The sequence below is a fragment of the Taudactylus pleione genome, unplaced genomic scaffold, assembly GCF_031769625.1.
Source record: "Taudactylus pleione unplaced genomic scaffold, aTauple2 ptg000085l, whole genome shotgun sequence".
Taxonomy (NCBI): Eukaryota; Metazoa; Chordata; class Amphibia; order Anura; family Myobatrachidae; genus Taudactylus; species Taudactylus pleione.
In genome coordinates, this window is record NW_028284487.1 from 12,590,622 (window position 1) to 12,662,710 (window position 72,089).

A 72,089-nucleotide genomic window follows, 5' to 3' on the forward strand; every position below is an offset into this window, starting at 1 on the left:
GAAAAGGTTGTGGATATAATTATTGAAGACTGAACTGACAACATGGCTGACACAGTCTCTATGCAAGACCCTGAGCCTGACACTGATAATGTTGGCGGAACGATACAAAACACACAGGGAAGATCGACAATACTTATTGCTTCATAAAGGAGGAATAAATACCTGTAGTAGGACTACAGACATATGAACCCTAGAGAAGACAGAGAAATGCGCCAAGAAGGGATAGATTCTAACCAGGTAATTTGCTTGACCAGATAAGGGTTAAAAAAAATAAAAGCAATACAGAGCAGATACAGGAACTGCAAATCCATGCATTTATTCAGCACAGATAGAGAACTAGTGGAAAAACCTACATGTAAAATCTGACGCATTAGTTTCCGTACACCAGGTCAGGGATAGGCATTGATGTAACTGCCCACTGCTCAAGGTCTCTCATCCAATATAATAATATACTGTCTCCTCAGAAGCATAGTGTAAGCAATGTTATCCAAACACTCTTGTACGTTCAAAGAGCTAACTACACCTCTAGGAACGACATGTAGCCCATAAAATAGTGATCGCACCCAAAGGAGGAATGTGATTAAAAAGGGCCTATTTATAGCTTGTCACCTATAGGAGGAAAATAAAATGACAGACAAGCCACAACCCCAGTAACGGGGCCTAAAGGAATTCCTCCGAAGATTTATAAATAAAACATATCACCAGATTATATGTAAACGCAGTACATATTCTATACAAATATCTGTAGCCTTACACACACATACCGATGTCCTTACGATACGATTTTATGGTAAATTTCCTCATGAACTTTCACGGGTGCTCCCTTGCCGTCGTGATCACGATTTTGGAAAAAAGACACCCAATCTGTCTTACGATCTCACGATCTATCGGATCGTATGCATCGTGAGATTGGCCATAACAAATCGTGAGTAAAAAAAAAAAAAAACAGGCTCTTGACTATTGGTGGGAAATTTAAATAGCCATAACAATGGGAAGGGCTATCTAGGGAGTATAAAAAGCAGGCACCCTTTAAACTCTGTGTACATTCTGCTCTGCTACTAGATGAGGCTAGGTGTATTCCTGCTGAATCCTGTACATTGCTACTGTGCTCTTTGTATTTGGCTTGCCTTATACAAAGTTTATTCTACCTGCAAGTGTGTGCTACCTACCTGCATTCTATCCTGTTCCTGAATTCTGTACTGATGCATCCCTATCGGTATAGAGTGTTGGTCGCTGAAGCTGGGGTCCGGGAGATTAGGAAGAGGGCCCAGCGAAGAAGGACGAGAGCATGCTGGACCAAGGAGTGGCTGCTACAAAGGGATACCCGCTCTCACATGTCCCTGCTGATGGAGATCAAGGAGAACAACCAGGACGACTATCGGAACTACCTGCACATGGATGACGCCAGCTTCCAAGAATTGCTGCATCTGGTGACCCCCCACATCCAGAGACAGGACACAAGGTGGTGGAGGGCAATCCCTGCTGAAGACAGACTGGTGGCTACCCTAAGGTACCTGGCTACAGGAAGGTCACTGGAAGACCTAAAGTTTGGGACACTCATCTCACCTCAGTCCTTGGGCGCCATCATTCCGGAGACCTGCAAAGCCATCGTAAAAGTGCTACAGTACCAGTATTGCAAGGTAAGTTAAAAAAAAATACCACACATTGGTTTCTTGTGCAAAGAAAAATTTTTATTTTTATTTTTTACTCAACATAAAGCAAAAAATTGCCTTCTTTTGGTATAATGTGCACTGACCTGCAGGCAACTGAAAGTGTGCACTAAACTGTGTGCAATATACTTTTTTTGTAACAAGTTCACAAAAGAACATTATCACCAAATTTTATGAATCCCAATAGGTAGCCGGCTGTATGTGATAGGGTGGGCCAGACGCCAGTTTGAACAGGCCAATACACATATGGCACAAGTACACATTGTGGCACCGGCTTCCAGCAATGTGTACTTTTGCCATGTGCGTAGTTACCTTGTCCAAATGGCGTCATCACCACCCTATCCTATGCAGCAAGCACCTATTAGAATTCATAAAATTTGGTGACATTAAAAGCAAGACAAAATTTACATCTCTGTATATTGGGGCGACTCATCTGCTGCATCCAGCAGAGCATTATACAAGGTGGTGCTGGTGCTTGGGGTGCTTGGTGGTGGAGTAATATCTAACTGGGCAGGGGGGGGGGCGGACATACCTATTTGGGGGAGGGGAAATTGCATTGGATCTGCAATGTATGTAGAATTTGAGATATTTTTGCTCATACAGCGATTCAACAGGTCATAGTTTAACCTTAAAAAATTTCTTTGGATATCTGTATCCAGATTTGTCAATGTGCTGTTCACATGAGCTGTGAAATCATCTATTGCATCTGCATTTTGTAAAAAATGGTCCTCACGTTCAGTAAGATTCTCCTTTCTCCCTTGTTTTTTTTTCTTTTTTTGGGGTTGTTGAGAAGATGAGGTTCCAGGTGGAAGCTGAGTTTCCACTTGTGTGCTATTCTCCGGATCACTGTCACCACCGAGCAGACTGAGGTCCAGTGTGGATGCTAAATCTGGGTGTTGGGTGGGAGTCTATATAGGGAAAAAAGATATAAAAAATATTATAGTCATGTTTTAACCCCTTTTGTTACTATTTTTACAGTTTCCTAACATCGTGGAGGAGTGGACCAGCATCGCGGAAGATTTTGAACAACGTTGGAATTTCCCTAACTGCTTAGGAGCCATCGATGGGAAACACATCCGCATCCACCCACCTGCCAACACCGGATCATACTACTACAACTACAAAGGATTCTTCAGCATCATTCTCATGGCAGTGGTGAATGCAAACTATGAATTTCTGTTTGAGGATGTCGGCAAGAATGGGCGTGCTTCGGATGGTGGGTCCTTCAAAAAGACGGCTTTCTACTAGAGACTCGCCAACAAAACCCTCAACCTGCCCTCACTGGACCAGACAAAGCACGGCCTAAATTACGTTTTCGTTGCAGACGAGGCTTTTGCATTACATGAACATGTGATGAAGCCATTTGCACACAGGGGCCTGACCAGAGAGAAAAGGATATACAACTACCGTCTATCCCGGGCACGGCGCATTGTGTGCTGCACAACTTTCTGCGAAGAAAATCTACTCAACGAGGACCAGTCCCAGCTAGAGCAGAAGATGTAGGACTCCTGGAGGACATTGAACATTTGACATCTGTGTCTGCACCACCAACTACAACAACATCCACCGCACGTGCCCAAGAAGTGAGGGAGGAGTACATGACCTATTTCAATGGACCAGGTGCTGTACCATGACAGGAGGACTGTCTGTGAACTACTGACTAAATTGGACATTTGGGATTTAACAACAAAAACATTAAGGATTTTGGTTTAAACTGTGTCACTACTTACCAAGACTTCTGCAACCTCCTCATCTCCCTCACGCTCAGACATCAAGATGATTGATTCCCTTTGAGGCTCTTGTTCACTGATGAATGACATCATTTGGTAGTACCACAGCGCAGGAGTATATATTTCATCTGTAGTCGCTCCTGATTTTTTGGAGTCATCTACCTTCTTTTTTTCTTTGATGTACACTGTCCTGAGATTTAGAATCTTTTGCCGTAGTTTTCAGGTCTGCATCAGATATGTATTTTTTCGAATACACCAACAGTTCCTCTAGTGCGGCCAACTTGTGCGACTTATTGTGGTACTTCCAAGAACTGATCTTCCACAGACACTCTTTCGAGTGCAGGATTTCAATGAATCCTGTAACTAATTCACGTTCAGAATCCATGGACATTATCTATGAATAAGAAAAAAAAGGACATTTAAATATTTGTGTATATAGTTTTGTTAAATGTAATGTTGTTATAGTTCACATTTTTAATGTTTTAATATTTTCTTTTTTACAGGTTTTTAAAGGTTTGTTATGGTATTCTAATCATGTTTTCTTTTACAGGAATGTTCTGTGTTTATTGCTTGGTAATATAATGTTTTTCTTTGTTTGACAGTATGGGTTTTCCACCTTTGGGCCTGTCGTTGTGGTAGAACTACAGATCCCAGGATGCCCTAAAAACAGTTTCAAAGGTGGGTGGCAGGTCATCCTGGGATCTGTAGTTCCACAACAGCTGGAGACCGAAAGGTAGAAGACCCCCAGCTTTAAATAATGTGTGTTTTTAAATGTAATGTATGGTGATTTTTTTGTAAAATAAGTGTTTATTTATTTATTTTTTTGATGTATTACACACATTGGTGGGCAGTGGGGGAGCTTAATGCATGACCCAGCCACCGCCCGCCTCAATACGGTGGGTGGTGGCTGGGTCATGCATTTATTACCTGGGGGCACACATTGGTGGGCAGTGGGGGAGCTTAATGCATGACCCAGCCACCGCCCGCCTCAATACGGCGGGTGGTAGCTGGGTCATGCATTTATTACCTGGGGCACATATTGGTGGTCAGTGTGGTTGCATTTAAACTGTACAAATACTCACCAAATATCCAACAAAACAAGACTTCAGTGTGCAGGCTCCCAAAGTGCAACTGTCTTGCTCCATACACGATGCTGCACAAGATGGCGATGGGGCGTGTCCAGGCTTCTGTCAGTTAAATTCCGCATTGTGTGATGAATTGTACGATTCATTGAGAGGGAAAAAACACTCACGATCTGCTTCCATCGTGTTCATGGTTGGCTAATCTGCCCTACAGCATGGCAGATCAGAAAATGCGATGTACGACGAGCGGGGATGCGCATCGGCATCGTGCTCGTGAGTATAAACTCACGATTTGTACTTTTTTTACCCGATTCGTCGTTACGATTCGTCGAAATTGGCCAAATCGTTTAAAATGTTGCTATATGTGTGGGCGCCTTAAAGGCGCCTACCCATTACACGATGTTGTCCCTGAACGATCAAAGATCAACAATATCAGCCGGAACTTCCCGGTGTCTTTGATGAACGATATTGTTCATAAACATGAACTTTTTTTTTCAACTATTTCACAAATGACCAGTGATATCGCTGATGATATCCAAGGGAGGTACATTCCTGAATATTGATTTAAAGGAACAATATACTAAATTATGGTGCGCTGACAAGACAGATGTATATAACTGATTAAACGAGCTGCTCACACAGCAGGTGCTGCTCCTGCTAACAATGTATACAAAGAAAAAGAAAAGGAGCGCTTGTTAAAACAGATGACCACACTGATGCATGAAACAATTTAATAGAATAAGGTAAAAACTGATAATAACATAAGCCACAGTAATATGGATGAACCAAGGAACTTCAATTCAAACGATACAGGACCATAAATGGATCACTTGAGCAAGATTGTGCACTGGGGTAGTTATGGATAAAGTTCCACTCCTGAATGGTAAATATTCCTCTAAGTATAAATGGTACGTGAGGAAAATATACATGAATATGCCCTCATTGGGAGATGATAAGTCACCTGTAAATTGCCGTCCAAATGATGCCCTGTGTGATGGAAGAAAGTCCAGTACCTGGTAGAACACCGGGATCCGTTCCCGACGGGGACCTGGCGTTGTACACTTGCCGGTCTGACTTCAACAACGTGATATGGGCTGGCGGTGACGGTGAGTCGCGGCTGTAGAGGACACCATTGGATGTGCCTCCTGTTAATCTCCGTGTGGGGATGAGTTCTCACCGGCAATGAGAGGCCACGGTATATTAGAGGTGATGGGATACCGTGATGTATCACCGGCTGGTATGCTGCCCGTTGTTGGGTATGTAGGAGTGGTAGACAAAGTCCGTGGTTCAAACTGACTGGGCAAATGAGCTTCTTGACGTGTTTCTCCGGGCTGACTGTATTCCCGGTTTCCTCAGAAAGTAAGTAGTCTCCATAGTGCTGTATTGGGTTTATATAACCTCTTAATTATCTCAATTGCTCTAATTGGATTCATCCTAACAGAAAAGCTCTCTTAATAGAAGAAACAGCAATAAATGTTTAACCCATGATAGGTCTGTTGATACATAATATATCTGTTAATCAACATCAGCTAATAGCTATAGCAATGTTGATTGGGCATAATAAATAAAAATATAATCATAAAATCAAAAAGCAACAATAAATACCTCACTAAACTATATCAATAAATGAGTAGATTGAATAAGATGATAAGATTATAAGGGAATTATACCAGTCCATACAAAGAATATAAATAAGAATAAGTTAAGGTATACCATAATAGACATATATTACCTATAATGAAAAATATTTTGCAAATAATATATGTGCTATCTCTAAATAAAATCATATCTTTATATTAACAAAAGATTGATATAAGTGCACCGAATAAATAACCATTAATCAATATAAATATAATAGAATAAAAGATGAAAATAAAGAATATTGTATCTTATATCAAGGAAAAAATATAAAATAATAAAGGAACGAGTAAGCTAGCCATCTAATATGATTTCCTCATACTATTAAAATAAATAAAACAATGTCTATAGGTAAAGAGGGACATAGAAGCTAGACAGAGATAGAATGTACGAGTTATTTTAGAAATCAAGCTCAAAAGTTTCATTTAATCCATCGGGAAAAAGTGAATGTAGTGCATGTATCCGATATGATTCTCTCATGCATAATTTTTTGAACCTATCCCCACCTCGTTGAGAGGTAGGGATATGTTCTATGATTATGGCTCACTGTCGAAGTTAACGTTTCATATCGGAGTTTTTACCTGCGTTAAAGTATCGGGCGCGCTCCCGCTTATCCCCGTATTTAATATAAAATTATCGAAAACGGGAACCTCCAAAGTTGGATTTGCGTAAAGTTACGATCTTTTCCATAAAAAATTTGTAAGACCCCCCTAAAGTTGTAAAAACATGGGGGATCACTATGGGTACCCCTGTTTTAGTCTTTAAATGAAAGTCGGGGATTTAAATAGCCGCAGCAGGTGTTTTTTTCCCGACATTGAAGAAGTGTTGCAGAAGAGCACTTAGGTTATATTTTTCATTTTTTTTAAGTGGTCCCATCAAATTTGGGGTACATGAAAATGGGTACTAGCATATTTTTAAGTCCCTAAAGTAAGTTTTTAAAAATTCTGCATTTGTGCATCTGCCGCTATAATTCTATTCTTCAAAACACCTGCCGCATACTTGCAGAATAGTACTGAACCTATTTCCCTATTGCTAAACAATTTTTTCCCATTTTTTTTTTCACCCCAATTTTTAAATAAATTTTTTGGGGTGTCCCTATTTTTTTTTAAACCCAAATTTATTTTTTAAGGGTGTCCCAATTTTTTGTAGGACATTTTTTTTTGAACATTTCCTTTTAAGGGGACATTCCCAAAACTAATGGCTATTTTTTATAAGCCTACACCCCTAAACCCCTATTCTGCATTTTTTTTCACTTGCTATAGTGCTTAGAAAAATTATCCCTGTTTTTCAAAAAATGACCCTTGAGCCCATTTAAGGAAAAAAATGGGAATTTTCGGGAAATATGCCTGGGACCCCCGTAAAGATGTCCTGACATGGGGGATCACTATGGGTAACCCCTTTTTTTGCCTGCTTAAGAAAGTCGGGTTTTTAAATAGCTTTGCAAGGTGTTTTTCCCAGCCGCGGCTATTAGAAACCCCGACTTCCTTCAGGAGTTAAAAATGGGGGCACCCATAGTGATCCCCCATGTCTAGACATCTTGAGGGGGGGTCCCTAGAATATTTTCCGAAAATTCCCGTTTTAGTTAACCTGTAAAAAAAAATTAGTAAAAAATAAAAAAAAAAATGACATAAGGTCCCCCCCCAAAAGCCAAACCAGCCCCAGGCTTGCCAGCCAGTGGTGGTTTCTAAAAATACGGGGAACAAAATGTGTAGGGTTCCACCGTGTTTTAGAAACCAACACCAGGCTGCAGGGACTAGAGCTGGTTTTAAATATAGGGGGCAAAAACAACGTGGGGTACCCCGTATATTTAAGACCAGCACCAGACCCAACCGACCGGGGTGTAATGCCACAGCCCGGAGACCCAATCACCGGGGCTCCAGGTCCAAAGCATTACACCCCAAGTCGGTCAGCGCAAGCCGGTGATCTCGGGGGAGTTGGGGACCCCCCAAAAAAGGGTCCCCCCTCTCCCGAGCACCACAGGCTTACGCTGAAGCCTGGGGCTCATCCCCATACCCCTGGAACGGTGGGTATGGGGGTAATAGGGGGGCCAAATAATGTAACACTATTGTACTTTACAGTGGAACTACAAGTGCCAGCATGCCTGCCATTTTGCTCTTGTGGAACTACAAGTGCCAGCAGACATGCGGCACCTGTAATTTCACTGTAAAATAAATAGTTAAAAAAAGACAAAACACATACACCGTGCCCAGTATAAGTTTATTACATACACCTACCCAGTCACACATACTTACCTATACCAGAAGTTTCTGTCCCCTTCTCCAGTAGAGATCCATGGTAGCTGGCCCTGCAAGAAAGATTTCATACTCACCTACATCCAGCGCTGGTCTCCGCAGTAATCCATGGGTGTTTTTTCAAAACAAAAAAAGTGTAACCCGATCCACGCTACAAGCTATGTGTATGTGTGTTGTCACACATACAGATAGCTCCCGAATGGCCGCTGCCGGCACTTCACGGGGCATTGCAGTCCTGAGAGCCAATCAGCGGCCGTGCTGACTGTAGTGAGTCAGCCCACGTGGGAACTGTCAGTTGCCGGAGCCAATCAGCGGGCGCTCTACAATGAGCGCGGCCGCTGATTGGCTCTCAGGACTGCAATGCCCCGTAAATATAGGGGGTACCCCACATCGTTTTTGCCCCCTATATTTAAAACCAGCACTAGTCCCTGCAGCCTGGTGTTGGTTTCTAAAATACGGTGGAACCCTACACATTTTGTTCCCCATATTTTTAGAAACCACCACTGGCTGGCTAGCCTGGGGCTGGTTTGGCTTTTGGGGGGGGGGACCTTATGTCATTTTTTTTCTAAATTTTTACAAATTTTTTTTTAAAGGTTAACAAAAACGGGAATTTTCGGGAAATATTCTAGGGACCCCCCTAATGATGTCTAGACATGGGGGATCACTATGGGTACCCCCATTTTTAACTCCTGAAGGAAGTCGGGGTTTCTAATAGCCGCGGCAAGTGCATAAATGCGACTTTGAAGAAAGTGGTGCAGAAGAGCATTTAGAATTATTTTTTGTGAAAAATAACTATGCCCAGAAAATTTGGGGTACTTGAAAATGGGGGTCAGCATATTTTAAAGTTGCAAAAGAGACTTGAAAAAATCATGAAAAACCCACTTGCGCAAGGAGCTGCAATGAAAAAAACACCTGGGGCATACTTGGGGACCCCCCCCAGAGTCAAGTTCGCTATTTTTTAACTTTGTTCCCCAACATTTTTTTTTTTGGCCCCCAAATTCAAAGTGCTTTTTTTGGGGGTGTCCCGATTTTTTATTTTTTTTGACACAGATCGTTTCAAGGGTGCAGGCTGTTTTTTTAAACCTGCACCACTAAACCCCAATTCTGCACTTTTTTTCGCCACCTATTCAGTGGTGAAAAGTTATCCCCGTTTTTTATCAAAGACTTTTCAAAACTGCGATAAGTCTCTGAAATTGAATACGGTGTAAAAGTAAAATCTGAGATAATGACGTCATACCTCCGATATTAACGCAAAAACGGACTTATCGCTCCCATATTGAATACCCCTATTAGACTTTCTGGATTACCTCCATGTATTTGTGTAAAATGACGTGATACAATATGTTTGGTGAGTCGATTGACGATATTTGAATTATCGGGTAGTTCGCCCTACATATTGAATTTTGCACGAAAAAGATAGCATGTAAATAACAAAATCGGTTTCACAGTTCACAAATGAATTTATAGGAAAAACCTTCCCAGTATTCACTGAACAAAAATAATTTTGTCTGTTTTCAATGTGTTTACATGTAATACACCTACCATGGTTACATTTATAGCAACCCATAGGTTGATCACTCGTGCTGGGTCAAGGAGTGGATGCTGCAGAGGGGTTCTCTCTCGCACATAGGCATCTTTATCAGGGCCACAACTAGGGGGGGGGCTAGAGGTGCACGTGCACCGGGTGCGGGATTGCCGGGGTGAAAAAAGCTGACTTGCTTTGGCTTGGGGACTGCAAGTTCAGAAAAGGGACAACCAAAAATGGGCGCTGCCAAAGAGGAGACAAGTGCTAGAGGTCCTTACTGGATCTCTAGCGTCTGTCTCCTCCTTGGCGGCGGCCATTTTTGGATGGCTGTTTTCAGCAGATTCCATGCGGACTAGCCGTCTGCATGGACTCTGCTGAAAACGCCATCCAAAAATGGGCGCTGCCAAAGAGGAGACAGATGCTAGAGGTCCAACTGGACCTCTAGTGTCTGTTAGGCCAGCGCAATACACACAGCGTTCCCAGAAGTGCCGGGAATGCTGGCGTTGCCGGGAGAAGATGCTGAAAGCTTCATCTTCTCCCGTGAAATCCCCTGACAACGAGCATAAACCCCCTGGCAGCGAGCATGAAACCCCATGGCAAGGAGCTTGAAACCCCCTGGCAACGAGCATGTAACCCCTGGCAACGAGCATAAACCCCCTGGCAACGAGCATAAACCCCCTGGCAACGAGCATGAAACCCCTGGCAACGAGCATAAATCCCCTGGCAACGAGCATGAAACCTCCTGGCAATGAGCATGAAACCTCCTGGCAATGAGCATAAACTCCCTGGCAACGAGCATGGAAAGGGTATTGAGCATAAAACCCCTGACAATGAGCAGGTAATTTTAAAGTAATTAGAAGCCTTACTGTGGGGCATAAAATGGTGTCGGGCAAATATTTAAGTGGCACTTTGGTAATAGGCATTACAGTGTGTGGAATAATGTAAGTCACTATACCAGAGACGTCTGAGTAGTGCACTGCCTTATGGCGGAGCAAGGACAAAATCCAGGTACAGGAAGGGAGGGGGCGCAAAATTGCTGCCTTGCACCGGTTGACAGATATCGTAGTTTCGGCCCTGTCTTTATAATGGGTGCAAGGTGTGCGGTGCACACGGGCCCCTGGGTCTAAGGGGGCCCACACCGTACACTCTGCACCCATAGTTAAAATTATACTTACCCTTCTGCAGATCCCGAAGTGCAGCTCTGCAGCGCCGAACTGGTGCTGCAGAGCATCAAACACTCACTGGGAAAATGGCGGCGGTCATTTTCCCAGTTATCTGCACATGCGCAGAGAAGATGTCCCCAGGAAAGTAGGCACGGGCACCACTTTCCCGGAGACCAGCGCATGCGCAGTAGATTCTGGCATGAAGCCAGAATCTACTGTGCTAAAAGTGCGCTGAGTGACTGACAGAGAGGAGGGTACTCAAATGGAGGCTGCACACGTGCTCCCTCCTCTCTTAAAATGCCTCTGCTCTCGCACACGCCACTGCTTGCCAAAATATGAGAGAACCACTCGGATGACTTTTGCAATTTTCTACATATGGATGATGTCACCTTTCTGGAGTTGCTGAGTCTGGTAACGCCCTACATCCAGAGGCAGGATACCAAGTTGCGGAGGGCAATAACTGCTGAGGAGAGGCTCATCGTAACCCTCAGGTACCTTGCGACTGGCAGATCCCTGACTGATCTGAAGTTTGGCAGCCTCATTTCTGCTCAAACTTTGGGATGCATCATTCCAGAGACATGCCGAGCCATATTTACTGTCCTGAAGCCTCTGTATTTTAAGGTACTTACAAATTTTACAGACAGTCTCAATGATATATGCTGCTGCACCCCACTGTATGCCCCTTAAGTGTTATATGCTAACTGTCCTTATGTTATATGCTGCTGCACCCCACTGTATTATTATCCTTTACTTATATGGCGCCACAAAGGTTCCGCAGCGCCTTTCACAGTACATAAGTGAGCACACAAGAACACAGTTAATAGTAATACAAAATAATGTAGGACAAGGTTTATAAACATAGCTTAGCAGCATAACACAAGCAGTGGGGCCTCAGCAACCAAATGTTAGGTGCCAATTGGGGAGTTAGGTGTAAATAATACTATAAGTAGGGATAGGAGAAGCACGTGAGGGACGAGGGCCCTGCTTGTGAGAGCTTACATTCTAAAGGGGAGGGGCAGACGGACAGGGGCGAGACAGATGGGGTTAATAGTCATGGAGCAGTGGGTTAGGATATGTGCTGCGGAATGTGTGTGTTTAAAATGACCTGATGTTATGTCAAAATTAAGTCCTTCATTCATCTATCTCTATGCCAGAAAATAGATTTTGTTTGTGTTATTTACTTGAGAGATGTACAAAATAAAGTTGTAGCACTTTAATTTTTGTGTGTTGCACTTTAGCATCTAAATACATCCTTTCAAAAATGCAGCTTCTGCCATCCTAATACAGTAGAGAATACTTTAGTCCCAGCTGCTGGGTGCTATGCTCCTGTGAGTGGGTGCATCTCACATGCTAGACCCACCCACAAACGGGCGCAGCCATGCCCAACATGCTATGGTCCCACAGGATGTTGCTGTATCTGGGCCCAGATACAGCACCCCTGGAGGTGACAGGCAGAACCAGGAGGGCATAGGGCTTAGTGGTGGGGTAGCAATGCCATGGAGGGAGGGAGGGAGGGAGGGAGGAAGGGAGGTGGTTGAGAGTGGAGGGACAGGAAAGGTGGGGGAAAGAAGCAGAGGGTTGGATGGGAGACTGATGAGAGAAAAAAGGGGGAACAGCAAGTGGAGGAGACAAGAGGGGGAAGATAAGGATGGATAAAGTAGAGGATTTTGTGGATACTGAATAAGGGGGGTGTTTGAAGAAAGGGCGTTCATGCTGTGGACGAGGTAATAAGTAAGATGAAAAAGCTCCGAAAGTGACATATAAAGAGAGGTATGAGAGTAGTGGGAGAAGGAATTAGTTATTAAAAGAATGATTAAAGTGGATTGATGTGACGCAATGGAAAAAGGCAATACAGTATTTTCTGTAGTATGAAGGCAAAAATTACGATCAGAGGTGTTTTGAACAACAAAAATCAATCAACAAGGGCAGCACGCAGGTAGGGGAGTACTTGCAATGTCCAAGCAGCGAGTGCAGTAAGGAGTTTCCTGGATATGCATACAGCTGATGGTGAATTCGGCAACTCACGAAAGTATGTTGCTTGATGTTGCTCAGAAAGTGTTCTGGTTTTGAGGATGTTTTCCCTCAGTTTTCCTCCAGCGTAACTCCATCTCAGTTATCTAATTGTAATTACACTTTGAATGTAATACAGCCTACGTCTATGCAGCCTTACTAATGCTGGGCATACACTATACAATTATCTGTCAGATATCTGTCCACTCTGGCTGGTTGGAATGAAAACCTGGTAATGTACGGGAGCAAATGACAGTAGACCATTTGCTCACAAACACTGAAAAACAGACAAAAATGGTCGTTCAGACAAATTGGTTAACACACATGAATTTAACCAATTTGAACAATTGTTTTTTGTCCATTTTCCAGTGTTTAAAATCATATGATCGACTGTCATTCGCTCCCATACATTACCAGGTTTCCATTCCAACCAGCCAGATTGGACAGATATCTGACAGATAATTGTATAGTGTATGCCCAGTATAAGCAGTAATAACTAAGGTTACAAACATGTCTCTGTGTGCTCACTGATTGGGACCCCACCCCACCCCCTGTGCTCAACACACTAAATTGGGATGCAATAAAGTCTAAAGGTGCATACACACGTAATGATTTTGTAACCAATGATTTTCTGTCAATTTTCCCTTGAAAAAGTGAACAATTTTTATGATGAACGAAAAATGTTCCTTCCCTTAATGAAAAGTTATGTTGGACAGTCTGAAATGGACGATGAACTACAAACTACAAACAGGGGTGCGCTTGAACGATCATCGTTATAACTCAGAAACTGAAAGATTTTTTGAACTATTACAAAGTCGTTAACGACAAATCGTTACGTGTGTATGCACCTTTAGATAAACAATTTGTGAGAAGGGAGGAGAGCGTCACAGATTCATAAAAAATTCCTAACTTCCTTTATAGAAATTGCTCTTAATATAAAAGTAGTGACAATTTACCTAAAATAAATGTCCAAAGCTGTGCTTTGCAATCAATATAACAGCCTCTGATGGGAGCAGTAGTGACACTGCCCCTTAAGTGTTATATGCTAACTGTCCTTATGTTATATACTTCTGCACCCCACTGTACTCCCCTTAAGTGTCTTATGTAGTGCCAGCAGTTGTGCCCCTTATGCAGTGCCAGAACTGATAACCTTGGTGGACAGTGGTTTTGTACTTACCATTTAGAAAAGTGTAGATCTGCGAGGTCCCTAACACTTGCAGCGTCCAGCTCCGGCAGGGATGAATACAAAATGGAGATTTGGGAGTGTCAGGGGAGTGGTTTATGACACTAAATATCGTTGTCATTGATCATTCAATGCGTATCACTGAACGATATATACCTAATATAGTCAACGATATTGGACGAATTAATCAGCATGCAGGGATGACAAAAGATAGCTTCAACCACCAGCGGAAGCGCACATCATTGGTCGTTAAAGGCATATCCACTTGACGATATAGTGAACAATTGAACAAAATAGTTATCGGTCAGTCGCTCAAAATATCGTCAAGTGGATATGTGCCTTAACACCATAAGTATTTTAAAACCTATCACTGTGGTAGGAAGAGATTAACCTGACCCTACTTCGCTTCTGAAATCAGACAAGAACAGGCGTGTTGAGGGTTATGTGGCCGTAGGCTGTGAAGCAGGGCTATTTAAAAACAATTATACCAGGTGAGCATTCCCCAACAGAAACTGGTTTCCCACGTATTAAGGCCCCCATACATCAGCAATTGATTGCAACAATCGTGCAATTTGCAATCGATTGAAAAAGGGAAAGATTTTTATACACAATCGACTGCAAATTGCATTATTGCTGCAATCAATTGCTGATGTATGGGGGCCTTAACTTATAAAAGACAGAGGGCCTGATTCAGACCCCTTTCGCAAGCGCTGAGCGCTCGCAACCGGGTCGATGGTGGCCCACAGCGCATGCCCACGACGGAGCCGGCTCCGTCATGCGCGAGTCCCGGCTAGCAACGGCACTCCGTCGCTCCGGGTCTCGCACCAAAGGGGGCGAGCTGTCGATGTTGAGTGACAGCTCGCCCCCTTTGGCGGGCGGGCCGGGGGGGTGACTGCCCAAACGGAGGCATTCCCATGAGAACGCCTGCCGTTTGGGGGCAGCCCTACTGACATCACAAGTTCATCTGGGGCTTGCGATGAACGAGACCCTACCACAAGGGTCTTGTCGCAAGCCCGATGGTCGCAATGGTCTTGACCATTGCAACCATCATCATGGCCGCTCGCTATAGCTGTGGGTGGTCACCCACAGCTATGCGAGCGGCCAAGAGGCCGCACCAAAAAAAGAAAAGCCTGGCCCTGATTCAGAGCGAGCGCTCTGTCAGAGCGAGCGGGTCTGAATCAGGCCCCCAGTACCCAGAGGAATCTCACACAAACACAGGGAGAATATACAAACACCACACAGTTAGGGCTGTTGTGGGAACAAACCCACGACTTCAGTGATGTGAGGCAGTAATGCTAACCATTACCCCATCTGTACTATTCCTATCATGGAATCCTGAAGGAACCTATGCAAGCACAGGAAGGTAAGCTCGACCCTAACCCTAGGACTGCGATAATTGCGCTTTGTGACCACTGCTTGCCCGAGAGGGCTTTGTGTGGCGCTGCCATGTACTAAACAATGAGCTAGTAGGCGGGCAGTGGATCCGCTGCCCAACTGTCAGCTAGCCGCCCCCGGCATACTGTAAAGTCGCATGAGGAGCGCCCTACTACCGCTTCACCGACAGCGACTAGAAAATTAGGACCGCCGCACACACAGCAACAGGAAATGAATGATTGCCTTGAGCCATCACTGTACTAGTCCAGAGAGGCCCCACTTTCAGGGTTACACCTACTGCAGCGCTATAATATTATATATAAATACACATATACACGCACAGTGCAATGTACTCTGTGCAGTGGGTGCAGGGATTCCCCTGCACAGAGTACACTGCCGCAGCGTTCAGTCTCTCCATACTGGGAGAATAGAGGCGCCAGAGCTGGGAGGCTTGACCCGCTATCATGGAGCCCATCACCTGTGCCAACTAAGGTGGTGGGTTTTATTTACCGCTGCCAAAAGCCATCCAGTGTGCAGGGGGGCCTCAGTACCCGGACACTAGCCGCAAGCAGCTGTGGCAGGGCCACAGAGTCCGATGACCCTGTGGCCAGAGACACGGAAACAAGCTGCAAGCAGCTGTGGCATGTCTCCTAAGATGGGCTCCAACAGTGCAAGCAGACTGCAGCAGCATGCCGTCTGCCTGTGAAGATCATCAAGTAAAATAAAATAAAAAGTAAAAAAAAAAAAAATGGGCTGGAGATTCTACATCTAAACTGGGCTTAGATGGGTATAGAGGGGGAGGAGCCAACTACACTTCTAAAGAAATTTAAAGTACCAGGCTCCACTCTCACCTGTCTATACCCCACTGTATATGCTCCAGTGTCCCCTATTGGATGAAGGAGAAAAATATACTTATTTAGTGCTTTATTTTTTGGATTTAGATTTTATGTCTGATGTTATTTTACTGATGCCGTCTTTAAATATTAATTTCTTATTATTATCATTCTTATATGGTGACAAGGGTTCCGCACCGTCTAACAAAGTATATAAACAAATAAGCAAAAACATTGAAACAGTGACTTATGCTGGGTACACACCTGACAGATATATCTGCAGATGATGGTTGTTCATACACACTGAACAATCATTTGTCTTCTGGCCACGGGTCCCGCTGGGGTGCCACGTCCCCCTCCCTGTGGCCTCTGCGCAAGTGTATGGGCAGACCGCCCGTGCACACAGCACAATGGCCAGATATCTGCAGATATATCTGTCATCGGCTGTGCAGCAGAGCTGACGAGATATGTCTGAACGACGTCGTTCACCGACATATCGCTGGTACACACTGGCCGATGGGCACCCGATATATTGGCCAACCAATTGATTAGACATTGTGCCATTGTGTACTCAGCATTAAAGTACAAGACAAGTACAAGGCTTATAAATATTGCTGGTTCAGCATTCATAACGCTCAAATAAGCATGAGGGTGGCAGAAACCAAGGTTAGGTGCCATTGTAGGGAGTACGGAGTAGATGACAGTGTAGGTGGGGGAAGGAAAATTACCTGGAGGGAAGAGGTCACTGCTTGTGAGAGCTTACATACTCTGTCTCTCCACTTTAGACAGAGAGGGGTTACACAGATGGGGTAGACATTTCAACATGGGGGAGTGGGTTATATTATCAATTTACTTTCTGTAAATAATAAATTCTATTTTACCCTAAAGGGATATCCTCCATTATAGAATTAAATTATTAATGGTTCGAAGGTAGGACATAGTTTAAACTAGATTAATTTACACATTTTTTATTTTTGGAAGAAACACTTATCAAGTGTCATTAATCAAGTAACTCCCCAGATTTGGTAAATAATTACATCGCACAATGGTTTTACAGGCTCTTTAACTATGCCTAATGAAAAAAAGGGAGCCAAAAACATTAACCAACCACATTTTATTATAAAAAAAAAATACAGTTCACATTTCATAAAATAAGTGCAAGGTTACTTTGCTTTGCATGACAGTTGCAGGGAATGTATAAGAAAAATAAAACATTTATACATTATATCCCAAAGATTTTTGTATAATTCATTGCATAAAAATCAAAGAAAAGCAAAAAACAAAGAAAAGCAATGGTCTTAAATGGATATTTAGTGAATAGTATTTTCATATGTCACAGTATAATAGAAGTCACAACAATGTTTCTCTAATACCTGTAGGAAATAACACTACCTTAAACATCTGCAGAATGAGTACACGGCAGTCTACAGTACTGCAATTGGCCATCTCTACCCCATTGTGGCACTTTTACAAAAAAAAAAAAGGGATGTGACCCAACAGTACCCACAATGGCAGCTTTCACCCATTACAAAATGACTGCATGTTCTCTGTACAGAGAAGCCTAAATTTACTATGCATCACTTTTCAAAGCCACTGCGTCCTCAGTGGTTTCGGTCACTGAATTTGAAAGGTAAATTATATTCAATATAAAACCAGGCAAGTTTTATAAAGAATATAATTGCCCCTTTAAATTCAGTGTTTGAAGACAGGGCAGCAAGTGCTGCATCGTAGATTTAGACCAAACAAGGGCAGGTTTCATTGCTGTAACTTAAATAATTAAACCTATTCAATAAAAGGTGATTATGTTCCTCTAACAAAAACATTTTGATTTATTTGTTAAAATCAATACATAGTATTTCTATATTTAGTCACATCATTAAAACCCCACTGAGAGATTTGTTACGAAAGAATCAAATACAGAGTCAAATTTACTAAAATCTTAATTCACATTTTATAGAAACAGAAAACAGATGCTATGGCTGGGCATGTAATACTGATGTACTGGACACGAGTTATGCCAAGTCCAGCCTAGGGCAAACCACAGCAGTCACCCATTTTATTAGTCACAAAAACTTGTATTTGAGAGCAATATAATTTGTCTGTCCAAACTTCCATTCACGGAAATCCCTAATAGTAATTAAACCTTTACTTTTATGCTGATGTTCCATTGCTACATATCCCGACTAGATCAGGATCAGATCTAGAACTAGATCAATGGGAAAGGTTTCCCTGAGGAAAATAAAGCATACTCCTTATACAGTGACACAAAGCATTGGGTATAGTGTATAACCATGCATGTAAAACTGATGTTAGCTACATTGCAAGGAAACCCAGAGTGTATCAAAGTAAGTGAAGTACATTTTGCACAGACATTCACAGCTATATTATGATTTTACCAAATTTTATAGGTCTTCATTATGAATATTACTATTACCCGTATACACCAAGTGGCACAAACGGCTTTTTGTCCTTTGCTGTACAAAAGGCTCATACACACTAGACCAGAGATTCCCAAACTCCGCCATTACAGTCCAGGTTTTAAGGATATCCATGCTTGAGTCTACATGGATAAATAAAATTGACTGAGGTACTACTTAAGTCACCTGTGCTCAACCATGGTTATCCTTAAAACGTGGACTGTAATGGCGGAGTTTGGGAACCTCTGCACTAGACGATATGCTCCATGAGCGATATTGTCAGTGTTTGCCCTTGAACTGCCGGCTAAGCAACATAGTGCATACACACTAAACGATATTGCTAACGATATTGTTCAGTGACGTCATCCTGCCACATCACCGAACAGGCAGTTCCTGATGATATCTTGAGATTGACCTGCATGTTCGGACGACAGCAGACATAGTTATCGTCCCGCGGGAGCACGCATAGTCGGTCGTTCGGACTATACACACTAGACGATATAAACGTTATATCGTTGAGCGATATAGAGTCGTTATCATTCACTTTTATAGTCGAGTGTGTACGAGGCACTAGGGTTATAGAACATTTAACCAGTTGTCAGTTCTCCATCCTCAGTGCTTGTGATGGGCTAGAAGCCTTATCAAATATATTGTCTGGACCATAAAAATAGTCTACATGACTATGATAAACACTGCAATATTCATACATGTGCTTTAAGATATAAAGTAAGGTGGCTGTTCAAGGCTACAAATATTCTACACTACAAACATGTGTATTAATATACAAATGTATCCAGGTAATCGTAAAATAAAAATTTCTATACAATTGAGTAACAAGCCAACAATATTCTGAAGTTCAGCATTCAAATACTAAATTTTGAGAGCAGATTTTTTTGTGGGCAGCAGATTTTCAGCAGAGTCTCTCAGCCATTGAGAAATGTGTTGTGCTAGCCTAGTGTCATTACATTTCATGCAAGTTGCAGACATGTAGGTTATACCTCTGAAAATTAAATCATCTTCTCAGTCTGCTACATGCACTGGATGAAGTATTAAGAGCACAATACAATATTCCATAGTCCAAGTTAGTTTTGTCAGTCTGGCTGGTTCCTCTTCAAAAGTCCTCAGCTTGCGTAGTGTCAGTACCTACTGCCCAACTGTGCAGTGTCCAGAGCTTCAGATGAAGTGCCACGTTGGTCTATTGTAATATATATCTTTAAGAGGAACTACAGTATCTTTCATTTAAACATTTAAGTTTTAAATTGACAGCAGTGATTTGAGCAAAAACATCTATTAAAATTTAGAAAAAATTACAAAACATTATAAAAAAAAAATATTAAAAAGCTTGAAATAACACTTCCTGTTTTCACAAGTAAAGCAGATCAGAATTGTGTCTGAACAAAGTTGATGAGCATCAGTGGGACATGACACCAATAGGCTTTCATGCCCAAGAGACAGTAATAGCCATTACTGAATTAATAGGTTCTATTCTCATGAATTTTGATTCATTCAACAAAATGGCTGCCATTCACCTACCTACTTACCACCGCATTTGTAAAACACTTATTTTTACTTGTGTATCAACTTTCAGAATCCGTAAACCGAGTGACAATTCACAGCAATATTACATTCATATATAGCAGTAATGGTTCAAAGAACACTGTATTGTATAAGTTGAGAAAAAATTATAAATGCTTAAAGCTGGTATATTTTCGCGTCATTGTCCATGTAGGGAAGAATCACAGTCCTAACTTCCTCTTCTGTTGGAAATAAGCATCAAATCTAGCCATTGCGTATTCCTAAATGAGAAAAGGCAAAACAAGTGTCAGGTCTCAAGTTATCATTACAACAATCTTGGTTTTGCATGCTTTTATATATGGACAACGCTACACATTTTAAGTATTTTTTGAGCATCTACACTAATACCATCCAGCTAAAGATGTATTTTTGGATTAAAGTAAAACCTTGCAGTCATTGGTAATAAATTATAACTCACAGCATGCGGCTCTCAGGCACAACCATGCTAGGAGCGGACTAACCAGAGATTGCGACAATTTAATGTTTGTTATATCACCGTGTTGTTTCCAGAAGCCACAATGAAACACTTTATTCCTAAAAGGAGGGTCAAATGGTACTCACCATATAGCCAAACTCAATGGAGGAGATTTTTGCCTGTACAATAGACCAAAGACCCCAGAAGAAATGGGAAGCAAGAGCGAACCTAAGAGAAAGACCAGAGTCTCAAGTTAAAGCAATATTTTCCATACCACAGTTAACGAATATCTACTGTGCTAATGGTGTCTCATATACGTCTTAGTGCACAAAGCAGTTTTCTGTATCTTTCTTGGCTCCGGTTGCAGGTCACTTCTAGTGCGGAGAAAGATGTTCTCATGCCACATGAACTGTCAGCTATGTATTGAATACAATTTGTTAATAGCTGCCATGGAAAAGATAAATAAGTTGTTGGTTTTATAGGTGTTAATGTTAAGGGCATTGTACGCTTTCAGACACCCAATTTTTATGGACTCCCACCACGCCCCCCTTTATTTATCATTGTACACTAGACACAATTTAAATGGCATTCTGGCTCCTGCCTTCAGTTAAGACATGGCAGCCAAAACAGAAGAAGAGGAAGGAATCAGTCTTCCACTCCGATTCAATCAGGGTAGAACGAAATCAATGCAGCAATGACTAGACAAACTGAAAACATTCCCACAGGTGCTACACTAACTGAACCAGCATGACTGTATGGAGAACTTCCATCTCATCATAAATGACAGGAACAAGCTCCTGAGTTCAGGTAGCAGGAGGACACCGCACCTCAACCTAGTTTATGAGATGTGGCTATTAAATAACGAGACTGTACTTGCAAACAATAAATCATACTGCGTGAGTTAAAAGGGAACACTGATCTTGGACTATCCCAAAACGGTTTTGTAAGTTTCACCCCTCTCGCACAGGTAGTTTGCCATCACATAGCTTTAGAAGAAAATCTGAGTTATGGTAGACTTACCATTGATAACTCTTTCTTCGAGGTTCATAGGGTCCACTGGGATACCATGGGGTAATATGGTTGGAGAAATCCAGGCACTAAACAGTTAAAGCTTTCAGCTCCCAGGATGCCTCGGGTCATCCTCCATATATACCCCTCCCCCAGCCACAGGCCTCCAGTTTTGTAAACAAGCCTCAAGGCAGGAGAAGGAAAGAGGAGAAGAAAGAAATATCGTACACCAGAAGCACTCTCACACAAGATGAGGGAATCCGTGACCGAAAGAAAAAATAACCAATGCAGCCAGGTGCATCAGGGTAGGCGCCCTGTGGACCCTATAGACCTCAAAGAAAAAGTTATCAATGGTTAGTCTACATAACTCTTATTTTCTTCTTCAGGGTCCATAAGGATACTCAAGGATACCATGGCGATGTCCCAAAGCAGTTCCTCTAAGGGTGGGAGACTCTCCTGAGCAGAAAGGAGAACTCATCGCCCAAAGGAAGCATCCTGAGAGGAAAAAGTAACAAAGACGTAGAACCTAAGAAAAGTGTGGACACAAGACTACGTGGCGGCCTTGCACAGTTGTTCAGCAGGGGTACGACGACTAAATGTCCGTGATGGCCCTACAGACAGAGTAGAATGTGCTGTCACCGTGTTTGGGACAGGGAGATCAGGCTTTGTGTACACCTGCGAGATAGTCATATGTAACCATCGTGCCAGGGTCTGCAGGTTAGCTGGCCACCCTCGTTTGTGAAAAGCATATAATAGAAAAAGAGCATCTGATTTTCTAACAGAGTTTGTACGTTCCACATAGATACAGAGAGCATAAACTACATCCAGGGAGGCTTCATTTACAGCAGAGGTTCCCAAACTTTTTGGAATCATGGCGCCCTAGGAGTATCAGCATTGTTTTCACGGCACCTCTAAGCCAAACGTTTGTTATTGTGAAGAAATTAGAAAAATGTAGTAAAGTGAACTGTGCTGACCTGTCATCCTTAGGTTCAATTATGTGGTGGTGGACAAGTTTGAGCATCTGTTTGTCCACATACTTACATTACATTGACCATAAATAATTTTATTTGGTGCTGGAACCACCAACCTGAGGCACCCCTGCAAGTGTCCCGAGGCACCCCAGGGAGCCACAACACACAGTTTGGGAACCACTGACCTACAGAGTTCTGGAGCCTGAAAAGCTGGAATTACAATTTCTTCATTTACATGAAAAATGGACACTAACTTAGGAAGGTAACCCTCCCTTGTACAAATGAACAGCTCTATCCTGATGAAAAATAAAAAATGGGGAGCGACAAGAGCGCGCTGCCAAATCAGAGACTCTGCTTGCAAAAGAGATAGCAAGGAGAAAAAGTGTCTTTGCTGTCAATCATTTCAAGTCTACAGAGTCCAGAGGTTCAAATGGGGGAGCTTGTAGGCCCCTTAAGAACCAAAGACAGATCCCACGGTCCTACCGGTGGAACAAAAGGCTGAACTCTTAGAACTCCCCGAAAAAAAATTCTAAACATCTGGTATTGAAGCAATCTTTCTCTGGAACCAGACAATGCAGAAACCTGCACTCTCAAAGTGGGCAGGCAAAGACAAAGGTCTAAACCAGCCTGGAGAAAACCCAGTGCCCGGGAAACCCTAAACACTCAAGGATCATACTTCATGTAGAAACACCATTGAACAAAAGAATGCCAAATCCTGTAATAGACGTGGGCAGAGGCACGCTTTCGTGCCCTAAGCATCGTTTGAATCACAGAGCTGGAGAAACCTTTGGCTCTTAAGATGGAAGATTCAAGAGCCACGCCGTCAAAGCCAGACGAGGTAAGTCCGGATGCCAGAAGGGACCCTGCATTAACAGATCCTGCCATAGAGGAAGAGGATACGGACTGTCTTTGGATACATTCTGTATGTCAGTGAAAAAAATTACTGTTCCGCCTTCCTGTTTGAATTTCCTGAGGACTCTTGGGAAGAGGGAAATCGGAGGAAAGAGATCCACCAGCTTGAAGTCCCATCTTACTGCCAGTGCGTCCACGAATGATGCTGATTGGTCTCTGGACCCCATTTGTTCACCAAGAGCTGAAACACTACCAGGTGGAGAGACCACTCTCAGGCGTGTATGTCCTGATGACTTAAGTCTGCTTCCCAATTGAGGACTCCTGGTATGAAAATTGCAGAGTTCGCTGGAAGATGACGTTCTGCCCAAATCAGAACCTTTGTCACATCCTCTATGGCTGCATGACTTTGCGTGCCTCCCTAATTGAGATAGGCCACCGGAGTCACGTTGTCGGACTGGATCTGGACCGGCCTGCCGTGGAACAGGTTCTGTGCCATGATAAGTGCTTTGTATACTGCTCGCAGCTCCATGTTTATTGGCAGATGACTTTCCTGATTTGACCATCTTCGCTGAAAGGTGTAATGACCTGTCACTGCCCCCCATCCGCTGCATTCTGGTTGGATCAAGATGCAATATATAGCACCTATCCTTATGTATCAATGCCTATTTCCCTATAGATTGTAAGCTTACGAACAGGGCCTTCCTACCTATAAATGTGTCTGTTATTACCCAGTTTTGTTCTATTTATGTTTCCAATTGTAAAGCGCAACGGAATATGCTTTGCTATATAAGAAACTGTTAATAAAATAAATAAATAATGACCTGTCACTGCACCTAATCCGCGAATACTGGCATCCATGGTGACAAGCACCCAATTTTCTAATCCAGAATGGGCATCCTTTGTCCAGATGATCCTTTTTCAGCCACCACAAGAGGGAGAGACGAACCTCTGGAGTGAGAAGGATCCTCTGGGACATTATTAGCCGATACTGTCGGTTCCACCTGGAGAGAATCAATCTCTGCAGAGGCCTGGAATGCAACTGAGCATATCCCACCATGTCGAAGGTGGATACCATTGATCCCAGGAAATGCATCGCTTGCGTAGCAGTTTGCATACTCGCAATGATAGGGCCACAATCTTGTCCTCTTGTCCAATGATAGGGCCACCCTTTGTACCTGAGAATCCAGAAGTGCTTCCAGATGCATCATCTGCTGTGTTGGAGAAAGAGGATTTCTTCTAATTGATGATCCAGTCGTGCTTTTGTAGGCAGGCTATGGTCAGTTGAAGATAATTTTGTAAAACAACTTGAATTTGTGCCAATATCAGAAGATCGTCCAGATATGGTAGTATTCGGATTCCATGACGCCTGAGATAGGCCGTCATGACTTCCATTATCTCGGTAAATACCTGGGGGCCGTTGATAGGCCAAAGGGTAATGTTGTTGTAGGACAACAATACCGTAGAAATTGTTGGCGGGATGACGTAATAGGAACATGCAGATACGCATCCTGAATGTCCAGGGAAACCATAAAATCCCCACGCTCCATTGCCAAAATAATTGACTGGAGAGTTTCCATACGGAACTTGGGTACATGAATAAACCTGTTGAGGGTTTTTAAATTTAGAATAGGGCGGTAAGCCCTATTTGGTTTTTGAACCAAAAATAGATTGTAATTATAACCCCTTCCTTGTTGCAACACAGGAACAGGGATTATTACCCCTGCCTGCAGCAGGGAATTTATGGAGGATCTGTGCAAGAAAACTTCTGGGGAGGATGCATCCGGAAAGTGAGGGCATACCCCTGAGAGACAACTTCTCGGACCGAGGCATATGTTGTTGTTTGATGCCAGTAATCAGCAAACTGAAGAAGCCTGCCTCCCACCCTGGAGGAGGCCAATCCCATCAGGTTGAGGGTTTGTCGTCCGGTTTGGAAGCTGGATGTCTGGCCGGCCCAGACCTCTCAGTCTGTCACCTGGATGTCCTGCGAAAACTAGACGGCTTGGAGGAAGATTATTCCTTTGCTCATCCCTGAGGACGAAAGGACCGAAAAGAAAACTGCCTACATTTTTTCGTACCCGTAGATGGCAGACCTGCAAACTTTGAAGCTGCCAGAATAGCGATTATCTAACTCTGCTCCAAAAAGTATATTTCCATAGAAAGGTAAGGTTTCCAGAGCCTTCTATGATCCTGTATCAGCTTTCCAGGATCTTAACCAAAGGACCCAGCACACCACTGCTGAAGCTGTTGATGCTTTAGAATCTAAAATGCCAACATCTACTGCAGCACCTCCCAAAAAGGAGGCCGCTTCCCGTATGTGGGAGATATACTGTACATCATATGTTCTCTGGTAGCATCTGGTAGAATCCTCCAATGCCGCCGTCCATTCTTCAACAGCTTTGGCTACCCAGGCTCCAGCCATAGATGGACGAATAACAGCTCCCGATGATGAAAACATTGCCTTAAGACATGTTTCAATTTTCCTACCTGTAGAAACCATAAGAGAAGATGCTGACTGAATAGGCAATGTAGCATTTCTGACTAAGTGCGTCACGTGAGCATCCACAGTAGGAGGTACCTCCCACTTAGCACATTCAGAAGCTGGGAAAGGATACAACAATGTTAATCTTTTATTCACATAAAACAGTTACCCCGTGCCTGGTTCATTATCCTGAATATCTAGGTTTGATTCAACCGCCCTCACCAAAGGAGGAACATCCACTGTGGACGGATGGTCCTCCTCTCCCGAGCTAGACCCTGGAACTCTGCGCATCATCTGATTACTCTGATGAGTCTGAATCCATATGCTGAACAGACCGATAAAAAGATAACTTTCGCTTAATCGCCTTAGTAACTGCCGGTCTGCTTGCAACAGCTGACTGAGCCATACTCTGACTTGAGTGGGCAGAAGCATCCATCCAGGAAGGATGTACAGGAGGTGCAAACATAGCATGCTGTGGATACCTCATACAAGGAGGCAGTATGGTAGTAGCCATACGATCCACAAACTGCTTCATAACCCGAGACAAGGAGGATACCCAAGATGGATCTTCTACAGGTATAGGTATGGTATGGTATAGATGTGGAGCACCCTTACTCTGTTGATATCTATTGGAATACATTTTGTTGCACCATGGTCGCTTTGTGACCTGAACCAGACTCCTGGACATTGTTTTTTCATCTTGAAAGTGGATAACGGTCAGACTGCACATACTCAAGTCTCCAGGAAATCTTTCTCCCACACCACTCCAAGGGATCCGATAGAGGTTCCTCAGCATCGTGAGTTGGTATGAGACTGTACATCTTAATTGGACCTACCACTGAGCCTTTAACACTTGCTGTCCATTATTAAGGAGTCACATAGGAACAGGACATTTCCATCATTTATTAAGCCCATTGAATACCCATATTCAGAGTCAAGGTGCACAATGTCAAATGTTTGTTAAATTGCCATATATATATAGAAAATAAATTATTTATTAGTTGTTTACATCACACTTCATCTGGTTGTGTTTTGAAAATTGATTACCCTCACTACTAGCGCTGTTGACTTTTCAGGCATTTGTACTTTATGTTGGGGTTGACTAGCCCTATTTCATACAGCTGCTGTGGAAAGTGAACCCATTAGAGCACCTGTTCTAGAAGATATCTTTATATTTTCCTTTTTGGCTCTTGTACAGGTACTGGTATACTGGACTGGTGAGGTGGTTCTTTATAACATACAAAACACAAACCATCCTTTATAAAGTCCTGAGAGGACAAGCCTGCCCAACAGGCTTTACATGAAACCAGCACAGGGGCCTCCCCCTCCTGATTCCCTTTACTTTTTAGCATATCAATTATAAAGGTAACAATGCAATGTAATGTGACAACCTTCAAAAATCACAAATAAATGTGAAGTATAAAAGAAAACCCCCGCACACCTGCAACAGAGGGATGAGGAGAAAAACAGTGATAACTGCCAGTCAGAAATAATGCATATGCAAATTTAGTTGCACTGGGCTCTGAATTAACTACTCAAAACACGATGCTTGGTAGGATATAAGGGGCAGATTTAATAAAGCTTGGAGAGAGATAACATTGGAGATAAATAGCACCAACCAATCAGCTTCTGTCAATTTACACGCTGTGTTTGAAAAATGACAGTTAGGAGCTGATTGGTTGGTGCTATTTATCTCCAATTTTATCTCTCCAAGCTTTATTAAATCTCCCCCTATATACCTGGCCCATGGGAGAGGTATACAGGGAGACTGACTCAAAACCTCCAGAGACCAACAGCTACAGCAGCAGAAAGTGGATTGTGAGCGTCTCATATACACGAGGCGGGTAGGAGGAGCGACCCTGACGTGTGAAAACCTTTGAAGGCACTGCGTCTGGGTCAGGGGAGGAGCTGCCGGGGAGCGCCTACCTTCCCTAAGCTGCATGAACTGGCCAGGTATGCTGGGCTCGTAGCAGCCGGTGGTCTAGTGAGGATGCGGACGCTCCGGGCTCAGACTGCAGCGGCTTTTGGTGCGTCTCAGTGTTCGCAAATACGCGCTATAGCGCGTATTTTACCCAGTATGGAGGACCGGGCACTCACTTTCAAAATGGGCGGGTCCCTGGGGACGTGCTCTGCTGCGGCCAATCCTTGGCTCCCTGATGACCTGACCCGTCTGCAGTATATAAAAAGCGGGGGTGGGTTCCCTGCTCACCACACTGAGCTCCGCACAGCAGCCGCACTGTAATGACAGGCAGCCAATCTGACTTTCTGCTAGGCTGCTTGTCCAACCTCACTCAATGCTGCCAGGGCGGCAAGTATAGACCGCCGCCAGGTAGCCATAAGATATGATGTCACGTAGCTGCATGCTGCCTCCCGCTACAGTTATTCAGTCGCACAGCAAGGCAGGCTGCAGTGCTGACTCAGGCTGCAGTGCAATGAATTTGAATAATTGTGTTTCTTTTTTTTCAAAAGTGTTTTATCTTTCTTATGGGGGCCAATGTGGTTTTTTTTATCCTATCGGGGCCAATGTGTGTGTTTTTCTTCATGTGAGGGGTTAATGTATTTGGCTTTTTTTCCTACTGGGGTCAATGGGTGTGTCTTTCTTTATGTGGAGATTAAAGTGTTTGTTTTTTTTCCTGTGGGGGCCAATGTGTTTCTATTTTTTCCTGTGGGGGCCAATGTGTTTCTATATTTTCCTGTGGGGGCCAATGTGTTTCTATATTTTCCTGTGGGGGCCAATGTGTTTCTATTTTTTCCTGTTGGGGCCAATGTGTTAGGATAAAAAAACAATCGGGGCCAATGTGTGTGTTTTTCTCCATGTGGGGGTTAATGTATTTGGCTTTTTACTACCAGGGCCAGTGTGTGTGGTTTTCTTCATGCAGGGGCCAATTTGTTCATTTTTTTTCCTACTGGGGCCAATGTCATCTGCTACATTCTTCAAGGTCTGTAGCTGCTAAATTGTTAAATTTACAGAAACCTTCATTTAGATGGGACCCAGAAAAAGTAAAGTAGGACCCAAATCTTTTTAAGTGAGGGGTCCCTGGGACCCACATTTTTTTTGGCTCAGCGCGATCACTGCGTCTCCTGCACCGGAAGTAAGGACTGCCGCGAACGATTCCCTGAAATCGAGGAATCACCTTACCTGACATCTCCGCGCGCCCGGGTCCCAGCATTGCTGCTAGCAAGCTCAGCCGAGACCCGCTGAAATCACCAGCCCTGTTACTAGTGTTGCGGCCCGGGGGATGTAGACGGTATACTGAGTAGCTGTACATGCGTTTTAATTCAGACGCTCAGTACTGCCAACCCAAAAACATAAAAACTTAAATAAAACATAAAAAAGCTTAGGACTGCCTGAGCAGAACCCTGTTACAAAGGTGCATCTGAATCCTGCCGCACCAAACGAACAACTGAAGGCCTGTGGCTGGGGTATATATGGAGGAGGACCCGAGGCATCCTGGGAGCTGAAAGTTTTAACAGTTTGATGCCTGGATCTCTCCAACCACATTACCCCATGGTATCCCTGTGGATCCCTATGGATCCTGAAGAAAAAATTGTGTTTTTCATGTGCATCGTAAAAATTCTTAGTTCCAAAGTAGAGCAACGTGTTAACTTTTGTTAAATTGAACAAAACGCCCACTGAATCGCCAGACCTAGCACCGTGTGACTTCTTTCTTTTCCCTAAAGTCAAATCTGTACTCAAGTAAACCCGTTTTGCATCAGTTACTGAGGTAAAGAAGAAGAAACTGATGGCGCTGATGAGACAGCTGACAGATAATGAGCTACAGCGCGGCTCTGACCTATGGAAAATAAGAATGCAGAAGGGGAGTACATAGAAGGGGAAAGGGGTTACAATGTACTTAATATAATTAAACAAAACTTATAGCATCAGTCTCGTCATTTAATAATCACACCTCATATACAGAGGAGCAGAAAATGAAGAGGAAGAGGGACGATGTAAAACCGGACGACCCCTTTAACTGGTAGTTTAAGGTTATCTAGTTCAGTTCCATACTTTTCTCCAGCTCATCTTTATAGCAGGTAGGAGACTAGTCAGAAATCTGCTCAATATTTGTATTACAAGAGGCCACAAGCTGCCAACTTGTTCTTCATACACTAGTGAGAGGAATTGCCAGAACTGTAATGAAATATTCCCAAACAGGATAACCTCTAATAGTCCACGTTTAGTTTAGTGATATACCCTGCCATTAGAGATTTGCCTTTACTTACAATTACTATCAGACTCACCTGTTAACTTCAGTAAGCATTTCATTCTCAACTTTACTTCTCTCTTCACTGCTCATGTTCTGAAACCCAGGCTGAAACTCAGCCATATAGTTGGATATGAAATGAAGCTAGAAAACAAGAGGCACAAAGACATTTGTCAGGGATGGACAGAAGATTTACAATCCAACCCACCTCCAAAAGCTATGAATCCAACCTGCTAATCCCAACAAGCGGCAGTGTGTGGATCTGCAGCAGGCAGCATGCCTCCATTGCCCAGGTATCAGAGCATCCTGGAATCTGCAGATGATGGCTGAAAGCCCCTTAACAGCTGCCCCTCTATACCACGTTTCAGATATTCTCATATTTGTACCTGTTGTTTCTTTGAGGGATAATTTGAAAAACTGGCTTTGAAGAATGGAAATTTCTCATAGGTGTAGTCATACATCCATTCACAGAAATGATTCCCAATGTCAAATCCCCTGGAGAGACGAAAATCATCAGATCAGTGAAACATGTTCCAGGGTAATATCAAATATAATGTCGCTCAGTTCTACTCTTGTAGTAATATCAGTACAGTGTGAAATAAGAATTACTACAGGTCATCGGCTGCAGCAATCGCAGAGGCAGATGTACAGGTGTGTCCTCCTATATCTATCCTCCATAGTTGAGTGAGCTGCCAGGTCCCATGCAACTCTGCTAGCGTTGGGCTTCTTTTGTTGCTGAATATGCATCTTGGTCGCAATGTGATGTGACCAAGATGCACCAGCAGACTGTGCTGATTAATAGGATATGTGACACTTGTATATCTGTGTGCACCGGAGTCTGTAAACTGAACTTGACGTGGAAAAAATCTGTGGCCGCTGCATCATAGCACATCGCATGCTGATTGAGACTCAATCGCACACATACAGTATATACAAGTGTCACATATCATATTAATCAGCAGTGTCTCCTGGGTACATCCTAGTCACATTGCATTGTGACAGACATTTTCGGCAAAAAAAGATGTGAAGACGCCAGGCACTAGCAGAGTCTCATGGGACCTGGTATGCGCCGAGAGGGGCTGTTTAGCACGACTAAAGCAAAGATGTGCGTGGACACATTTGTTGCTTGTTTATACTCTGGTTTCCTAGCCTGCTAAACACACCACCCCCAACAGTTTTTTAATCCCTTTCAGATGACATGTGCTTAACCAATCAGATCACTGAAGCGTCCACAATAAGACACCCTGCACAACAAAGTTCCTTAGTGCTGAATCTACTTCAGGTTCTTAGGGACTGGGCAACACTGCAATATCTAGCCTCCATGTAAACAAGGTTATTAGGTGCTCAGTGCATTTATCCATCTGCAAGGCAGTGGGTTTAATGCACACACACTGAAACATCAATAGAGCATTACATATTTGTGTTATGTAGAAAATGGGCCTCAGACTGCACACCCTGAACATATATTTATATATAATTGGAGATGCTACCTGTGGAGACCATTGACATATACACAAAAAGAAGAAATACAAGTGCACAACTCCAAATTAAACTGATTATATATAAATACATTTTGCAGTAAATAGAGGTTTTTAGCATAAATTTTGCTCAAGGTTATGGGCCTACCCACCACATACAGGTAACCTCTGTAGGGTAGGCCCCTAACATACTAGGGTTCAAATCCCGAGCGCAGGACACCCACAAACTAGCCCAGCTAAGCTTTAAGAGCGGTGCCTTGGGGCGGCTTAGCTGGGCTAGTTTGAGGGTGTCCTGCGCTCTGGATTTGAACCCTAGTATGTTAGGGACCTACCCTACAGGGGTTACCCGTACATGGTGGGTAGGCCCATAACCTTGGCCAAGATTATGCCAAAAACCTCTATTTACTGCAAAATGTATTTATTTATATATAATCAGTTAATTTGGAGTTGTGTACTTGTATATCTTCTTTTTGTGTATATACTGGTGTTATGATCAGACTAAAAATATTAAGCAAAAAAGGGTTTCAGATTGACCCAGCTCAGGAAGATGGACATTCCTGTCTATAAACAAGTAAGCTGTTCACCAAACCACATGAAAACGTGCACAGTTGGTATTCCATGCACATGAAAAAACAACAGCTGTACAGTTTCTCATGTTGCCCATTTAAAAAAACAAGAAAATAAAAGCATAGATTAGTACTTTTATCAATCTAGAAATGTATTCTCATACCTATAATTGTAACTGCTGTACTCAAAGTCTATCAGCATAAGCTTCTGCTTCTCAGAATGCTCTCTTCCATCCAGTAATAGGATGTTTCCTGCAAGACCAAAAGAAGATGGTTAGAGATTTTAGGGACACTGACGTTTCTATTTAGTTACAGGGCTGAACTTCAATGAGGGGTAATAGTACTTGATTTTAACACCGATGTTTGCAATCCAAGACCATTCTATCCATTTTAAAGTAACATATCCCAATGGTCATTGCTGGCTTCTAATTTCCATAGCAACAACTGAATCCCATACACCCCGATAACAGATTGGCCATGTTCAGGGATGTGGGAGGGTGCCTACACTGAATGACATATCGTTCAGTGTAGGCACTACAGGGGATCAGGAACGACTGTACGATTACAATGTCGTAATCGTACTGTCTTTCCATAGTCGGGTAGTGGATGCGCACCTTAACACTTTACATCTTACCTTCTTGGCAGTCATTGTGACAAAACACAACAGGGGACAGGGTGGCTTCCAATAGAGTCCTAAAACAAAAATGGAAGTTTTCAATAACAGACTTATTGTAGTACATAATAATAACTCAAAACTTTTCCCAAAATAGATTCATTATGACCATTATAACACATCTTCAATTAAATGGGGAGTCATAGGGGTATATTTACTAAACTGCAGGTTTTTAGAAGTGGAGATGTTGCTTATAGCAACTAATCAGATTCTAGCTATTATCTTCTAGAAGTGCTACATAAATTATAAGTAGAATCTGATTGGTTGCTATGGGCAACATCTTCACTTTTAAAAACCTGCACTTTAGTAAATATACCCCATAGTCAATGATAATACTAGAGCCTCAAGCCATATATTTTACATACTATTATTTCACACACAGGGGGCATGTAGGGTCCAAGTTTGCAAAAGCGCAGATTCTTCTGCTGCATTTTAAAGTAGCTTTAAAATAGGCTGCAAAATCACAATACAATAGACAATTTTGCAAACACTGACCCTATTACATTCTCCCCCACCCAGTATCATTAAAAAGAAGTAATTATTTACCTGAACAATTTAAGTTTGGTTTCAATGTCTAACAAATGTAAAAACATGAAATTTACAGCAAACCTATTTAATCGAATGGTTACCTGGAATGTAACTTACTTCAGAGTTGTCATTTCTTTGGGGAGATTGTAGCTTAAGAACTTGTTTAGTTTCCTGGTATGTGAATCTCTTGTGAACTTAATTTTCAGCACCTGCTTCAAGTACCTAGAAATAAAGAAAGAAACATTTAGCATGCTCTATACTGTACATAGTGACATTGTTCTTCATGGGGCATGTTGCTCATGCTCCTTTTCCTCTTCCACAAAAGCAATCAGCAACAAAATTGTCATATTATGGAAGACAGGGGCAGTTAAGACAATAACAAACAAAGCTGTCCATGTCCTGATAATGCAGCCAAAATTGGACAGTTTTTGTGTGTGGTCCATGAATGGTCATATCTGATAATCCAAACCAAACCGTTATTGGGCTGGTTTATATGGTCAGAAGGTGACAGATATCGGCCCTGGGGCAGATGTATGAAGCTCTGGGAAGTGATAAACTGGAGGGTGATAAACGACCAATCAATCAGCTGCCAACTGTCATGGTACAGGCTGTGTTTGAAAAATTACAGTTGGCAGCTGATTTGTTGGTCGCTTATCACTCTCCAGTTTATCACTTCCCAGAGCTTCATACATCTGCCCCAGTGTGTGGTCAGTCCCTAACAGCACTAACAGACCTCAGAGATGCCGGTCGTGAATGAAATAGGTCTCTTTGGCAATATTTGCCTATACTGGACACAGGGCATGTCTGTGACCTTGCTTAGAACCATGTGTGTGGCAGAGATGTGTTTGTAAGTGAACCCTCTCATGGTCAGCTGTTAAATTCAGCTTTGTTCATGAGGAGCGCAAAAATGTCCTAATAATACCTAAGATCTATACTGTTTAGTCTGAGGCCTATCAACATTTTACATTTACACTGCATTCCATTTTTCCAGGAGTTTATGGTAAACTGAACAGCTATTGTACAGTTACTACATGAAAGACCCTTATTTAAGTATATATTACACGTTGGATGCATGAACTTCAATTCATAGGTGTTTTTATAAATTTATAGCATCTCCAATAAAATCCACAGTGATTATGAAGTTAAACTCTGAGCATACAGCTAAAAAGAACAAGGGGAGCTTAGAATGTTGGGGGGTGGCTCATAGTGAAGTGGATTTGTCACTGAATGCTTTTAATTTATATAGACATTGCATTAAAGCAGGGGTGGGGAACCTTTTTTCTGCCAAGGGCCATTTTGATATATATAACATTATTCGTGGGCCCGGTGCAGGCCATGCCCCCTCCGTGTTATGTCACAAGGGGGTAGGGCCACAATCGCTGGCGATTACAGCATCCTGAGGATGCTCCGGGGAGCTGTAAGGGCAGCAGTTTGACCGTCTGAAGCGTCTTAAGGACGCTCCAGTTGGCAATGCTGCATAGATTCTGGCTACAGGGTGCCATTCTAGGCACCTTGCCAGCCAGATGAGGCCAGCAGAGAAAATCTCCAAGGGCCAGACCAAATAATTCCGAGGGCCTTATAAGGCCCCCGGGCCTTAGGTTCCCCATCCCTGCATTAAAGGGATGCCCAGAATTGCTAATCCCCATCTAAAGTATTCCTGATAGGTGGAAAAAGTGCCCCACTGAAGGTTTAATCTGATACCTGTTTTTTTTCCTGGAGAAATCTACTCCAAGACACCTCAAATGTGAGGAGTCTTGCACACCTCTGGAATGTACTTTACATAAAATTTAACAAAAACCAAATGGCATCTTGATTTGCAATGTGGGTAACTGATGTTAGCCTAGGATCAACTTAGATATATCTGGATGCTCAGGAGTGACACCGGTGTGTATAGGAACCATCAAATAGTATTTGGCTCCCGACATGTCCACTGATCAAAAAACTAACAGAAAGTAAAAAAATTGAACATACTTCTCCATCGTCCCAAAGAGCCACTTGGGTTCCTTGTTGAAAGGCATACTCATGCCATGAAATTGTGCCATCTTCTCTGCTATCTCAGCAGATATATCAGGTATGTTCAGTTCTTCAGTCTCAAGTTTTCGACTCTGGAAATGAGAATGTTTCATTAGAACAAGTAAACCCTGCCTAGTCTCATTTAAATATGAAGCCTGGAAAAAAAATGCAATGATCTTCTTTGCATCAGCAACCCACCTCAATTCAATATGCTATAGAGCTTGAGTGTGTCATAGCTTGACCCACGTGCACTGTGCCATAGAGATGAATCCAATAGTCAAATACAATTCCCATTTAGCAGTGTGATCAGAATAAGTGCACCCCATTCTATTCCCTTCTCCATCTCCCTATCTGCTGCCTCTCTCCCATCTTGTAAGCTCTCATTTCCCTTCTCAACCATATTTCATTAAGTCTATCATCTTTTTCTGACCCATGCTACTTTTTCCATTAGACAATTTCCTGCTATGCTATGCCCACTGCTAAACAAAGGGGTCTTAAGAATGTGTTTAGTAATGGAATTAGGAGTTATTAGAAGTAATATCTGCTATTTGTATTGTCTTTATAATATATTCACATTAATCTGATACAAAGGGAACCGTTTCATGTAATCCTGAAAGTACCCTACATGACTGTGACTGATGTCACACTCATGTGATGTAAAATTAAATCAGTTGAGTAATTTAGTACTAAACGGAAAAAAGTTCCACTGCAGCTGAAGCCAAAAAACTTCCTGTTAGTTCCAGTCTTTCGCAAGCCAGAAAGTGGCCAAACGCAGTTACATAATCCTCTATTAAAAGAGAATGTTACACAAAATGATTTATACAACACAAGCCAAAGAGTAATGCACCATGCTAGCTGCACTCACCGGGATAAATTGCTCCAGACGTCCTTGTGGAAATATCCCATACAGCTTAGGACCGAGGGACCTTTCTGCCAAGATTGCAAACATCACACTTTCCATTACCATGGCTGCAGCACCCTATTTGAGAGACACTGTAGTTTAGAATCAGTATAACACTAAAATCAATAGCTACAAGGATATAAGCAGATTATGACATTGTCACCATGCCCACTATCAAAGAGGTAAAAGCTAAAGCTGGGTACACTGACAGATATATTGGCCGATCAATTGATCGGCCAATATATCTGGTGCCCGTTGGCCAGTGTATACCAGCTATATGTCTATCGCGAAGCTGCCCGTACACATGCAGCAGCAGAAACCGCGGGGAGGGGGCCAGACCCTCCCCCCGGCCAGCGGGACCCACGGCTGCATTGGAAGATGGTCTTTCAGTGTATATGAACGACCATCACCTACAGATATATCTGCAGATCACTCGATCTGCAGATGTATCTGCTAGGTGTGTACCCACCTTAACACTGCAGAGTTATTCAGATAACCAGATGTATAGAGTGGATGTAGTCAGTGTAGAGTCTAATCCACTTCTCTTAATCCAAAGAGCAGAGCAGTACATTCCATTAAAGACAACTAAAACAAGTAACCCTAATCAGGAAAGCATTTATCTTCAGGTAGCCTCCATGCATGCTCTAAGAAGGGTAAATGGTGTTCTGTGATCAACACTGAACATTCAGCATAAAAATATATAAAACAGATGAATAATGTGGAGGAGATGTTCTCTTTAGAGTGTTTGATACAAGTGGAGAAGTTGCTCATATCAACCAATCGGCATCTAGCTATCATTTTAGTACAGGCTATAAAATGATAGCTAAAAGTTGAATGGTTTCTATGGGAAACCTCTCCAGCTGTCCTCTTTAGAATGTTTGATACATACCCTTAAGTGCTGATACACAGATTATGGAAGGAAGAAGAAAAAAAAACAGCTTCAAAAGGTAAAAACTAATTTAGCTGGATAAACAGATATACATAGAGCCCTTCTCACACATTGGAGGACCTAGGCTTCTTAGGTGTTAGAGTTATTAACATCTAAACAGGAAAAGTGTGTGGGGTTGCTCACAGCAACCAATAAACCTAGCTGCCAAATAAATGAGAGCTAAAATCTGATTGTAATGGGTAACTTTCACTTTTTATCCATTAGTAAATCTACCTTTTACAATGATACAAAAAAGCAGGGGAATTGAATGGTGATAGTGGCCGCACAGGTGGAACATATAGTCAGATCATCTTGAATGAATACCTTCGTGAATTGTGTTAAAGTAATATGATTTACTTACTTCTCTGCTAGGATGCGTAATTGGGATCAATAACATCAAATGCAAGAAGCACACACATTGAATTCATTTTCAGAAATAAGGATCATTGCCTATGTGACTGCTATAGGGCACATCAGCAAAAGGAGACCAAGATAAATATACCTATGAGATGTCCCTCATTCAGGCACCAATTACATTTGGGAAACTACTAATGATAAAACTTTACCCGCAGTTCAGCAAACAATTGAATATGTAAAAACCAATTTATTGCATTGCAGGAGGTCTGAATTGTGACTTCTGCAATGGAGCTTGAACAAGGAAAACTCCACTCAGTTTCTACTTGTACAGATACATAAAGTACAATCCTATGGCAAGGCTGGTTTATTGGGTTCTAGTGTTTAACCCACAACAATATACCTGCTTCTTGCTGTGATTTTCCAGAGCTCTGCTGCCTTTGCCAATATTCTCATGTATTTAACACAGCTTAGAGAACTATACTTGAACTGTGATATCTGCAGTCGAGCAGCAAAAAGTAAATAGTCCAGCAAGGTGTGATTTAGCACAGAGTAACCACCCAAACTGCTTTCACTTCACGCACCATGGAGGTTCACAGACAGACAACCTCACAAAGGTAATCCTTTCAATCACTTTGTCTTCAAGGAAACCACGCATGGGAAAAACGGCTATAGCTTCCATATGACACGTGAAAGGTCATATAGATATCTCAACGGCCAAAATGGCAACTTACAAGACTAATATACTATATCAAAGCATCACTAATCAATTGTGTTATCCCAATGCCCTGGAATACTTGCCTATCACTGTTCTTATAATTCCAGTCCTAAACCCCTCTGGCAATCTGGCCATGGCAGCCCCTCCCTCGGTTTAAAGTAAACACAGAGAGAATCTGCGTGGGAGAGAACGGATCATTCTATTTCAGGGCACAGTTCCAGTATAATATACTTACTTGAAAGAAATTCTCCCTTTGCGTCTCTTGGTTGTCACCTTTGTTGCATGACATCTGTTAAGATTATAAACAGTAGTTTTAACAGGCAGTAGAATAGACTAAAACAGCTAGTAATTTATGAAAACAATTAAGGCATAAACGTTCCACTCACATCAGCCGGCAAATACATGTTTGTCAAATATGAGACTTGGGCTGCTGCAAACGCAAAACAGTTATTTTACTTAGAACTTGCGCAGTGCTATCCCAAAAATTTACATGAGCAGTGTGCAAAGTTCAATATAAGATCCTGGAAACTGCAAGACTTAGGTGCGTAAACATTAGACGATATTTTAAACGCTATTGCCGATAACGACACATCGTTACAACAATTTCATTTTATCGTCCTGGGTGTACATACTATATCGTTAACGATGCACACTCCCACGGGTTGTTAACGATATCCCCAGTCTCTACTTACCGTACAAACTGGGGAAATCGTTATCGATACCATGCTGCTGAATGCACCCGCCAGTCAGACATCGCTAGGTACACACATCGTTTAGTGTGTACCCAGCTTTAGATCCTTTGTGAACTGGTTAGCAGTCTTCTATATGGCTATACTAAATGCTACACCAATCTATTTCATATACACTCGTTTACTGACTGTCTGGAAAGTCCCAAAAAGTCAATAAGCATCTGATAGAATTAATAAAATAGAGAAGTGATTTCTCTTAATGCTTTAAATGTCATTGCTAAGAAATGTCATTTGTAGAAAATTAAGCTTCACAGTTTATTTTAGGACCAGATCTAGAAGCTATAAAAAGTATTCATGCCTCTGACATTTTTTACATTTTTATTTCTTACATCATGGTACGAAAATAAAGTTTGGAATCCTTAGTACTGACCAACACAATACTCACAAAACAATTCTACATAAAACACAGAACAGACCGCATAGATTGTCGCGCCTTGTGTTAGTACTCAGTAGCCACATTAAGCTGTAATAGTAGCCATGAGTCTATTTGGGCTACCAGCTTTGCATATAAGTACACTGCAGCTTTCACTGATTCTTTGCATAATTGCTCCAGGTCCATCAGGTCGTATGGGTATCATTAAACAGTGTTTTTCAAGTTCTTCCAAATACTTAATGGGATTAAGGTAAGGGGTTTGATTGTCCTTATACTTATGGGATTCTGTGCCACTAAATCTTTTTCTCAAAGGCTGTACCAGGACAGCGTTTAGGGTATGTTCCATTGTTCAGAGGCATGAAGATAGGAAAGAGAACAAACTTACTACAAACCCCTGTATAACCTCCATAATTTTGTAAACAATTTGAGTAAAAATTAAGCTTTCACCCCGTCTGTCCATCCACTTCCACTGTAACAGCCCCTCAACCCCACTTCTCTCCCTAACCTCAGCCAACGGTCAGGTGGACCATTGGCTATCTAGAGTTTGGTATACACAGTTCTAGTGGAATAGAAGTCTTGTGTCCTAGATCTTTTGTAGGCTTCAGTATGTTTTCCTAATTATTGCTCTATTTCTTGCCCTTTAAGTTTTCCTGTCCCTAAATCAAAGTAGCATCTTCAATGTATTTCTGCTCCAGCCACCATAATTAACGATAGGGATAGTGCTTTTATGACAATATGTAGCAACAGACTTGCACCAAACATAGCACCTAGTGTTGGAAGCCAACATTTGCACTCTGCCTCAGACAAAAATCTTCCTCCACTTCATATGTGGGACTACCATGTTTTCTCCCAGGCTCTAGGAAATATTTTATGCATGTTCTTCATTTTTGTTGTTACCCTCCCATAAACTGGCTGTTATGCTATGGGTTTTATTTTTGCCACCTGAGGCCATTGCATACTAACACAGTTAAGACCTGCCATAGGTCTCCCTGATCATTTAAAGTTCCATTGGGTGCTCAATGTACATGTGATTGAACTGAATGATTTTATAGCAATCCTATCAAGAACATGCATTAACTCAATTTGCATGAATCATTGCCTGCAGAATATTGTGTTGATCAGCAGAAGTATTCCCAGATAAATCAATTTGGATTTCATATAATAAGAAAATAAAATGTTAAAAGAATGAATTTGAAGCCACTTTTACTAACAATTATTCCAAAAGACATAAGTTAATAAACTTTAGAGTTTATGAATATAATCCATATGCCGACAATTTCACTTCACCACTGAACTGTAACATTAAAGTTTTAAAATGTATTCCAACATCTTAAAACCATTTTTCAGGGTACACTAGGCAATTGCAGAGTCCTGGGGGCACATTTACTAAAGGTGGATTTTAATCAATTTTGATCGATTTTAAATAAAAGAAAATCTCTCATCAATGCTGTGTTTCTGGGGCTAAATCACACATTTACTAACATATAATTTTTAATTTGCCTTTTTAAGTATTAGTAACTGTGTGATTTAACACCAGAAACACAACATTGATGTGGATACATTTTCATCAATTTTAAATCAATGAAAATCGATTAAAAGCAACCTTTAGTAAATATATCCCCAAAAGTGTGTGCACAAAACTGGCTGGGTGTAAGCATTTGACTAAAAACTCTTAAAAAATCCTATAGTGGTTATAAATATGTAAGAAGTTGGAATATATTTTGAAATGTTCAATCTCAAGAGATCAATGATGTAGTGAAACAGTCCTGATAGGATATTAAGCTATCAATACCAGTTCTCCTTATAACAAGCAGCTATGAGTATGTATATTTTGGAATAATTTACATGTATAATGAGGCTGATAGCATAAGAGGGATTGGGTACGGAATGCTAGCGCTCAGGTTCCCGGCAGTCAAACCTGTCGGTCGATAGATATCATAACCCTCCCCCTTCTCTAAACTTAACCTACCCCTCCCCTGCACCCTAAACCTAACCCCCCCCGCTTAGTGCCTAACCCTATCCCTCCGCCCGCTATTTACCTTTGGGATTCTGGCGGTCGGGGCCCCGCCATTCTGGGCGCCGGAACCGCAGCGGTTGGGATTATGACCGCATCTCGCACAAAAGCCTTGCCCACTGGGGTACAAATGCTAATATAAGTGTTTAAGCTGGTATGGGAATAGAATCCATTGTTTCTAATGAACTCATACCAATCACCATTAGCGCTTGCAGCCAGGAGAGACTTTTTGCATTTTTGGACGCTGTATGGTCCATTTACTTGCATTCACTATTGACCTGCCAGACTGAAACAGCAGAACAATTGCATTTGACATGTAGCGTGTCACTGGCCTTTAACTCAACGGCAGTAGTTAACAAGCTATAATATGAGAACCCAGGTTTACTGTAGTTGTTTATAATTTGACATAAACTGGAAGTCTTTAATAACTGCAGAATTTGGTGAGAATGTTATTCTTGTAATGGTAACCAGCTTTTATTGCTCTACTTCTGTATCAGCTATAGTCAACTCATTAGCAATCCTCTTGGTAGAAACACAAAGAGATCATTTAACAAAATATATGTAGAACTCATAACAACCAATCAGATGTTAGCTCTCTAAGTGTGTGAGAACACTCAGAGTGCTTAAAGCAGTAATCTAGTTGGCTGCTGTGTGTTACAGCTCATCATTACTACTTACAACATGGCAAAAATCTTTTTTTGTCTTTCCTTTCAGAGGCTAATATTGTGAAAACATTCAAGTTGGCTAGACATACCTTATTCTAAAGAGTTTACCAAAATTCCTGTATGGGAACATATGAAGATACAGAGTAATGCAGGACAAAGCAGAACATTTCTTATACCCAGAAAATGAGTTAAACCAACTACAGGTAATGCAAAAGAAAGATTTACATGTAACAGCAGCTGAGCTGTGTAACCCATGCAAAATGAAATGCAACATTTTATTAATTGGTTGCATTAGACAAAGTCGGATAGGATAAAATGGAGCCAAGTTGCAGAACTAACCTGCAATGGACATTAATCCATAATAAGGCAATGGAACGGTTTTTAAATAGCAAAATCTAATATAATTTTGTCGCATGCATGATATATACTTTGCTGATGAAAAACTGAGACTTGGCCAAATACATGTTTAGAATATGGATTAAAATGTAATCTTAAAATAATTGTTTTAGGTTTTTAGAATGGTTTGTACAGGCTGAACAATTATATGATAGAAGTAATCTGCATATAAAAGATAAAAAAAAATCAGTTGTTTGGCTATATCCTTTAGTGCAGGAGTGGGGAACCTTTTTTCTGCCGAGGACCATTTTGATATATATAACATTTGCGTGCCCGATGCAGGCCAGGCCCCCTCCACCTGACATCACACAGGGGTGGGGCCACAATCGCTGGTAATTACAGCAATGCCCAGGGCATCCCTGGATACTCCGAGGAGCTGTAAGGGCAGTGGTGTGACTGTCTGAAGCATCCTAAGGATGCTCCAGGCGGCCCTGCTGCATAGATTCTGGCTACAGTGTGCCATTCTAGGCACCATGTTATTCAGGGCCAGACCAAATTATTCAGAGGGCCTTATACAGCCCCCGGGCCTGAGGTTCCCCATCCCTGCTTTAGTGGCATAAATGACTCCGTGTTCTGGATTAATAAAATGTTGCAAATTGCATTTCAGAAAACCTGCTTTCCAATTATAGTTGGCATCACTTATCTGATGGTGCATGTGCTGGACCAAAATGAACTAAGGAATTACAGCCGTGAGGCAGCATTTTAGTGAGAGACATGTCAAATTGCATTTTAAGTTTTCTAAGCCATCTCCAAAAAGCTTCATAATGCAGATGCTATAGAAAGACATTAGCATAAACATTGATGTTCATAATGGTCATGGTAAATAGGGCAGAAGTCCATGAAAAGAATCCACTATGGTTTCAGTTAAATTATAATTAATATATTATACATTCCGCTACATACTGATCAGCATCTAAATCAATGATTACCAACCTCAGTCCTCAAGGCACACTAACAGTCCTGGTTTTAGTGATATCCATGCTTAAGCACAGATGGTTAAATCAAAATAACTAAGGTACTAAATAAGTCACCTGTGCTCAGCTATGGCTATCCTTAAAGCCTGGACTGTTAGTGTGCATGAGGACCGTGGTTGGGAACCCCTGATCTAAATTCTCATTACCTTATTCTCCAAAAGGGAACTGTTCTGAAGACTATTCTGTAATTTAGTTATGGTATGTGGACATATGGGTGTTTTAACCCTATTTAAATTCAGCCTTTTATTCCTGCTTTACTTTCATGTATGTAAACTAGGAAGTTGGGAGACACTGGCTCATGGGGTCCAACCCTGACCGTGTTCAGCTTCCTCAGGGAACAGCCACCCCTTCCTTTCCCCTCTACTAGGCCTCACCCCACTTCCCAGGGACCAGAGGTGACTGCACTGTGTAGTGTCAGCAATAGGAGCTTGAACTCCCTGCTGTCAAACACAGACAGAAGATTGAAACTGCTCTGAGGGAACGGAAACGTATGCTTCCTAATAATGTTTTGTTAGGGGTCAAAAGAGGAAGTAGGCCTGTTTTTATTGTGATTGGTATTGATTTAATGTTTGAGCTGGTTGTGGTTCCATTTCCTAAATAATACAAATGTGAATAGCCCAGAAGTTGTATAGGTAACCTTAATACAAGCCGTTTATGTCTTCTGTAAAAGTTCAAACATTACCTCATTAGTTCATTTTGGTTCTAAGCACAGTTGTCACATAAAGGTTCTAAAGAAAGAAGACTTATGCATGCATAATAAACCATTGCTTATAAAATGACAATATAAGGCTTTACATAATTCTCCGACTCCAAGGTCGCATACTATACCGTGTATCGTGTCTGTCACCTGGAAACCAGAGTGTGCAAGGCACGATCGCATGGGTACGCCTGCAGCAAAGAACACATGCACATACAACTAAAGAGGTATAACACCCCGCCCCAACAATGATTCATCTCCACCCACATAACCCACCCACTGAGAACTAGAGAAGATGCCACAATACCAGGTCACACTTCTCTATACTGGCATGTTATGTTATTATTCTAAACATTATGTTGTGCTGAAGCATGTTGGAACTTTAGTAGATAGTCAGTATAAAAGACAGTTAAGATTTCCAACACATCAACTTAATAAGTAAAATAAAAATGTGGTCATCATATAATACCAAGCAATGAATAACTTAATCGTTCTGTTGTATATATGACTAATAATCAGTAGAATTAAACACTAAGATTAAAATATGTTAAAATGGCCAAAACAGGTAGTCCTATACATTATTAAGAGTAAAATTTAGCATTACCAGCCACAACAGTTTTCACCTTCAGTTCCTTGATATAAAGTGATCTAGTCCGTAGTCTTTACACAATTCCTAGTGCAAAAAAAATAAATATTTGCCTGGCATCTTATTTAAAAGACAGCAACATTCCTTTTACATGACTCTTGGAATGCGCGCCAAGGTAAGTGCTGTATCTAGCAGAAATGCAGTACAGCTAATCATTTTTTAAAAAAGGAGCTGAAAATATTAAATAAGTCATAGACATGAAGCCAAAATAATTGAATGTGCATGGTTTAACATTTAGCTTTAGCAAGATCATATAGCTCAAAGAATGAAAAAATAAAAAATGATGATCGTTTAGCTTTAAATTAGTGGTGTATGCAATTACATAATGCAAAGAACCAAGATCTCAGTGCCTAAGATCTACATTATAAATGTGTGTCTGGAGCAGGGGTGGGTAATAAGTGGACCTCCAGCTGTTTAACAACTACAAATCCCAGCATCCCTTGCAACAGTTTAAGCATGGCTAAATATCAAAACTGTGGCAGGGCATGCTTGGAGGTGTAGTTCTACAACATCTGGGGGGGGACGCTTATTGCCCACCCCTAGTCTGGAGGAAGCTAGTTCTTCAAAAGTGTAAAGTTATATCACTGAAATATGAAGATCGTTATAAGACATTAAAATGAACAATATTCTGCTCTTTTTATCGGCCTATGCAGTTCAAGTTTACAAACAATACTATCAAACCTAACACAATAATGACTTCTGAACAAAATTATATGGCCGCTATAAAAGTATTGTTCTTTTATCATTCTGTTATTGTAAATCAGATCTAGGTAGCTAGTGGTGTCTGGCTGGGAGGGTGTGATGGGATATAACTGAACAGTTCAAGTGGCCCTTTATGTTATGGTAACCAACAGATCAATTTGGGCTCCCTATTTTTTAGATCCGGATTTAAAAGTGATAAGCCAGAGTTCAGTCAAGCTTGTATGGGCCCCATAAGCTTGCCCTATTATAAAGCAAGTTTCTTTATCTGTGCCCGGGTGCAGTACAACTACGCTATGAAGGAAAAATACCAGAGCAAGAGAGGAGATTAGTTGATGATAGTAAGTGGAACCTTTGTGTGAACATTATCAAAGTCCATGCCACATTGCTCTACTAGTTTGGACTTTGAACATGACCGATTGGGGAATGCACTGAGGTAAACACAGAAGCTATCATGTCAATTACGGTTAAGTTTAAAATTAGATCAACTGGTATTAATAGGTTTGCTAGGACAACGACATTGTATACTATATAAGGAAAAAATAACAATGTATTTGTTTTTTTTTGGAATATCACAATTTATTCCTAATTTTAAATGTTTATTATGTGAAGGGTCCAGCATTCAGAAGGTTGGGGAGATAGGGGGGGGTCTCTCATCTTGCACATGTCCAGCTCTTACTTGTTGTGGCTGATGGCAATGGAGAACAAGATGCCTATGATAAGCACAAGGAGATGGCATGCATAACAGCACTTTACTTGCTGCTGCCAACCTAGTCTTTTCAGACTGGTAGAGGAAAAACAGACAGAAGAGCAGTAATGGTGCGTACACATGTACCGATTTAAAAGAACGGTTTCAACGATCTCGTTATAGTTCAAATCGCTCATTTAAATGGTCCCTACCAACTTACCATCGACCAGCGATGCGTAGCCACGTATGGACGATAGCGATGTTGTCTATGGGACGTGCATGCCGGTCAACTTGCTCTATATCGAGCAGCTTACTATAGGGACCCTCGCTATAGTCGTCGGTAAGTAGGTGGTGTGCTGGATGATAGATATTGATCATCCAGCACACCAGGGAGGGTGCATAACGATCAGCCAGCGATATTGTATCGTTGGCTGATCGCTATGTGTGTATGCACCATAACTGACATGTGGAAAAGGTTGAAAGATTTACCGAACCCCAGAAACACTGGACCCAAGAAAAGGAAGAATTGGTAGCGGTAAAACGTCTCATTCCACCCAGTTCCATCTAGGACTATACTGACCTCTAATGGGGTTACTTTCCATTTACTAATCAGTTTGAGGGACATATTACAGTTCTGTACCACCAACTGGGACACCTTTGATGCCCATAAAGGGCTCGATTCAATTGAAACCAAATTAAATAGCACTGGGAAGGAGCTCTGTTAAGGATTTCTTCTCGCATCCCTCCAGGAGTGCGAGGAGAATTTCGGCAAAAGTACAGGCGCAATGCAGTTTTCTGCCCTTACCGCCGCAGTAAAACAGCATCGCGCACGGGCAGTTTAGTCGGAGAATGCCCGTTCTCGTGACTAAACACCATGTTTAAGGCGCGAGGGACATGAGAACGGACATTCTCCGTCCTAACAGTGCGCAGAACTGAATAGCTCCGGGAGCTCCTTCCCAGCACTATTTAATTTGCGTTCAATTGAATCGAGCCTAAAGAGGTAGCTGGCACTTTAAAAATCTAAATGACGCACATGCATGAAGCAGAATTATGTTTCACACATGAATAACACAGTGCCCTTTGGAAGTCAAGCTAAATTATACTAGGAGAAACATTTTCTCAACAGAACCTATATCTCTAGCTAGTATAGCTAGTTCTAACATGGTTCCTGTTCAGTAGCGATAGGGGTTTAAGTTGTTTGCAAATGATATGGTATTTAACATTTCTATTGGGATTAGTTATATTTATAATCCTCCTCTTGGATTTTATTTCATCTTCCTAACTAGCACCAAAAGTGATGCCTACCACTCCCCAAAAATCCTCGAAAATTAGCTTTTCCCGAATTCTTCCCATAGATTTACATTAGAGCAGCCCCAGAAAGTTACTGTAAACTTATGTTCTTGTTCGCCTACATACGCTACTCAAGACTTAAGGTAGCTGGAGACAGGAACATTTAAATCCAGCATGGAAGACCCAGTGAGGTCACAATGATTTCCTCATTACAAATGCAGAAGTGCACTCCATATCTGCATTTAATATACGCCATTCACTATGAATAATGTGTAATCATTTGAGCACCAGCAATCGCTCTCATTATGTGTCCCACTACCAGACCTCTAACGGTCATTGACCGAAATATTAGAAACAGTTGGGGGGGGGGGGGCCATTAACAATTTTCTGGTGCCTGATATATACAATAGCAGTGAAGGGGTAAAAAAAAAAAAAAAAAGGTGTCAAGTAATTTTACCATATGAATATAACTATTGTCCAAGCAGTGTTTTAGGTATTTCATAATAAGCCTTATGAATTAAAGTATTATTCATTTGAATTTATATGATAAATTGCTTAGTGTTAGGTGACCAAGACTGACCACATAACAATGTATTCAGTTAAACAAGAAAATATATATTTTTTATATTAGTATAGTTACAGTTGTTGAATGGATTTATATACATATTTTTACTGTACCATCCATTAAAGAATGTGCAGAATAAAACAATTATGAAATGTATGCGATCTTTACTATCATAAGTAACTAACCCTGTGAATGTACCTGTGAACCTGTATAGTACATTTATTCTACAAATTGCAGAATCCTCTAGAGGTGTAGTATAAATAAGCAGTCACACTATAATAGTTTAAAGTGAATCAGAACAAAAGTAAACTGATTTACCTGTTACTAGATTGCCTTTCCTACAATGACAATGTTAAGAAAACTTTCTGAGCTCACCCACCTGTAGGATGGCACCATATATCCGCAGCAGGATGTTTCGTGGTTCGTTAGCTACGGACTTCTCATCTTCTGGTAAGGAGCAAAGAAATAGCTTGTTGCTTAGGCCACCTCTACAGTAAAAATACAACAGTTTGTTACAAACATTGACATTAACTACATTGACAGTTTCTTCAGCACAGTCATTTACGAACCAAATTTAGATTCTATCACCAACAAAATATGAATGGCGTAAGCAGGCAGGGAATACAAAGATGCCATTTATACTGGTTACACAATGACCGTACACATACAATCATTTGGCAACCATTTTTCTGGTCAAATTGATTTAGCATATCTGTTTGGCCACACATGCTAATTGAGAAAATATCACAGCATGCCTGGCTCCAAAGCACTCATAATGGCCAATAAATCAGGTCAGAAAATGACAGCTACTAGTCTGTGTGCAGTTCTCTTCTAAGGCTCCCATGAGGCCTAAGTGATCATGCTGCTCATCCTGTGCCATCAAGTCCATTTTGCTCACCAATGTTTCTGGACAAACTGGACAGTGATCCAGTTGCTTGGGAAGAACAGAACCAACCTACGTGGTAAAATTTATACCACTTTTATACCAGAGCCAAAACCTGGGTTATTGCAGAGTTAACCCGGGTTGCTTCTGGGTGTAAAAGGGGTCAGGGTTGGATTCCCAGTAACTTGCAGGGTTTAACACAGGAACAACCCGTGAAACCCTGCAGTGTAAACGGCGCGATCCAGGTCACGATTACTCAGATCGCGCCGCATGCCGCCCGTTTTGCCGGGTTCAGTGGCGCTTGGAGATGACATCATCTCCAAGCGTCCACTGCAACGTCGAAGAGCTGGGTCACTGCAGATCCGCCTCCGGTGTGAACAGTGTTTACTCAAATATCCTGGGTCAGCGCCGCAGTATGAAAGGATTAAGTTCTGGGTCTAATCCGGATTAGAACCCTGTTCCAGCCCCCGGGTCAGAGACGGAACTTTGGTGTAAAAGAAGTATTCGTGATAGTTAGGTGGATTGATGCTATAGAACAGGGTTGGGGAACCTCGGGCCCAGGGGCCGTATAATGCCCGCGGAGTCATTTGTTCCTGAGCTTTTTTCTGCTAGCCTCATCTGGCTAGCACGGTGCCTAGAATGGCACCTTGCAGTCAGAATCTATGCAGCAGTGCCATTTGGAGCATCCTTTGGACACTTCAGACGGTCACACTGCTGCCCCTCCTGAGGATGCTCCAGGCATTGCTGTAATTACCGGCGATTGTGGCCCTGCTCCCATGTGACGTCACACGGAGGGGCGTCGCCTGCACCAGGCCAGCGAATAATGTTATACAGTCAGGTGCATAAATATTGGGACATTGACAGAATTTTCATATTTTGGCCTCTATTCACCACCACAATGGCTTTGAAATGAAACAAACAAGATGTGCTTTAACTGCAGACTTTCAGATTTAATTTGAGGGTAATTACATCCAAATCAGGTGAACGGTGTAGGAATTACAACGGTTTCTATATGTGCCTTCCACTTTTTAAGGGGCCAAAAGTAATGGGACTATCAACTCAAAAGCTATTTCATGGACAGGTGTGGGCTATTCCCTCATTATTTCATGATTAATTAAGCAGGTATAAGGTCTGGAGTTAATTCTAGGTGTGACATTTGCATTTGTAATCAGTTGCTGTCGATTCTCAATATGAGATCCAAAGAGCTGTCACTATCAGTGAAGCAAGCCATCATTAGGCTGAAAGATCAAAACAAACCCATCAGAGAGATAGCAAAAACATTAGGTGTGGCCCAATCAACTGTTTGGAACATTCTTAAAAAGAAAGAACGCACCGGAGAGCTCAGCAACACCAAAAGACCCGGAAGACCACGGAAAACAACTGTGGTGGATGACAGAAGAATTATTTCCCTGTTGAAAAAAAACTCCTTCACAACAGTTGGCCAAATCAAGAACACTCTCCAGGAGGTAGGTGTATATGTGTCAAAGTCAACAATCAAGAGAATACTTCACAAGAGTGAATATAGAGGGTTCACCACAAGATGTAAACCATTGGTGAGCCACAAAAACAGGCAGACCAGATTAGAGTTTGCCAAACATCTAAAAAAGCCATTACAGTTCTGGAACAACATCCTATGGACAGATGAGACAAAGATCAACTTGTACCAGAGTGATGGGAAGAGAAGAGTATGGAGAAGGAAAGGAACTGCTCATGATCCAAAACATACCACCTCATCAGTGAAGCATGGTGGTGGTAGTGTCATGGCGTGGGCATGTATGGCTGCCAATGGAACTGGTTCCCTTGTATTTATTGATTATGTGACTGCTGACAAAAGCAGCAGAATTAATTCTGAAGTGTTTCGGTCAATATTATATGCTCATATTCAGTCAAATGCTTCAGAACTCATTGGACGGCGCTTCACAGTGCAGATGGACAATGACCCGAAGCATACTGCAAAAGCAACCAAAGAGTTTTTTAAGGCTAAAAAGTGGAATGTTATGCAATGGCCAAGTCAATCCCCTGACCTGAATCCGATTGAGCATGCATTTCACTTGATGAAGGCAAAACTGAAGGGAAAATGCCCCAAGAACAAGCAGGAACTGAAGACATTTGCAGTAGAGGTCTGGCAGAGCATCACCAGGGATGAAACCCAGCATCTGGTGATGTCTATGCGTTCCAGACTTCAGGCTGTAATTGCCTGCAAAGGATTTGCAACAAAGTATTTAAAAGTGAAAGTTAGATTTATGATTGTTTAGTTTGTCCCATTACTTTTGGCCCCTGAAAAAGTGGGAGGCACATATAGAAAATGTTGTAATTCCTACACCGTTCACCTGATTTGGTTGTAATTACCCTCAAATTAAATCTGAAAGTCTGCAGTTAAAGCACATCTGGTTTGTTTCATTTCAAAGCCATTGTGGTGGTGAATAGAGGCCAAAATATGAAAATTCTGTCAATGTCCCAATATTTATGCACCTAACTGTATATATCAAAATGGCCCTTGGCAGAAAAAAGGTTCCCCACCCCTGCTCTAGAATATACATGTGCAAACTAAAATTCACAATTTACCGATTAGCTGATGGAAAATCAAAAAGCACTATATTAAGACAAAGTTCTCACACCTTTTAAGGTTGACTTCAGTTTATCACTCGTAATTTGTATTCATGAAATGTAAAATTCCTGTAGCTAGCTCTGTGTATAAACAGTTGTGAAACTTTAACCCACTATAGTAGTAACTCATTAAACAGGCCACTTCATAGGAATGCCTTAGATGTACACTCAATTAGGTCTTTTGACCTTAAAAAATAGTTGCAAGGCCACTGTTCTTTTGTAAAGCTAACTCACTTGATCAAAAGTACACTTATTAAGCAATTGTGGATGAAGAGTTTATTTTAAGAAGGGGCGTTTGTTTTCAGATTAAGGAAGATTCTATTGGAATAGAAATCACTTCTAATCAACACTTTCCAGTAGAAGAATTTGCATACGCCATTATCTCTGCAGCTTTTGGATTCATGTTCTCTACATTTTATCAGTGTGGTAACAAGAGCCACACAAAAAAAACAACTGTATAAAATCCGTGATTAATATGAAACGCAATTCCATTTTCTTTGTCAGTTTTTTTTAGTATACTCAATATTTCTCCTATTAGGAACCATGGTCGAAATATAAAATGTTCAAAAAGGAACTGACTGAGGGTGTAAATCCACTGTTCTTAGTGAACACTTCAACGGAGCTAGTTCATGTACAGCCTCTACTCTGCCCACCTGTTATACTGTATGAATCCCCATTTTCTTGCTGCCCACCTCATACTGCAAATACACCACCCTCCACTGCCTTAAAGGCCCAGCTGCTAGTTTTACATTCAAAATAGCGTTTAAAACATTATTTGGATTTAGTAATTGCTTAGATTAGAGATGTGCAGGCTCGGATCGGATTTTCCTGCCAAGTTCGTCTAGCGTTCAGACCTTCAAGTCGTGTAATGGATAGGCCCCTTTAGTAGTCAGTGAGTTTGAGAAGTTACTCTCCAAAGAAACTGTGTACAAAGTAGAAGTATCAAGTGACTATGAAAAGTACCTAAACAAACACATTCAATTTGTGGGCTGTGCCATGATTAATGCAATCACACAACTGCAATCAATTTCAGTCTAGGTATAGCATTCCTGCAAGACTCTTTTAGCAGGGCGCCACACCCTGCCTGATTTTAAAACAGCAAATTGTGCCCTGCCCACTAATGGCGGCACCCTGTTGAAACAGCCAGCTGAGTGCCATCCCCATCCTGCCGTGTCCTGCAGGGGGGGGGTTTGAGGTGCAACACACACCGCATGGCATCTTTTCACAGTGCGTGGAGACTTTGGAGGCAGCCCATCATGTCCGTAAGTGATGGGCACGCCCCCAAAAGTGGTGAAAAGGGGATATGTCTTAAGGATACACCTCTTTTTTCTCATGGCCACGCCCCCTTTTCAGACCCTAGTGCCCTTTTTACGGTCAAGCGCCGGACTAGAATTATCACTAAGGTAGATTGCATGAATCATGGCAGTGCCAGAGATGACACTGCCTCATGGATGACACTGCCTCAGTGATGTCATTGAATTAGTGAATTGACAAGCTGCACGCTCATGACTTTTATAACTTAGGACCTGATTTAGAGATGTACGCTAATGCCATTGCAGCTACCACCCTGTACGCAACTGCTGTGTGAACAATGTGCAGATATCACAGGAGCAGAGGAATGTATTGAGACATTCACCTGCAGCTTTGCAAATCCAAACATCAGTGTACAAAGACGCAGCATCGGTCACAGATCATTTGTTTATCAGTCTTATGAGTAACCCTATGGTCACACAGAATGGCCGCGAGCCATTTTTGTTGTGTACAGGATTGCAGACAAAGGCTGTGACACACCCCGATAAATGGTCACGAAACACCTGTGCTTTTGACGCCACTCCTCATTACCTCCCTGCCTGTCAATCACACTGCAAGTAAAGAGTCGCTATGGTAGTCAAGTGACTACGGTAATGTACCTTGACGCAAGCTCAGTGTGACTTAGACACATGCGCAGTTTATGATGATTGCTGAACTGCGTAAATATTGGCATTGCGTACATCTCTGAATTAGGCCCTTAAAACAAAAATAGTAACAAAAAGGCAGTCAATTAGGACCTTCATTCTGCAGTCAGGGGTGTATGTAGAACGGAATGGGTATGAAGTCCCGGCGGCTGATATTCCAACTCCAGCAGCCCGAAGAGACAAGATCCCGACAGGGCAGGTAAGTACCCTCTCCCTCCCCTAACCCTCTCTTAGTGGTGCCTAACCCTAACTGTGCCAAGATGCCTGGACTTCCCATTCAGTCCGGCGTCCTGTTTTCCGGCGTCAGGATTAAGAGGGGCGTCTGTATTTCTACGCCTGTCTTAAATCCCCCCCATCGGGCTTTGGTTGTCGGGATATAGACCGGCGGCATGTAGTCCGCCAGTCTATTAACTACATCCCATGAATAACATAGGGGAATTTTGTAGTTACCTATTGCTTAGTATGTGGTTTGATTGCGTGGATGCCAAACTACCTGGTCATTTTTTTAAAGCCTCACACAGACTGAGAATTGGAGCTTGGTTTCAAATTCCTCTTATATGTCCAGAATATCTAAAATGCAGTTGCTCTATAGAGTAGCTAATGATATCCATGAAATACATATAAGGCAATGGGGATTTTAGATGTATTGGTCATTTAAGGGTCATTTGAAATGTATACAATACAGAACTTAGGGCCTGATTCCGACAATTATTCTGAGAAGATCGCAATGGTTAATTTATGCACGATCACGAAACAGACTTTAAACGATCCCAACTCACCTGCGTTTGCCTTTCCAACCCCCTCCCCCCGTTACCTCTCCCAAAGTGCTGGCTATCTATCACTCACTTTGCGAGTGAATCCTCTGTGCGGGAGTGATCACAATACAATCGCTGGGTGTGCGCAGTGTGGCATTCGTGCATGCACAATGGCAAATAATCACTCAATCTGCGTAAATATCGGCATTGCGTATATCTCGGAAGCAGGCCCTTAGCTGAGTGTTCTTCCATTAGTCATTTTCTGCCAAAGGAGAATGGTAGCAGCCTCAACCAATAGGATTACTTACAATACAGATATAGAAGAAAATCACCAGCCACAAGCCCAAATTTATCTATAAGAGCCTATTCTGACAAGTTACTGTGATGTTTTATTCTAAAGGTGCCTACGCACTTGGCGATGTGCTCATGATCTGACAGTGTCCGACTTCCCCTTGAACTCTCCCCAGCAGCTCCCAGGCAGTCGTGGGCACGATTTTGTGTTAAAAACTGTCCAATGTGACAAATGATCTATCATGCCTCCTAACTATTTCAGTGCATCGTGACTGAGATCGGCAAATCTGACCTACAGCGCGGCAGATCTGAAGATGCGATGTATGACCTGCGGGGACGCGCATAGTCATCGTGAGTGGATATTTTACACGATTTGTCGTCACGATGCGTCAGAATCAGGCAAATCGTGTAAAATATCGCTAAGTGTGTAGGCACCTTAAGTGGCCTTTTAATAAAAGATTGAGAATTCTACTAGTACCCATTTTAGTTATTATAACAAAATTCATAAAAGATTGTGCTCTTTAAAATACTATTGTGTTTATTTATATAATGTTTAGATATTAAACATAATACAATATTGTATTATGCATGCATGTGTGTTTATATATATAATTAAGCAAGACAGGATGCTGACCAAAAATTACGATGATGAAAGTTCTAGAATATTATCAATACTATTTCCAGGTGTGCCGCAACCTAGCAAACCAAGCAGTCTGTCGCACCATTCGAATCTGCATGACTCATTTCTATCACACATTAATAGAGAGGTCACCAGATCTACTGACTCATCTCACCAGTCTTTATTTCCACTTAAATAAAGTTAATTTTAAAGAATGTCACTTTGTTCTATTTTACCCAATTTTAAACATGTGTAATGAATTCATGGACAATGTCCTCGGAACTGCTGCACAGAATTAACAAGGACTGTGACCCCTGCTTTAAAAATAAATTAAAAAAGCAGGAACCAGAGACTGCATAAGGAGGAATCACAAATATGAGAAGTACAAATGATAGAGAACACGGCCTCCACAGGAAATCTAGCAGTAGATTATCAGATTGTATTTTATTATATTTAACAGGTTATTGGCAAGACCCCAAAACTGGATTATGTGCATGAAACTACATAATATAAATAGCAGGGAAATGGGAGTTACAGAGGGAAAAATATCTCAGGCGCTGCTCAGTCACGCTTACAGTAGGTTGGCAAAATGATCACTAATAATCAGCTATTGTGGGATTAGAAGTTCCTTCCAACCTACCTTGCTAGAACATGGCTGGGACTTGTAGTTCCACAAGAGCCACAGATAGCATATACATGTGGCTATGGTGGCAGAGTGGCAATCTCCAGCAGTATCAATTACAGTATTTACACCAATAGTCACTATGATATATAGATTATATATTTATTCTTTTCTTAATGACCTGAAATGTACGTGTGAGGGATTGTACTGGATGTAGACATGGCACGATGTGAAACTGGCCCCTGAGCCCTGCCCAGCACTGACCGTATAACACTGATTTGGAAGCGCTCCTCCTCCAGGAACCTCCAGGCACCGGGCAAGAACTCCTTACACCAGCGGTAAGCCTTGCGCCTGGTGCGCTGGTCCGGCTCGTCTTCCTGCACCCTGCAGCTCTCCTCCTCTTTCTCACGGTTGTCCGCCACCACCGGCTCCACGATTCTCTGGCTGGTCACTAGCCCCCCTGCCGTGCTGATGATCAAGCCCAATGAATTAGGCAGCTCATCCGCGAATTTCGTCTTCATTCTAGTGGGATAAACGGTCCTAAACGAGATTGTAAATTACACTGAGGCTAGTGGGCACTGTGCTTACAATGAACAGCAAGAGTTGCACTAGTAGGTGGGTATGACGTTTATAGCATATGCGTATGACCACCGTACAGAAAGCACCTTTCACAGCAATACCACAGTCGTCTCTGCTCAACGCTCAATAACGTTACACTGTAGCATTACTGCCATATATAGGTTCTGTATGGATACGTCACAAAGGACAATTGTACTCTCTGAAATGCCCCTCCCACTGTTTCTGTGCTCTGATTAGCTGAGAAATGCAGCATTACAGTCGCTTTGATGCTGCTCTACTGTAGCTGATGGTTGCCGTAGTGACACGTGTGGCCGCCGCTGGTATTGCACAGAAGCTCCATTATTACGAAGGGCTACAGTTGCTATAGTTACAGACTTCAGTCAGCCAAGAAGCTGACTGTTGAGTATATCCCAGACAGGGACTGAAACGCAAAGGACGAAATACATTCAGACATCCTGTGTTGTCCCATGTGCAGATAAATCTGACAGGCAACCTAATACACTTTGGAGGCCACATTTGGCGGTCAGATAACCTTCAAAAGGGTCGCACTTTACTTTTAGGGGTATATTTACTAAAGTGCAGGTTTTTAGAAGTGGAGATGTTGCCCATAGCAACCAATCAGATTATACTGTAGGGCATAGGCTGCATAGGTCTTTATTTCAAAGTTTTTTTTCTGAGTGGTGTTACACTCCCAACTGTCCCGCATTCAGCGGGACAGCATATCTCCCAAATGTCCCGCATTCAGCTGGACAGTCCCGTTTTTCTGGGACTGTCCTGCTGTCCCATCCGCGGGCAGCAGTGTCCCGCGGTGGGGGGGAAGTATACACCGCTGCTCTGCATAGCAAGGCGTATGCAGAGCGAGAATAGATGCTGTGCGCATGTGCACAGCATCTATTCACAGTAAGGGGGAAAGCCCTGGGGCAGCCCAGCATCTCGGAGATGCTGGGCACGCCCCTTAGTAATGTAAACGGGGGCGTGCCATCAGGCAATGCCCCTTTACCATCAGGCCATGCCCCCTTTTCGGCCTACGCCGCAAGGTAGTCCCGATCCTCGACAAATGTTGGGAGGTATGGTATTACATGTACAGCATAATTTAAAGAGTTAGACAGGAGTTCTATCTTTATCCTCTGCGATTAGTAAGGGATAATGATATGACTGATTTTCCTCTTCTCACCTTGCAGGTAAAAAATATATTTGCATCAGGCATCTGTTGTAGAAATTAGGGATGTGCACTGATCCCCGTGTTTTGGTTTTGGATCTGTATCTCCTTCGTGTTTTGGATCTGAATTTGGTTTTGGCAAAACCACCCTTGCGTGTTTTGGTTTTGGATCTGTATTTTTTCTAAAAAATCATAAAAACATCTAAAATCGCATAATTTGGCCCAGTTTTTGGTCCTACAGTAGTAATAACCTCAATAACATTTATATCCAGTCATTTCCAGTCAATTTTGACCACCTCACAGCTCACAATATTGATTTCATCCAGTTTAGGCCAAAAGGTTGCATTCAGCTATAGCTGGCTGACTAAGCTAATGTTACAAGTTGCGGTCATGACTTGTTTTCTTCTAGCAATGTCGTTCCTGTTCCATTGGTTGCTAGGCGATCTGGATGCCCCCGGATGTCACGTGTTCTTCACAGCATGACTTGATTGATTTATTCCCGTATTTCTATATGCTGGCCCTTTGCCACCTCGCCAACTATAGAGTTCCTCGTGGATCTCTTGGCTCAGCTGCATGGTCAGCGCTCCTGTATATCTTGTTTTGGTATCCAGCGACATCGGCTTCCCAGCCGCACTGTCAGTTCCCAAGCTGTTACCGGCTTTGTTGCCGCTACATCAGCTTCCCAGCTGCACCGTCAGCTCCCAAGCTGTTACTGGCTTCATTGTCACTCCATCGGCTTTCCAGTCGCACTACCAGCTCCCAAGCTACTACCGGCTTCAAGGCCACATTTCACCTCCGGCTCTCCAGCCACACCACTGGCTCTCAAAGCCGCATCTTAACACCACCTCTGCAGCCATATCACTGGCTCTCAAAGCCGACTATCACCACCAGCTCTCCAGTCACTCTACCGGCTCAAAGCCGCTCTCACCACCGGCTTACAAGCCATACCACCGGCTCTCAAAGCAGCATCTTACCACCAGCTCTCCAGCCACACTACTAGCTCTAAGCTGCATCTGACCACCGGCTTACAAGCCATACAACCAGCTTTCAGAGCTGCATCTCACAACTGGCCCACAAGCCATACTACCGGCTTTCAAAGCCACATCTGACCACCACCTCTGCAGCTACGCTATTGGCTCAAAGCCGCATCTAATCACCGGCTCTCAAAGCCACATCACTGGCCTCTGAGCCACTGCATCAACTCTTCTAATTATACTACCAGCATTAGCCGCATCATAGGCGTTCAAAGCCGCACCATCGGCTCTCATAGCTGCACCATCGGCTTCTTAGCCAAACTACTGACTACTCTCTCAGTTTCCAGTATCTTCTATAATTCTCTAGGTTCCAAAGGTAACCAGTGTAAACCCCTACTACTTCAAGTAATAAATCCAGGCAGCCACTTAAGTACCATTGAACATCTCCTAGTTCTTAGTGAACAGCAGGTGGCTGTTAGTGGCGGAAGACCTCGCTAGCCTCCATTCTAGGGGTTTACACAGGACAGCCTGGGAATCCGTACCAGCTAAGCCACAGCAGTGGGCGGCAATAACCTGTGGCAGTTCAGCTTCCAACATGGCACAGAGTGGTACTGCAGTGGTAGATAGGATGGCAGTTTAATAAACTATACAACCCCATAAGAAGTTTAAAAACCAAGAATGTTTTCATTAATCATACATCAAACATACTTATGTGAATGAACAAAATCAACATCTTCTGCTGTATCCAGGCAACTACTTACTGCACTCACTGCTTGGACACTGCAAGTGCTCCCCTGTCTGTGTACTGCTCTTGTTGATTGATCTTTGTTGATCAGAACACTTTGGACTGGATCAGCTCGGGTACATTGTAATTTTGTCCTCATTCATTTTGTATTGCCTTTTCCAATTGTGTCACATCTATCCACTTTAATCATTTGTTTATAAACTAATTCCTGCACCCACTACTCACACACCTCTCCTTTATATATCACTTTTGGAGCTGCGCTCATACATTAGCAGCGCTGTTCTTTACATGTATTTTTGAACATTTAACAACTTTAATCCACACTGACTCTATATCTCACAGCCTCCACTCCAGTTTACATCTCAATTATTACCTTGTCCACAGCATGAACACCCTTACTTCAGACAACCCCCATATTCTATGTCCACATAATCCTCTACTTTATCCATCCCTCTCTTCCCCCTCCTGTTTCCTCCACTTGCTGTTCTTCCTTTTTTTTCTCTCATCAGTCTGCTTCCAACCCTCTGCTTCTTTCCCCCACCTCTCCTATACCTCCACTCTCAACCACCTCCCTCCATGGTCTTGTTACCCCACTACTAAGCCCCATTCCCTCCTCGTTCTGTCTGTCACCTCCAGGGCTGCCAAGAGAAATTCTGGGCCCGGGTACTGCAACATCCTGTGGGACCACATCATGTATGGCTGCACCCATTTGTGAGTGGGCCTAGCATGTGAGATGCACCCACTCACAGGAGCATGGCATAGCACCCAGCAGCTGGAACTAAAGTAGTCACTACTGTATTAGGATGGCGGGACAGTCCCATAATAGCTGCATTTCTTGTCAGGCTGTATATAGATGCTAAAATGTAACACACAAATTAAAGTGCTTCTACTTTACTTTGTACATCTCTCATGTAAATAACACAAACAATCTATTTTCTATCACAGAGATAGATGTATGAAGGACTTAATTTTTACATAACATCAGGTCGTCTTATACACACACATTCCGCAGCACATATTCTAACTAGGGGTGAGCGGGTTCGGATTTCTGAAATCCGAACCCCCCCGAGCCCCCCCGATCCGAGTCCGATCCGAGTCAGGCTCGACTTTTCCCGCCTGACTCGGATTCTGAAATCGAGGCAAAACGTCATCTTCCCGCCTTCCGAGTCTCGCGGGTTTTGGATCCTATATAAGGTACCCACGTCGGCGCCATTTTCTCACTCGGCTGTGGACAGTGAAGAGGGAGGGTGGGAGTTAGGGCTGTGTAGTGTAGTGTAGTGTAGTGCTGCTGTTGTCCACTACTTCAAAGTCCATAGGGGCTGGCTGTGTTGTGCTGTGCTGCTGTTGTTAATAGGGGCTGTGTCCACTACTTCAAAGTCCATAGGGGCTGGCTGGACTGTGTTGTGCAGTCAGTTCTCCATAGGGGCTGTGTCCACTCCAAAGTCCTGTGCAGTGTCCCAGTCCTAAAGAGGTGCTGTAGTGTTGTCCAGGGGGTGCTCTGTCCATCAGGGGTGCTCCCCCCAAGTGCTAAAAAAATAATATATTTTCTGTGTTTGTGAATTGTGTGCGCAGTAGCCGCACGTGCATCAACAAAGTAGTGCCAAGCGTGCGCCTGTGTCATAAGTAAAGGGCCGGCTGGCTTGACCGTTAAAGGGTGCTGTAACCCCCGAAAGTACACTCCAGTCCAAACCAAAAAAAAATTATTTTCTGTGTTTGTGAATTGTGTGCGCAGTAGCCGCACGTGCATCAACAAAGTAGTGCCAAGCGTGTGCCTGTGTCATAAGTAAAGGGCCGGCTGGCTTGACCGTTAAGGGTGCTGTAACCCCCGAAAGTACACTCCAGTCCAAACCAAAAAAAAAATTATTTTCTGTGTTTGTGAATTGTGTGCGCAGTAGCCGCACGTGCATCAACAAAGTAGTGCCAAGCGTGCGCCTGTGTCATAAGTAAAGGGCCGGCTGGCTTGACCGTTAAGGGTGCTGTAACCCCCGAAAGTACACTCCAGTCCAAACCAAAAAAAAAATTATTTTCTGTGTTTGTGAATTGTGTGCGCAGTAGCCGCACATGCATCAACAAAGTAGTGCCAAGCGTGCGCCTGTGTCATAAGTAAAGGGCCGGCTGGCTTGACCGTTAAAGGGTGCTGTAACCCCCAAAGTACACTCCAGTCCAAACCAAAAAAAAAATAATTTTCTGTGTTTGTGAATTGTGTGCGCAGTAGCCGCATGTGCATCAACAAAGTAGTGCCAAGCGTGCGCCTGTGTCATAAGTAAAGGGCCAGCTGGCTTGACCGTTAAAGGGTGCTGTAACCCCCAAAGTACACTCCAGTCCAAACCAAAAAAAAATTTATTTTCTGTGTTTGTGAATTGTGTGCGCAGTAGCCGCACGTGCATCAACAAAGTAGTGCCAAGCGTGCGCCTGTGTCATAAGTAAAGGGCCGGCTGGCTTGACCGTTAAAGGGTGCTGTAACCCCCGAAAGTACACTCCAGTCCAAACCAAAAAAAAAATTATTTTCTGTGTTTGTGAATTGTGTGCGCAGTAGCCGCACGTGCATCAACAAAGTAGTGCCAAGCGTGCGCCTGTGTCATAAGTAAAGGGCCGGCTGGCTTGACCGTTAAAGGGTGCTGTAACCCCCAAAGTACACTCCAGTCCAAACCGAAAAAAAATTATTTTCTGTGTTTGTGAATTGTGTGCGCAGTAGCCGCACGTGCATCAACAAAGTAGTGCCAAGTGTGCGCCTGTGTCATAAGTAAAGGGCCGGCTGGCTTGACCGTTAAAGGGTGCTGTAACCCCCGAAAGTACACTCCAGTCCAAACCAAAAAAAAAATTATTTTCTGTGTTTGTGAATTGTGTGCGCAGTAGCCGCACGTGCATCAACAAAGTAGTGCCAAGCGTGCGCCTGTGTCATAAGTAAAGGGCCGGCTGGCTTGACCGTTAAAGGGTGCTGTAACCCCCAAAGTACACTCCAGTCCAAACCAAAAAAAAAATAATTTTCTGTGTTTGTGAATTGTGTGCGCAGTAGCCGCATGTGCATCAACAAAGTAGTGCCAAGCGTGCGCCTGTGTCATAAGTAAAGGGCCAGCTGGCTTGACCGTTAAAGGGTGCTGTAACCCCCAAAGTACACTCCAGTCCAAACCAAAAAAAAAATTATTTTCTGTGTTTGTGAATTGTGTGCGCAGTAGCCGCACGTGCATCAACAAAGTAGTGCCAAGCGTGCGCCTGTGTCATAAGTAAAGGGCCGGCTGGCTTGACCGTTAAAGGGTGCTGTAACCCCCGAAAGTACACTCCAGTCCAAACCAAAAAAAAAATTATTTTCTGTGTTTGTGAATTGTGTGCGCAGTAGCCGCACGTGCATCAACAAAGTAGTGCCAAGCGTGCGCCTGTGTCATAAGTAAAGGGCCGGCTGGCTTGACCGTTAAAGGGTGCTGTAACCCCCAAAGTACACTCCAGTCCAAACCGAAAAAAAATTATTTTCTGTGTTTGTGAATTGTGTGCGCAGTAGCCGCACGTGCATCAACAAAGTAGTGCCAAGTGTGCGCCTGTGTCATAAGTAAAGGGCCGGCTGGCTTGACCGTTAAAGGGTGCTGTAACCCCCGAAAGTACACTCCAGTCCAAACCAAAAAAAAATTATTTTCTGTGTTTGTGAATTGTGTGCGCAGTAGCCGCACGTGCATCAACAAAGTAGTGCCAAGCGTGCGCCTGTGTCATAAGTAAAGGGCCGGCTGGCTTGACCGTTAAAGGGTTCTGTAACCCCCAAAGTACACTCCAAACCAAAAAAATATATATTTTCTGTGTTTGTGACTTGTGTGCACTGTGGCTGCACGTGCATCAACAAAGGAGCAGCGCCAAGCGTGCGCCTGTGTCCCATAAGTAAAGAGCCGGCTGGCTCATTTCTTAAAGGGTGGTGTAACCCACAAAGTGCACTACTCTCCAGCAAAAATAAAAAAATATTTTCTGTGTTTGTGTGCGCTTTAGCTGCACGTATATATATCAATATAACATAAATGGAGGACCAAACTTTCTCTGATAAAAATAAAATAGGGAAAGATCAAGAACCACTTCCTACTAGTGCTGTTGCTGCTGCTGGGAGTTGTTCATCATCCCAGAGAGGAAGTAGGAACATCACTACTTTTACTAAACAATTGACCCTCCAACAGTCCCTAGCGATGAGGATGAAATACGACAGCAGTCATCCTGAAGCAAAACGTATAACTGAGGCCTTGACTGCTATGTTGGTGTTAGACGTGCGTCCGGTATCCGACATTAGTGCAGTGGGATTTAGACAATTGATGGAGGTAGTGTGTCCTCGGTTCCAAATCCCGTCTAGATTCCACCTGCATCCTCAAAGCAGCAGCGACAAGCGTGCGTCTGTCTGTTAAAGGGTGGTGACACCCTCAAAGTGTGCTACACAAACAATACAAATATTCTTCTTCTTTTTTCTGTCTTTGTGAATTGTGTGGGCTGTAGCCGCACCTGCATCCTTAAAGCAGCAGCGACAAGCGTGCGTCTGTCTGTTAAAGGATGGTGACACCCTCAAAGTGTTCTACACAAACAATTAAAATATTGTTCTTTTTTTTCGGTCTTTGTGAAATGTGTGGGCTGTAGCCGCACCTGCATCCTTAAAGCAGCAGTGACAAGCGTGCGTCTGTCTGTTAAAGGGTGGTGTAACTCTCAAAGTGCTCCAAAAAATAAAAAACTATTTTTTTTATGTGTTTGTGACTTGTGTGCGATGTAGCCGCACTTGCATCCTCAAAGCAGCAGCGACAAGCGTGCGTCTGTCTGTTAAAGGGTGGTGACACCCTCAAAGTGTGCTACACAAACAATAAAAATATTCTTCTTTTTTCTGTCTTTGTGAATTGTGTGGGCTGTAGCCGCACCTGCATCCTTAAAGCAGCAGCGACAAGCGTGCGTCTGTCTGTTAAAGGGTGGTGACACCCTCAAAGTGTGCTACACAAACAATTAAAATATTGTTCTTTTTTTTTCGGTCTTTGTGAAATGTGTGGGCTGTAGCCGCACCTGCATCCTTAAAGCAGCAGCGACAAGCGTGCGTCTGTCTGTTAAAGGGTGGTGACACCCTCAAAGTGTGCTACACAAAGAATAAAAATATTCTTCTTCTTTTTTCTGTCTTTGTGAATTGTGTGGGCTGTAGCCGCACTTGCATCCTCAAAGCAGCAGCGACAAGCGTGCGTCTGTCTGTTAGAGGGTGGTGTAACCCTCAAAGTGTGCTCCACAAACAATAAAAATATTCTTTTTTTTTTTCTGTCTTTGTGAATTGTGTGGGCTGTAGCCGCACTTGAATCCTCAAAGCAGCAGCGACAAGCGTGCGTCTGTCTGTTAAAGGATTACATCGGTGACAGCATCCAAGTAGGCATGTCAGACAGTCCGTACCTGTACTGGCAGGAAAAAGAAGCAATTTGGAGGTCCCTGTACAAACTGGCTCTATTTTACCTGAGTTGCCCCCCCTCCAGTGTGTACTCCGAAAGAGTGTTTAGTGCAGCCGGGAACCTTGTTAGCGAAAGGCGTAGGAGGTTGCTTCCACAAAATGTGGAGAAGATGATGTTCATAAAATGAATGATCAACTCTTCCAGGGAGACCAGCCTCCAGAACGTACAGAGGGACCTGTGGTTCCAGCAGGGACGAATTAATACTCTGTGAGGATGAGGATGTACATAACACTGAAGAGGGTGAGGAATCTGTGGATGAGGAGGATGAGGACGACTTCTTGCCTCCGTAGAGCCAGTTTGTGCAGGGACAGATTAATTGCCAGCTTGTTTTGTGGGGGCCCAAACGAACCAATCATTTCAGCCACAGTTGTGTGGCAGACCCTGGCGCTGAAATGATTGGTTTGTTAAAGTGTGCATGTCCTGTTTATACAACATAAGGGTGGGTGGGAGGGCCCAAGGACAATTCCATCTTGCACCTCTTTTTTTTCTTTGCATTATGTACAGTTTGGGGCCTAGTTTTTTCAATGCCATCCTGTCTGCCACTGCAGTTTCACGCCTAGATGGGTCACGTGTTTGTGCCGCCCACTCGTGTCGCTTAGCATAGTCATCCAGCTACCTCGGTGCAACCTTTTGGACATAAAAACACTATTGTGAGGTATTCAGAATAGACTGGAAATGAGTGGAAATTAAGGTTATTGAGGTTAATAATAGCATAGGAGCAGAAAAACCTACAAATTCTGTGATTTTAGCTGTTTTTATGCTTTTTTTCAAAAAAATACAGATCCAAAACACAAAACCCAGAACCCAAAACACGGAAGGGTGGTTTTGGCAAAACCAATCCAGATCCAAAACACGAAGAAAGATCCAGATCCAAAACCAAAACACAAAACACGAAAAGTGGCCGGTGCACACCCCTAATCCTAACCCACTGCTCCATGCTCCTTCTTCACTATCTACCCCTCTGTGTCGCCCCTGTCTGTCTGCCCTTCCCCTTTAGAATGTAAGCTCTCACGAGCAGGGCCCTCATCCTCACGTGCTTCTCCTCCCCCTACTTATAGTATAATTTACTCCTAACTCCCTACAATGGCACCTACCACCTGGTTGCTCATGTCCTGCTGCTTGTGTTTTGCAGCTGAGTTTATAACCTTGTCCTTGTCCTGCATTGTTTTGTATTACTATTAACTGTTTTTCTTGTGTGCTCATTTATGTACTGTGTAAGGCGCTGCAGAACCTTTGTGGCGCCATATAAATAAAGGATAATAATAATAATAATAATAATAATAATAATTAATCAAGAACTAGGTCAGAGGCCCAAGGGATTTGGAATATGTTTAAGGACTAAAGTTATGGAAAGGGCGGAAGGATTGTTTAGTTTTTAAATTATTTATTTTAATGTTTTGATTTTTTTTTTTAAATGTATGAGGGAAGATCAATGTAGGAACAAGTTCTTCAGTTCATGAATGACATCTTTGATCTGGAGGAGGTTTTTTTTATACAACTAATAGAAATGCGGTGGCCTTATTTGTGGAGGTGCTGCTAGTACACACTGTAAAAAGACATTTAATTTGTGTTGAGGGAGGTTGTTAGGTATAATGGGACCAAGACTTGCTGTTTACATCAGAGGAAAGCAACCTGTAGCTCTCCAGCTGAACTAGAACTCCCAGCATCCGTGATGTTTGCCTCAGTTTACCTCAGCCTGCTTTACGCACTGTATGTAATTTCTGGACATATTTGGCATTCAGCAACTGCATGTAGAAAATTTCAGCGGCTGTGGCAGTTCAACTTCCAACATGGCACATCAGGAAACAAATGTTATTATTATTCAAGAGGCCTGAGGGAGTTTTAGTATGTATGTAGTTGAAGGCAGGGAAAGGAAGGATTGATTAGTAATACATTTCATTTAATTTTTTGATTCTGAAGCAAATTTATGAGGGAGGAGGCATTTACAAAAAATATTAAATCATTCACATCAGTCCTTGCCCCAGAAGAATTCTTGAGCACTACACCTGCTGCTGCTCCTTAGAGTGGATCTTCATCCCAGTAGTAGATGAAAAAAACAATTGACTGTTAAACAATCCTTTGCAAGGGGGAGCAAGTATGACAACAGTCTCCCAGTTGCACAGTGGATCACTGATGCCATAACATCTATGCTGGTATTAGATGTGCATCCAATATCCACCAATAATGCAGTGGGTTTTAGTTTTAGACAGATAATTGAGGTCCTGTGTCCCCTCTACCAAACTCCATCTAGATTCCACTTCACTAGAAAAGCAATTCCCAGCCTGTACAGGGTCGTTAAAAAAAATTAATTAGTGTCCTACAAAATGTCGTTGTACCCACTGTCTACTTAACCACAGATATGTGGACAAGCGGAACAAATAAAATGCAAGATTACATGAATGTAACAGCCCACTGGGTGGGTGTATTGCCTTCAGCGGCACCAACAACTGCAGCAGCATCTAAGAACCAGCAGCTCATTCAGAGGCAGGCTACTCTGTGTATCACCGGTTCCACTAAGAGGCATACCGCTGACAAACTCAGGGAAGTCATTGCAAAATGGCTTACCTCGCTTGGACTCTTCTCAGGATTCGTAATTTCTGACTACACCACCAATACTGTGGGAGCATTACAGCTGGGTGAACTCCATGTCCTATGTTTTTCTCACGCAATCAACTTGGTGGTGCATTTTTTTTTAAATGACAGGGCCATGCAGTGATGTTCTCTTTGGCCCGAAAAATTTCTGGAGATTTTTGTCATTCAGCAGGCACATGTAGAAGATAGCAGCACCTGAAAGAAATGTTGAATTTGCCCTGCCACCAGCTGAAGCAAGAGGTAGTTACAAGGTAGAACTCAACCCTTTATATGCTTCAGTGGATGGAGGAACAGCAAAAAGCCATTCAAAGCTACACAGCGAACTATGAGCCTGATTAAGCAAGGAGCGCATGCTAGAAGTTGCACGCACCCAGCCGCTGTGAGAATATGCTAATCAATGCACAAGAAGCAGATACCCAGCAAAACATAAAGCCGCCCACCTATGCCATGATTGACAGCATAAACATCGGAAACATCGAGTGCCATCGAAGCTGCATGTAAGCTAAGGGTAGACCTGACCCTGCCGCAGGACTTGAAAGAGTCCTGCATGCAGAGAGGTGCCCGGCTGCATGCGGCGCCTCTGAGATTAATTTATGCATGCCCCTGTAATGCACAGGCATGCCTGCATTCGGCTGACCACCCCTCTGTCACCACCCACAAATGGCACTTCCTGTCAATTAACATCGATGGTCTCTGCGGGATCCCTGTCTACTTACCATTACTTGGCAACCTGTTCGGGCATGCGCAATGCGATGCATACGCATGCATAGTCACAAACATCGGCTCGCACTGTGCTTTCTTTTACTTGTGTTGCTTGCTGAATAAGGCCCTATGACATAGAAAGAGGATGGGGAATGCATCTTAATCAAGCTCAGTGGAAAATTCTCTGCAAAGTGCTGAAACCCTTCGAAGTAGTCACCTGTGAAGTGAGTTCAGATACTGCCAGCTTGAGTCAGGTAATACCCTAATTACACTGTTGGAAAAGCAACTTGAGAAACTGAAGGAGGAGATGAAACAAAGCGATTCTGCAAAGTACGTTGGACTTGTAGATTATGTCCTTTATTTGCTTCACCAGGAACCAATGGTTGTCAGGACCTTCCAATCGGCTCAATACATTTTGGTGACCAAGCTCGATCTTAGGTTTAAGTCATAGGACGTGTCTTTCTTCCCAACAGACACAGATCTGAAGAGATGCAAAGTCCTGTTGGTAAGCAAATTGTCAGCTCAAGTGGCAAGTGATGCAGCTATGGCCCCTCCTTCAGTTTCTCCAACAAGTGCGGTTGCCAAGGAAAAACTAAACTTTCCTAAAAGAACCACTGGTGATGCAGGTGAGTCAACACAACCAAGTTTTGACATGTGGTCGGGTCTAAAAGAATTGCTTACAATTAAATGAGACCTCTACCATGACTCCAACTGATACGGTCACCATTCAAAGAATGGTTGAGGATTATTTTTAATGATAGCATCCAAATAGGCATAATAAACTGGGTGGTCCGCGCTCCAGATCCTCGTGGGGTGGTCTGATAGTGGTGGGGGGAAGGGGACTCGGGGGGAGGTGGGAAGGGGAATGTGGAGGTGCCGCAATGTGAGACAGGAGTACCAAATCCTGTGGGTTATAAATGGAAGAGAAATATGGTACAGGTGCGCTCCTGGGTATGCGTGTTGGTGTGGGGAGGGGGGATGGGAGGGGCATGGGGAAGTGTGCGTGTATTGTCTGAAGGGGTGGTGTAAATGATGAGGCAAACAATGTATGTCAAATACAACCTGTTTTATTGGGTGAGGCACAATGCTTCCCTAGGTTGGTCCATATTGCGGGCTTGGGGGTGGGTGGATGACTCTGTGCACTCCTAGGTCAGGGAGTGGGTGGACCCTTTTAGGGGGCTCCTTTCCGTGCAGTCCTGCACGTCCCATTGCTGGACCTTTGGTCTACAGTCTTACGGGACCTGGATGCAACTTTGGTTCTGCTCCCCAGCGGGCTCACAGAGTTGTCACGAACCACCTGGTCCACACCGGGGAGCAGAACCAATGCTGCACCGAACCAGCAACATCCCTCCACCTACCGGTAGGTTCCATTATTCCAACTAGTGCAGGACGCCGCCTACTGCCACTGTACTGTACTTCCTTAACAACGCATGCATCCAGGTCCCGTAAGACTGTAGACCAAAGGTCCAGCAAGGGGACATGCAGGGGTGCTCGTGTACCATATTTCTCATCCAAATAGGCACGTCAGACAGTCCGTTTGATTACTAGCAGGAAAAAAAGGCAATTTGGAAGCCCTTGCACAAACCGGCTTTGCTTTACTAGAGCTGCCCACCATCCAGTGTGTACTCTGAAAGAGTTTTCAGCACACCCGGGAACCTTGTAAGTGATTGGCATAGGAGGCTACTTCCTCAAAATGTGGAAAGATTATATTCATCAAACTAACTAACTGCATATTCCACAAGGAAGACCTTCACCGCCAATTACGTCCAATTAATGTAATGGTGGATTCCAGGGGGGTGAATTAATATTGTGTGAAGAAAGATGATGTAGACACTCATGAGGGTGAGGAATTAGATTGATGATGCGGACAACATCTTGCCTCTGTAAAGCCAGTTTGTGCACATAGAGATCATTGGCAGCAAATTTAGCTGTCTATTGGTAGCTTGTCTTCTAGGGCCCAAACAAACCAATTGCTTCATTATTGAGGATATTGCTGATGAAGGTGTTGGTGGTGAAGATGCCAGGTGCTTGGCTCTAGCAGAGAGAAGAGAGCTAGCTGCCACTGGACTGCTTGTTGGTACTTTTTTAGCCAAAGTGTCTGAATTTTGAAAAAACTTTTTTGATGGATGCGCTGCAGATGATGTAACAGGGAAGAGGTTCCTAGATGGTTATGGTTCCTACCTCTACTTATTCTGGATTTACAAAGGGTACAGATGGCTTGACAATTGTTGTCCAGATTTGGGTAGAAATAATTCCACACATAAGAAGTGGATTTTTTTGTCTTATGCCCAGACATGACAATGGGCTTTTCCTTATCATGGGCAACAACTGTTTCTACCACTAGTGCCTGATTTACACAAACAACATCCTCATCATCAACATCCTTATTAGCGTCAGCTACACAAATTTCCTCCTCAGCCTGGTGCACTTCCACAGAAGCATCCTCGATTTCTATGTCAGCATGATCACTTGTGCTTAAATCATCATAAGAGGCAGAACCACTAGTCATAAATAAAGGCCAAGGCCTTAGCCTTTCCTTGCCACTTCGTGTGGTGAAAGGCATATTGTCAATTGAATGTCTTTCTGCAGCTAACTTTCCCTTTGATGTTGTTTTCTTTACCACTGTAAAAATTGGTTCTTTGAGTTTAGATGCCCTGACTTAAGCCTTATATGCGCTTGGGCATCGACTTTAGTAATGATGTCAGCACTAGTATGTGGTTCCTGCTCTCCTCTCAACTGATTGTTCTCCAAATCAACAAACGCAAATGAAGTGGGGTACAGCACACACGTCAATTTGTACAAATTTTAAATATTACCAAGCGATATCAATGACCTACAGTGTCACAATATTTTTTATGAATAAAAGAATAACACACTGTGCTATCACTTGCAGTGTCACAATATTTTTTATGAATAAGGAGAAAAGAATAACACACTTCCCTACCACTTACAGTGTCACAATATTTTTTATGAATAAGAAAAGAATAACACACTGCGCTACCACTTGCAGCGTCACAATATTTTTTATGAATAAGGAGAAAAGAATAACACACTTCCCTACCAATTACAGTGTCACAATATTTTTTATGAATAAGAATAACACACTGTGCTACAACTTATAGTGTCTGGCCGGCCGTGTCACCGATCAATAATAGCGTAGCTATCGCACACAAAAAAACACAAAAAAAATATTTTTTTACATTTTTTGTGGAATGCTAACTTTGTTTAAATTTTATTTTATTTACACTGGGAAAGATCACCCCTGGACAAGGCAGCAACCCCTTGATGAACAACACAGCACCCCTTTATGGACAGCAAAACACCCCTGCGGAGTTAGAACAGACCACCTGCAGAGTCACAAATACATGGATGATAAACTGCGGTCTGCCCGGCAGTGTCACAGAACAATATTTTTTTTTACATTGGGGAAGAGCACCCTTGGATGAGGCAGCAGCCCCTTGATGAACAACACAGCACCCCTTTATGGACAACAAAGCACTCCTGCAGAGTGCGGATGGACCACCTGCAGAGTCACAAATACGTGGATGATAAAGTGAGGTCTGGTCGGCAGTGTCACCGAACAATACTTTTATTTAAACTGGGGTAGAGCACCCCTGGACAAGGCAGCATCCCCTTGATGAACAACACAGCACCACTTATGGACAACAAAGCACCCCGGCGGAGTGCGGACAGACCACCTGCAGAGTCACAAATACGTGGATGATAAACTGCACACTGGCCGGCAGTGTCACCGAACAATAATATTTCTTTTACAATGGGGAAGAGCATCCCAGGATGGGGCAGCAGCCACTTGATGAACAACACAGCAGCCCTTTATGGACAACAAAGCAACCCTGTGAAGTGCGTACGG

The 72,089-nt window shown here is 42.8% G+C and overlaps 1 protein-coding gene across 1 annotated transcript; it reads right to left on the reverse strand.

Annotated features, from left to right (window-relative positions):
* Positions 1 to 17,557: 17,557 nt before the first annotated feature.
* LOC148531713 (choline kinase alpha-like) lies at positions 17,558 to 56,718 on the reverse strand. The gene is made up of 12 exons (XM_088468369.1): positions 56,294 to 56,718; positions 48,677 to 48,785; positions 38,777 to 38,830; positions 36,506 to 36,619; positions 35,599 to 35,732; positions 33,745 to 33,849; positions 33,061 to 33,119; positions 32,591 to 32,678; positions 30,769 to 30,877; positions 30,420 to 30,526; positions 21,014 to 21,095; positions 17,558 to 20,673 (listed from the first exon to the last, which is right to left on the reverse strand). Exons 1-12 carry the CDS (start codon positions 56,548 to 56,550, stop codon positions 20,614 to 20,616), a joined length of 1,278 nt encoding a protein of 425 aa, XP_088324495.1. The 5' UTR covers positions 56,551 to 56,718; the 3' UTR covers positions 17,558 to 20,613.
* Positions 56,719 to 72,089: the final 15,371 nt, after the last annotated feature.

Bases quoted from the DNA above. Each gene is read 5' to 3' on its own strand.
- LOC148531713 (XM_088468369.1), bottom strand. From the start codon at position 56,550: ATGAAGACGAAATTCGCGGATGAGCTGCCTAATTCATTGGGCTTGATC. The intron at 35,733-36,505 runs GTGAGTGCAGCT...TCTCATTTCCAG, and splicing joins GTCTGGAGCAATTTATCCCG to AGTCGAAAACTTGAGACTGA. The intron at 30,878-32,590 runs GTATGAGAATAC...TCGTCTCTCCAG, and splicing joins TACAGCAGTTACAATTATAG to GGGATTTGACATTGGGAATC.